Source organism: Pseudophryne corroboree, chromosome 7 (genome assembly GCF_028390025.1).
Source record: "Pseudophryne corroboree isolate aPseCor3 chromosome 7, aPseCor3.hap2, whole genome shotgun sequence".
NCBI classification, from domain to species: Eukaryota; Metazoa; Chordata; class Amphibia; order Anura; family Myobatrachidae; genus Pseudophryne; species Pseudophryne corroboree.
Genome location: NC_086450.1, coordinates 41,368,635 through 41,440,723, shown reverse-complemented (window position 1 = coordinate 41,440,723; position 72,089 = coordinate 41,368,635). Strand labels below are relative to the sequence as shown.

The window sequence follows — 72,089 nt, the reverse complement described above, 5'->3', positions numbered from 1 at the left end:
TAATATATAGCAGTACGGTACAGTAGTCCACTGCTCTACCTACCTCTGTGTCGTCAAGTATACTATCCATCCATACCTGTGGTGCATTTAAGTCCCCACAGTAGTATGTGATTACAGACGCCTGCTTACTCCTGCTGTTACACGCTGGCCGTGGTTCTGTGTCCCCTGGCCTGGGATATCAGCTCACACAGCGTCCTGCGACACGGATTCTCACCACTGACGGCACCGCAATGCCTAGTCAATGTCTGCACTTCAGAAGCACATCCACTCTCTGACCTTCAGTGCAGATCTCTCCCTCACCAGAAGAGCTCATTGCTCTTGATATACCCTCCCCTGTCTATTCATCACACAAGCTGGTCATTGAGGAGGTCACAGAGGAGTGGAGATGAGGTGTCTGGGCTCCTGTACACAATGGGGTGTATGGGTTCAGATTACCTGCAGCTCCACACATAACCTGTTTACTACTGAACCTACTCATCCTAATCACATCTGGTTGTACAGCTAGGGGACTTAAGGGGGGTACTCACGGAGCGATATTCTAAGCAATCTGACTAGATTGCTTAGAATATAAGCCTGATTGCCCCGTGAGAACCCCTTACAGCGATAGCGATGCGCAGCCCCGCGCATCGCTATCGCTGCTGCTAGATTGGCCCGCTGGGTGAAGTGAGCGGCCCCCCCGTCTCCCGCCGCACGCTCAGCACAGATCGCGCTGTGGTGAGCGGCGGGAGAGATGTGTGCTGAGTGGTTCGCTCAGCACACATCTCTCCTGCATCGGCCCGTGGGTACTGTCCCTTACATTACAATGAGCTGATTTAGCTATGTTACTAACACTCTGGCATACAATCACACACATTGAAGACAGTATAACCAAATAAACTGCATATCCCTAATATAACAGATAAAATTGAACTGTACAATATAATAACAACATAATACAATACAATATTGCCTAGCATATAACTAATAACATATCGGCAATTAGTGGAGTCCATGGGTAGGACCGGGGCTTGGAAAGTAACAGCATGTATTTTACGACTGTGTGACACGACGCGCCGGCTGTGTCGTCACACAAACTATGCTATTTCACAAACAATATCATTCATTTTCAGCCTTCTCAGCGATATTGTTTGTAATATTACCCAGTGTGCACGCTACAAACGATGAACAATGCGCAATCCCACCCATCACTATTGCCCCCCTCCGTTGCCCGTACATGCAGCTCAATTTTTACTTACAGTATCATCCAAAACTGCAAGTATGGGCCAGCTGCAGCATGACATCACTGTATGATATCGCTAGCTATACCGTACAGTGTGTATGCCCTGGGGTGGCCACCTGGGAGTGTAAGGAGAAAACTATGCAGCATTGCTCATGGAGCGTATTGCATAGTGGCCCTCATTCCGAGTTGTTTGCTCGCTAGCTGCTTTTAGCAGCATTGCACACGCTAGGCCACCGCCCTCTGGGAGTGTATCTTAGCTTAGCAGAATTGCTAACGAAAGATTAGCAGAATTGCTACTAAATAATTCTTTGCAGTTTCTGAGTAACTCCAGACCTACTCACAGATTGCGATCAGCTCAGTCTGTTTAGTTCCTGGTTTGACGTCACAAACACGCCCTGCGTTCGGCCAACCACTCCCCCATTTCTCCAGCAACTCCTGCGTTTTTCCCTGGCACGCCTGCGTTTTGTAGCACACGCCCGGAAAACGCTCAGTTACCACCCAGAAACGCCCCTTTCCTGTCAATCACTCACCGATCAGCAGTGCGACTGAAAAGCACCGCAGAATCCACAGCAAATCTGCTAAGTTTTTAGTTAAATAACTAAGCGCATGCGCTCTGCGTGCCTTGCGCATTCGCAATTAGCAGCAAATCGCAGCATAGCGAAAATCGGCAACGAGCTAACAACTCGGAATGACCCCCCATGTGTGTAAGAACCTTAACAGGGATATCGCTACATTATTGCTAAGATTGCAAGACGTGAAGTAACTATTTGTGGAGAACCATTCATATGATACAGTGATACAAATACACAGCTGTGTGTGTTGAAAAAGGCATCTGTTATTTTACGTCTACAGTACATTGCGGTTACAATAAAATACAAATAGTAACCTAGTGCTATATAGTGTGGAATGCTGTAGTTGGATTATAGTAACAAAGATATGATATATATTTTATGAGGTGGTTTTAACTGTATGTGAAACACTGTCTGTGTGTATGTTGAATGGTCATTAAATGTTTTTATAAAGAATTTATATATAAAAATTATAAAAAGACATTTGGATAACACAGCGCTTTATTTTCTGTGTATCTGGGACAGGGACGTGATATTGGGGACAGGACAAGGACAGAGGATGCAGGGACAGAACAGAGGGACAGGAAGTGGGGACAGCACGGCCGAAATGGCGGGGACAGGAAGGACATCACTGAGGTAATGGCGGGGACATCACTGAGGTAATGGCAGGTACAGGACGGAGGTAATGGCGGGGACATCACTGAGGTAATGGCGGGGACAGCACGGAGGTAATGGCGGGGACAGGAAGGACATCACTGAGGTAATGGCGGGGACATCACTGAGGTAATGGCGGGGACAGCACGGCGGTAATGGCGGGAACAGGACGGAAGTAATGGCGGGGACAGGACGGAGGTAATGGTGGGGACATCACTGAGGTAATGGCGGGGACATCACTGAGGTAATGGCGGGGACAGCACGGCGGTAATGGCAGGGACAGGACGGAGGTAATGGCGGGGACAGCATGGCGGTAATGGCGGGGACAGGACGGCGGTAATGGCGGGTACAGGACGGAGGTAATGGCGGGGACAGGACGGAGGTAATGGCGGGGACAGCACGGAGGTAATGGTGGGGACAGGACGGAGGTAATGGCGGGGACAGGACGGTGGTAATGGCGGGGACAGGACGGAGGTAATGGCGGGGACAGCACGGAGGTAATGGCGGGGACAGTGTAGCAAGGGCCAGTGTACTCGTGCGGTCACTGGCCCTGCTACTAGCATGCGCTTCCCTCCTCACCTGGGACGGCCCGGCGCCGTCCCATGGGGCCGGAGGTAGCGCTGGCTTCGGGCGGCGCTGGGGACCAGACCTGGTCCGGTCTCCACCTGCCCAGCTGAATGCAGAGTTCGGCAGCGGGCGTGGGGGCGGCGGTGAATCGCCACCGCCGCTCCACGTGAGTGATGGCGGCGGGCCTGCATCCTCCGGGACTTAGGCCCCGCCAATCACAGCGCGGCTTTTTGAATTTGGCGCCAGCTGTGAGCCAATAGCGGCTTGCGAGCTGGCGGCCAATCAGAAGTGGCGGCAGCGAGCCAATCCCGGCTCACCGCGTCATAGCCCCGCCCCCTGGTACTGGCTTGTATTAGTCAGCGCTGGGAGCGAGGGCTCAGTTCGGCGGCAGAGACAGAGCAGAGAAGAGCTCCTGAAAATTGCAGGAGGAAGACGGCGCCGGAAGTCCTGGAGGGCGGCGGTAGTTGCAAAAGAGCTGAGACACGCCGCCGCCCGCCGGGTGAAGTACAAAGAGCCGACGCCTGTCGGTGAAGACGTCGGAAGCCCTGGGACAGCGGTGTGCAACGCAAAAGAGCTTGCACAGGCCACCGCTGCCCAGGTGAAGTCTCCAGGAAGCCCGGAGGTGGTGGGAGCCATCCCGCCTCCGGCGAGGACAACGCGGTGGGCGTGGCCGGACCAGGCTTGGTCCAGCCGTGGCCCTTTGGACGGGTAAGTTCAGGCGGTGCCCCTCTCCCCCTAGACCACCAGGGATTTGGGCACTAGGCCCATGGGGACAAAACGGGCATCCAGCCTGAGGCACCGTAGGCGGGCACTAGGCCTGTGGGTACCACGGGCATTAGGCCCCATAGGAGGTGGCGTTAGGCCACCAGGTAGGCAGGTTGCCCCCCCCAGATAGGCAGCAATAGGAAGTCCAAAGCTATTGTGTTTATGGTAAGTCGGCGCTAGGCCACAGGTTGCTCAAGTCGGCACTAGGCCCCAGGTTGCTCAAGTCGGCGCTAGGCCGCAGGTTGCTCAAGTCGGCGCTAGGCCGCAGGTTGCTTAAGTCGGCGCTAGGCCTCAGGTTGCTTAAGTCGGCGCTACGTCGCAGGTGTGGTAAGTCGGCACTAAGCCGCAGGTTGCTTAAGTCGGCGCTAGGCCGCGGGTCGCATAAGTTGGAGCTACGCCGCGTGTGTGATGAGTTCTCAGTTTTCCTCACAGCCAGGCCCCCAGGAAAGGTAGGCTGTCGGAAGTACGCGTTGGTGAGTACCACAAGGTTGAAACAGTATTACGGTATTGTGTGATAACCTCTGAATAAGTGTCTCCCCATCATAAGGCGTAAGCAGCGCCACGTCCCGTGGGCTGTGTTGTGTGTTCTCTTACAGGAGCAAGGAAGAAGGGCCGGTCATCTGGCAGGGATCCGAGGATACAGCTGGTGAGCGGAATTGTGTGTGGTGTATGTTACCCCTGCCCCCCCTCTGCTACATTGGGCGTTTCCGTCCAGGTTGCACCCACCGTGCCTCGCACACGGGTGTACCCAATCTGAGGCCACAAGTGCCAATGATGACCCTTCACTGAATCCAGTGTAGGGCACCCCGGCGTAGTGTGTCCCCCATTCTTTTCAGGTCGCCCCAGGGAGTTCTCCTCCGTGTGTGGACGTGTGCCAGTATCGTCGGAGTTGTCTCGACGGACTGAAGGTGGAGGACGGGAGCCGGGAGGTACGTAGGCCTGGTAAGCGAGCGCGCCGTACTTCTTTCCCCAGGGCCCCACCCCCGTGTCTCTTACAACAGCACGGAGGTAATGGCGGGGACAGCACGGAGGTAATGGCGGGGACAGGACGGAGGTAATGGCGGGGACAGGACGGAGGTAATGGCGGGGACTGGACGGAGGTAATGGCGGGGACAGCACGGAGGTAATGGCGGGGACAGCACGTAGGTAATGGCGGGGACAGGACGGAGGTAATGGCGGGGACAGCACGAAGGTAATGGTGGGGACAGCACGGAGGTAATGGCGGGAACAGGACGGAGGTAATGGTGGGGACAGGACGGAGGTAATGGCGGGGACAGCACGGAGGTAATGGCGGGGACAGGACGGAGGTAATGGCGGGAACAGGACGGAGGTAATGGTGGGGACAGGACGGAGGTAATGGCGGGAACAGGACGGAGGTAATGGTGGGGACAGGACGGAGGTAATGGCGGGGACAGGACGGAGGTAATGGCGGGGACAGGATAGAGGTAATGGCGGGGACAGGACGGAGGTAATGGCGGGGACAGCACGGCGGTAATGGCGGGGACAGGACGGAGGTAATGGCGGGGACAGGACGGAGGTAATGGCGGGGACAGCACGGAGGTAATGGCGGGGACAGGACAGAGGTAATGGCGAGGACAGCACGGAGGTAATGGCGGGAGCAGGACGGAGGTAATGGCGGGAACAGGATGGAGGTAATGGCGGAGACAGGAAGGAGGTAATGGCGGGGACAGCACGGAGGTAATGGCGGGGACAGGACGGAGTTAATGGCGGGGACAGCACGGAGGTAATGGCGGGGACAGCACGGCGGTAATGGCGGGGACAGGACGGAGGTAATGGCGGGGACAGGACGGAGGTAATGGCGGGGACAGGACGGAGGTAATGGCGGGGACAGGACGGAGGTAATGGCGGGGACAGGACGGAGGTAATGGCGGGGACAGCACGGCGGTAATGGCGGGGACAGCACGAAGGTAATGGCGGGGACAGGACGGAGGTAATGGCGGGGACAGGACGGAGGTAATGGCGGGGACAGCACGGCGGTAATGGCGGGGACAGGATGGAGGTAATGGCGGGGACAGGACGGAGGTAATGGCAGGGACAGCACGAAGGTAATGGTGGGGACAGGACGGAGATAATGGCGGGGACAGGACGGAGGTAATGGCGGGGACAGGAAGGAGGTAATGGCGAGGACAGGACAGAGGTAACGGCGGGTACAGGAAGGAGGTAATGGCGGGGACAGGACGGAGGTAATGGCGGGGACAGCACGGAGGTAATGGCAGGGACAGGATGGAGGTAATGGCGGGGACAGGACGGAGGTAATGGCGGGGACAGGACGGAGGTAATGGCGGGAACAGGACAGAGGTAATGGCGGGGACAGCACGGAGGTAATGGCGGGGACAGGACGGAGGTAATGGCGGGGACAGGAAGGACATCACTGAGGTAATGGCGGGGACAGGACGGAGGTAATGGCGGGGACAGGATGGAGGTAATGGCGTGGACAGGACGGAGATAATGGCGGGGACAGCACGGAGGTAATGGCGGGGGCAGCATGGAGGTAATGGCGGGGACAGCACGGCGGTAATGGCGGGGACAGGATGGAGGTAATGGCGGGGACAGGAAGGAGGTAATGGCGGGGACAGGACGGAGGTAATGGCGCGGACAGGATTGAGGTAATGGCGGGGACAGCACGGCGGTAATGGCGGGGACAGGACGGAGGTAATGGCGGGGACAGGACGGAGGTAATGGCGGGGACAGGACGGAGGTAATGGCGGGGACAGGACGGAGGTAATGGCGAGGACAGGACGGAGGTAATGGCGAGGACAGGACGGAGGTAATGGAGGGTACAGGAAGGAGGTAATGGCGGGGACAGGACGGGGGTAATGGCGGGGACAGCACGGAGGTAATGGCGGGGACAGGATGGAGGTAATGGCGGGGTCAGGATGGAGGTAATGGCGGGGACAGGACGGAGGTAATGGCGGGGACAGCACGGAGATAATGGCGGGGACAGGACTGAGGTAATGGCGGGGACAGGAAGGACATCACTGAGGTAATGGCGGGGACAGGACGGAGGTAATGGCGGGGACAGGATGGAGGTAATGGCGGGGACAGGACGGAGAAAATGGCAGGGACAGCACGGAGGTAATGGCGGGGACAGGACAGAGGTAATGGCGGGGACAGGACGGAGGTAATGGCAGGGACAGCATGGAGGTAATGGCGGGGACAGGACAGAGGTAATGGCGGGGACAGGGCGTAGGTAATGGCGGGGACAGGACGGAGGTAATGGCGGGGACAGGATGGAGGTAATGGCGGGGACAGGATGGAGGTAATGGCGGGGACAGGACAGAGGTAATGGCGGCCCCTTCAGCCGCGGCCGGGTGCCCACTGACTGTGGATTTGCATGGGTACCTGGCCAAGGGAGAGGAGGAGGCTGCAGACACAGTTATCACTGCGTGTTCCCCCGGCGAGACGTCCGTGCCAGGCTGCTGCTTTCCTGGCCAGCACACATGCGGCCGGGTGCTGGCGGCGCTGCTCTTTCCCTCTCAGACCAGACTGTAACGGGGGGAGATCGGGCGGGGGACCAGGGGATACAGAACAGGGAGAGCCGAGGAGGGGGAGCCACAGAGCGGGTAGATCCGGGTAGACGCTGGCAGACAGCAAGCCAGAGCTGCCTGAGGATCCCCGCGCATCCTGTGCTGCCACTGCCGATGTCTTGGGGAGGTCACTAGGCAGTGTGACAGCCGCACCGGGAGCCAGCGGGTGCAGAGTGGGGAGAGCTGGGGGAGGGGGAGGCACGGTGTAAACCAATACGGGTGGATACACGCAGCAGCTAGGCACCGTTGCGGTTCAGAATGCGTGCGGATACATGCAGTAGCTAGGCACCATTGCGGCTCAGAATGCGGGCAGATACGCGCAGCGTGGTGGGTAGCAATCCCTGCCCATGCAGACAGAGCCGGCCCTAGCCAATATGATGCCCTAGGCAAGATTTTGGCTGGTGCCCCCCAAGCACCACCGCTGGTTCTGCCTCTGACCTTGCACCTCTTTCCCAGCACCAGCACCCCTCATCCATAGCAGTCCATATTTTGGGGTTTGTACCCCCTATATTTTAAATAGGAACAGTTCGCACATTTTGCGCACAGCCCAAAAAGGGTGTGTTTTTGCTGGCAAGGGGCATGGCCACACAATAGTAACCCCAATTCCAATTACGCCACACAGTACTGCACCTTTATTCACATTTGATCATGCGATAGTGTCCATAATTCATATTACATCCCACAGTAGTGTCACTTTACCTTATAAACGTTACTCCTCACAGTAGAGCCCCTTATTCACATGACATCACACTGAATTGCTCCTTATTCACATTACACCACACCCTATTGCTCTTTATTCACATTAGACGACACAGTAGTGCCCTTTCTATACGCAACGCCACATAGTAGAGCACCTTATACACATAATGCCACACATTAGTAATGCATTTATACACATAATTCCACACAGTAATGCCCCTTACACATATGAGACACATTATTAATGTCCTTATAAACATAATGCGTCTTACACATTATGACAACCTTTATTAATGCCCTTTTACACATAATGTCCCTTACACATATGCCGCACTTATTAATACCCTTATACACATAATGACACACATGGTGCCCCCTACACGTTTGCTGCACATTATTAGTGCCCCTATACACATAATGACACACATACAGTAGTACCCTGTTACACATATGCCGCACATTATTAATGCCCTTATACACATAATGACACACACAGTGCCCCTTACACATATGTTGCACATTATTAATGCATTCTTACATGACACACATAATGCTCCTTACACATATTCCGAACACTACTGCACAACCATCCTGCTCACATACACACAACACTCACACTGCCACTAACACTGTTACCTCCTCCTCTGCTTGAATACAGATGTGTCCTCATAAATCTTGCCTCAATGCTAATGTCGGGCATATATTTTTTTATGAAAATGCATCTTATTTGCATTGCTATGTGGCTAGGATGCACAAGCAGTTTCTGCTGATTAAAATGATATGCAGCATGCCTATATACTGTGTGAGACTGTGGCTGTATCTGCATATGAAATGCTACACACACAATATAGGCATGCCGCATATCATTTTAATCAGCAAAAGCTGCTGATGCCCCTAGGCATATCAAATGCCCTAGGCAATTGCCTAGCTTGCCTATACTTATGACCGGCTCTGCATGCAGACCTGCATGCAACTCAGAATCAGCTAGTTGCCCATGCTGATACCAGCCAGCGCCCACGTATTTGTAAGATTGGTATGTTTCCGCACTGGTAGATAATAAATGGAAAAATAGGATTTTAATACCTATCGGTAAATCCTTTTCTTAGTCCGTAGAGGATGCTGGGGACACTTCAAGAACCATGGGGTATAGACGGGATCCGCAGAAGACATAGGCACTTTAAGACTTTAAAAGGGGTGTGAACTGGATCCTCCCTCTATGCCCCTCCTCCAGACTCCAGTTATAGGAACTGTGCCCAGGGAGACAGACATTTAGAGGAAAAAGGATTTATTTTGAATCCTATTTTCTCCTTACGTCCTAGAGGATGCTGGGGACACTACAAGAACCATGGGGTTTATACCAAAGCTCAAGAACGGGCGGGAGAGTGCGGATGACTCTGCAGCACCGATTGACCAAACAAGAGGTCAACCTTAGCCAGGGTATCAAACTTGTAAAACTTTGCAAAAGTGTTTGAACCCAAACAAGTAGCTGCTCGGCAAAGCTGTAATGCCGAGACCCCCCGGGCAGCCGCCCAGGATGAGCCCACCTTTCTGGTAAATGGGCCATCACCGATTTCGGTAACGGCAATCCAGCCAGCGTGCAATAGTCTGCTTGGAAGCAGGAGCCCCAATCTTGTTGGGATCATACAGGACAAACAGAGCCTCCGTTTTCCTAATCTTAGCCGTTCTGGCTACATAAATTTTCAAAGCTCTGACCACATCTAGAGACTTCGATTCCTCAAAGGCATCAGTAGCCACTGGCACCACAATAGGTTGGTTCATGTGAAACGATGACACCACTTTAGGCAGAAATTGCTGATGAGTTCTCAACTCCGCTCTATCTTCATGGAAGATCAAATAGGGGCTTTTCATGGAAGATCAAATAGGGGCTCTTGTGAGACAAAGCCGCCAATTCAGAAACCCGCCTTGCAGAGGCCAAGGCCAACAGCATGATCACTTTCCAAGTGACAAATTTCAACTCTACCTTACGTAAAGGTTCAAACCAATAAGATCCCATGGTGCCACCGGGGGCACAAAGGGAGGCTGGATGTGCAGCACGCCTTTCACAAAAGTCTGAACTTCTGGAAGGGAAGTCAATTCTTTTTGAAAGAAAATTGACAAGGCCGAAATTAGTACTTTAATTGAGCCTAACTTTAGGCTCGCATCCACCCCTGCTTGCAGAAAATGGAGAAAAACGGCCCAGCTGAAATTCTTCCGTAGGAGCCTCCTTGGCTTCACACCAAGACACATATTTCCTCTAAATACGGTGATAATGTTTCGCCGTTACCTCTTTTCTAGCCTGAAGCAGTGTGGGAATTACTTCACCGGGAATACCCTTTCGGGCTAAGATCCTGCGTTCAACCTCCAAGCCGTCAAACGAAGCCGCGTTAAGTCTTGGTACACGCACGGCCCCTGCTGTAACAGATCGTCTCGTAGAGGAAGAGGCCAGGGATCTCCTATGAGTAATTCCTGAAGATCTGGATAGGATACCAGGCATTCCTTGGCCAGTCTGGAACAATGAGGATTGCATGAACCCTTGTTTTTGTTATGATCTTTAACACTTATGGAATGAGTGGAATCGGAGGGAACACATATATCAACTGAAACACCCACGGTGTCACTAGGACGTCCACTGATATTGCTTGAGGGTCCCTCGACCTGGAACAATATCTTGGAAGTTTCTTGTTGAGGCGAGACGCCATCATGTCTATTTGAGGAATTCCCCAACGACTTGTCACTTCTGCAAAGACCTCTTGATGAAGACCCCACTCTCCTGGATGGAGATCGTGTCTGCTGAGGAAGTCTGCTTCCCAGTTGTCCACACTCGGAATGAAGACCGCTGACAGAGCGCTTACATGTCTTTCCGCCCAGCGGAAAACTTTTGTGGCTTCTGCCACTGCCACTCTGCTCTTCGTTCCGCCCTGGCGGTTTACGTACGCCACTGCTGTTACGTTGTCCGACTGAATCAAGATGGGCAGATCGCGAAGAAGATGTTCGGCTTGTAGAAAGCCGTTGTAAATGGCCCTTAATTCCAGAATGTTTATGTGTAGACAAGCTTCCTGGCTTGACCATTTTCCCTGGAAATTTTCCCCCTGTGTGACTGCACCCCAGCCTCGGAGACTCGCATCCGTGGTCACCAGGATCCATTCCTGGATCCCGAATCTGCGTCCCTTTGGGAGGTGAGAGCTGTGCAGCCACCACAGGAGTGAGATTCTGGTCTTGGAAGACAGGATTATCTGTAGGTGCATGTGCAGATGGGATCCGGACCATTTGTCCAACAGGTGCCACTGAAACACTCTGGCATGGAATCTACCAAACTGAATGGCCTCGTAGGCCGCCACCATCTTCCCTAGCAACCGAGTGCATTGATGAATCGACACTCTTGCCGGCTTCAGAATCTGTTTGACCAGGTTCTGAATTTCCAGAGCCTTTTCCACTGGAAGAAAAACTCTCTGTAATTCCGTGTCCAGAATCATACCCAAGAACGACAGCCTTGTCGTCGGAACCGACTGTGATTTTGGCAACTTTAGGAGCCAACCATGTTGTTGCAGAATTGTCAGGGAGAGCGTCATGCTCTGCAGTAATTGCTCCTTGGACCTCGCTTTTATCAGGAGATCATCCAAGTACGGGACAATTGTGACTCCTTGCTTGCGCAGGAGAACCATAATTTCCGCCATAACTTTGGTAAAAACCCTTGGAGCCGTGGACAGACCAAACTGCAACGTCTGAAATTGGTAATGACAATCCTGAACGCCAAACCTCAGGTAAGCCTGATGTGGAGGATATATGGGAACGTGTAAGTAGGCATCTTTTATGTCGACCGACACCATAAAATCCCCCTACTCCAGACTGGAGATCACTGCTCGGAGAGATTCCATCTTGAACTTGAATCTTTTTAGAAAGAAATTGAGGGATTTTAGGTTCAGAATCGGTCTGACGGAGCCATCCGGCTTCGGGACCACGAACAGACACGAATAAAAGCCTTCCCCCTGTTGTGACGGGGGTACCGTGACAATGACTTGATTTTGACACAGCTTCAGTATTGCAGCGCATACTACCTCCCTTTCTGGAAGAGAAGCTGGTAAGGCCGATTTGAAAAATCGGTGAGGGGGCACGTCTTGAAACTCTAATTTGTACCCTTGGGTCACTATTTCTAATACCCATGGATCCAGGTCCGAGTGCACCCAGACCTGACTGAAGAGTTTGAGACATTCCCCTACCGGTGCAGACTCCCGCAGAGGAGCCCCAGCGTCATGTGGTGGTTTTGGCAGAAGCCGGAGAGGACTTCTGCTCCTGGGAACTTGCCACAGCCTGTGACCGTTTTCCCCTTCCTCTTCCTCTCGCAGCAAGGAAGGAGGACCCTCGTCCTTTTTTGTATTTATTGGGCCGAAAGGACTGCATCTGATAGTGGGGCGTTTTCTTTTGTTGTGCAGAAACATAAGGAAAAATGATGACTTACCCGCTGTAGCCGTAGATACCAGGTCAGTGAGGCAGTCACCAAACAAGACACTACCGTTAAACGGTAGAGACTCCATAGTCTTCTTAGAGTCAGCATCAGCATTCCATTGATGAATCCACAATGCCCTCCTAGGCGAGACTGCCATGGTATTGGCCCTTGATCCCAAAAGGTCAATATCCCTTGCAGCTTCTTTTAAAAATTGACCGAAAGTAACCTCACCGCTGACCGCAAAGTTCCCACCATTGGATACAATGGAGCGCATAGGCGCTACATTGTATCTCTGCCGTGTGCAGCCTGACAGACACTACAGGAGCACACAGCCAATCAGGAGAGTGCCACGACGTGGCGCTCCCTGATTGGCTGAAGGGACCCTCTTTGACACGAGTCAGGGGGGGTCCTGGCAGTCGGGGAAAGGGGTCCCATGTGTAAATATGGGACCCCTTTCAGTGCGTGGTCGGGTTTCCGTTTTATTATTTTGCCAAGTACGTGGATTATACAAAGGTCTGATTCTACACTGGATTATGTGAGTATAATTTTTTTCACAGGTACCCCAAGGATTCTACAGGGACAAGAGGACAGAGCCTCGTGTGAACATAGGTAAGTATGTATGTTTGGAGGTGTGCATGTATGTAATAAAATTATACTTTCACGGTGTGTGTGTCCTGTTTTTTTGGGGGTATTTTTTTAGTAGTAGTACTACAGGTACCAGCGGGCCCGGTTTTCCACTGCATGCTGGTACTTGTGGTTCTCCAAGTACCAGCTTGCGGGGGAGGCTTGCTGGGACTTGTAGTACTGCTACTAAAAACAATATTCACATTTTTTCAAAAGGCTATCAGCACCCCATCCGCCGCCCTTGGATGGGGGGGACAGCCTCGGGCTTCACCCCTGGCCCTTGGGTGGCTGGAGGGGGGGGACCCCTTGATTTAAGGGGTTCCCACTCCTCCAGGGTACCCCGGCCAGGGGTGACTAGTTGGGTATGTAATGCCAGGGCCGCAGGGACCACTATAAAAGTGTCCCCTGGCTGTGGCATTATGTACCTGGCTAGTGGAGCCCGGTGCTGGTTTCAAAAATACGGGGGACCCCTACGCTTTTCGTCCCCCGTATTTTTGGAACCAGGACCAGGCGCAGAGCCCGGTGCTGGTTTACGAAATATGGGGGAACCCATGTAATTTTTTTCACCATATTTTGTGAACCAGGACCGGCTCAAAGAGCCCGAGGCTGGTTTTGCTTAGAGGGGGGGGGGGGGGGGGGGGGGGGACCACACGCATATATTTTTTTTTAAAGATATTTTTATTACGAAAGGTGTACAATGAAGTCCTGCACGGATCTCACAGATCCGGCCGAGATTCATTGTGTTAATGTCGGCAGTGTTTTACTATTCACTCCCGTAAAACACTGCCAAAAAATATGAATGACATCGACATCGGAAAATACGAAAATGCAGAATACGACAGCTTAGTAAATTAGTCGTAATAAATTCAAAAAGTTGCAAAATTACACTTTCAATGTCATTCGTGTTTGAACTTTAACCTCATTTGGAAAAATACGAATTTTAGTAAATATACCCCATTATGTGTATCTGACACTATACTGGAGACATTGTGTGTATCTGACACTATACTGGAGACATTGTGTGTAAGGAACACTACTGTGGCTGTTATGTGTAAGGCTGCTAATTGTGTGCATAGAGGGGGTGTGAAAATATATTTATAGTCTGATAATATACGAGGACACGCCCACTTTTCCTGGAGCGCACGCGCATAGGGGTTTGGGGGGGAAGGGGGGCGCTTTTATATTTTCTCGCCCAGGGTGCTAATAGGCCTGGAGCCGGCCCTGCCGCTACTGCTGCGCTTGGCACAGGTTACCGTTCCCAATCGTAGTCCACGTGGATCGTAAAGTATGAAAAAGTAAAAAAAAAATAACATTTGAAAACTCATGTCGATCTTTTGACCTGTCGACCTAGTACATGTCGAGCTAACCGAATGACTGTATCCCACTACCATGAATCTTTAATAAACAAGCTGCTTATACATTCTATCACCAGCACAAATGTCCCAGTAAAGTATGAATAGTCTCCTGTAAATGTATCTGCCCATAGTAGGTAGCAACATCCCTCATATGTAAGTCTTCAAATAATAGTATTCCATTACAGTGCCAACAGCATTTTTAGTTTTGCCCCACACACCAGTCCAGTGCACTGCACACAGGAGAGGCAGCTCCCTGCTTTATATACTGGCAGATGGGACAGCTCTGCCTGCGCTTCTGCGGCAAGAGAAACAGGCATCAGAGAAGGCGCCCCGTGACGTCACACGGCGTGCCGCCCACTCCAGGAAGGCCTCGGGCGCAGGAGAAAGCGTGTCCCTGGTCCTCTCCACGAAGGGGAATTAGACAAGTCCTCTGCACTGCGTTCCCTGTGAGACCCGAATCTGCATCGGAGGAAGATTGGGCTTCAGTCTGGGGATAGGTCAGTTCAGTCTGGACTCTGGAAGCTTGTGGGTGTGATGACATACAGTATGGCAGTCCTGGCCAACTTGTAGCTCTCCAAATGTTGGGAAACTACAACTCCCAGCATGCCCTGTCACAAGTTTTCTTTTAAGAGATACTAAAAGTGTGATAAGGCATGCTGGGACTAGTAGTTTTACAACAGCTGGAGAGACCCTGGTTGGCCAGTCCTGATATAGGGGGTTTTGTATGGGGATGTGGTTAATTTACCTGCTGTCGTGTTCCTGGCGTTCAGTGAAATGACGGTCAGAATTCCAACTCTGGTGGTGTCTCATGCCACCACCCGAGGGGGAATATAATATCTCGCCACCGGGCCCGATGTGCGGTGAGCCTGTGAGCAGCTTCGCTGCGCTCGCTGCAGGCATTCTGGCTGTCGGGATTCCGGCTATCGGACTCCTGACTGTTGGGATTCTGGCCGCTGGCATATCATACCGAACCGAACCCCTTGTATGAGGTGGAATGTATAATGGTGGGCTCAAGCAGGGGCTGCCACTGACCTGCCCAAAGGCAGCAGCACAGCGCCGTTCATCGTGTCCACCAACATCGCAACTTTGCCCGCGCACCTCCATGTGGTACAGATATGTGCGCAGGGATCCCTCTCCCCCGAGGTGTACTCTTAACTACTGCCCAGGAAGGTGCAGGAACCTCCCAAGTTTGCAGACAGTCCACCAGACACCCGGAGGAGTAGGCGGTTCTCCTGAATCGTGTCCACTTCCTAGTGATATGGAAAAGATAATGCTGGTAAACGGGAAGGGGGTGAGGCCAATATGACCTGCTTCTATGAAAATTATTTCATTTCTCTATCGTCCTAGTGGATGCTGGGGTTCCTGAAAGGACCATGGGGGGATAGCGGCTCCGCAGGAGACAGGGCACAAAAAGTAAAGCTTTAGGATCAGGTGGTGTGCACTGGCTCCTCCCCCTATGACCCTCCTCCAAGCCTCAGTTAGATTTTTGTGCCCGGCCGAGAAGGGTGCAATCTAGGTGGCTCTCCTAAAGAGCTGCTTAGAAAAGTTTAGCTTAGGTTTTTTATTTTACAGTGAGTCCTGCTGGCAACAGGATCACTGCAACGAGGGACTTAGGGGAGAAGAAGTGAACTCACCTGCGTGCAGGATGGATTGGCTTCTTTGGCTACTGGACATTAGCTCCAGAGGGACGATCACAGGTACAGCCTGGATGGTCACCGGAGCCTCGCCGCCGGCCCCCTTGCAGATGCTGAAACGAGAAGAGGTCCAGAATCGGCGGCAGAAGACTCCTCAGTCTTCTTAAGGTAGCGCACAGCACTGCAGCTGTGCGCCATTTCCTCTCAGCACACTTCACACGGCAGTCACTGAGGGTGCAGGGCGCTGGGAGGGGGGCGCCCTGGGAGGCAAATGAAAACCTTTTTTGGCTAAAAATACCTCACATATAGCCTCCGGGGGCTATATGGAGATATTTAACCCCTGCCAGAATCCATTAAAGAGCGGGAGACGAGCCCGCCGAAAAAGGGGCGGGGCCTATCTCCTCAGCACACAGCGCCATTTTCCCTCACAGAAAGGCTGGAGGGAAGGCCCCCAGGCTCTCCCCTGCACTGCACTACAGAAACAGGGTTAAAACAGAGAGGGGGGGCACTAATTTGGCGTTAGAAATATATAAAAGATGCTATAAGGGAAAACACTTATATAAGGTTGTCCCTATATAATTATAGCGTTTTTGGTGTGTGCTGGCAAACTCTCCCTCTGTCTCTCCAAAGGGCTAGTGGGTCCTGTCCTCTATCAGAGCATTCCCTGTGTGTGTGCTGTGTGTCGGTACGTGTGTGTCGACATGTATGAGGACGATGTTGGTGAGGAGGCGGAGCAATTGCCTGTAATGGTGATGTCACTCTCTAGGGAGTCGACACCGGAATGGATGGCTTATTTAGGGAATTACGTGATAATGTCAACACGCTGCAAGGTCGGTTGACGACATGAGACGGCCGACAAACAATTAGTACCGGTCCAGACGTCTCAGAAACACCGTCAGGGGTTTTTAAAACGCCCGTTTACTTTAGTCGGTCGACACAGACACAGACACGGACACTGAATCCAGTGTCGACGGTGAATAAACAAACGTATTCCTTATTAGGGCCACACGTTAAGGGCAATGAAGGAGGTGTTACATATTTCTGATACTACAAGTACCACAAAAGAGGGTATTATGTGGGATGTGAAAAAACTACCGTAGTTTTTCCTGAATCAGATAAATTAAATGAAGTGTGTGATGATGCGTGGGTTCCCCCCGATAGAAAATTATGGGCGGTATACCCTTTCCCGCCAGAAGTTAGGGCGCGTTGGGAAACACCCCTTAGGGTGGATAAGGCGCTCACACGCTTATCAAAACAAGTGGCGGTACCGTCTATAGATAGGGCCGTCCTCAAGGAGCCAGCTGACAGGAGGCTGGAAAATATCATAAAAAGTATATACACACATACTGGTGTTATACTGCGACCAGCGATCGCCTCAGCCTGGATGTGCAGAGCTGGGGTGGCTTGGTCGGATTCCCTGACTAAAAATATTGATACCCTTGACAGGGACAGTATTTTATTGACTATAGAGCATTTAAAGGATGCATTTTCTATATATGCGAGATGCACAGAGGGATATTTGCACTCTGGCATCAAGAGTAAGTGCGATGTCCATATCTGCCAGAAGATGTTTATGGACACGACAGTGGTCAGGTGATGCAGATTCCAAACGGCACAAAGGTGTATTGCCGTATAAAGGAAGAGGAGTTATTTGGGGTCGGTCCATCGGACCTGGTGGCCACGGCAACTGCTGGAAAATCCACCGTTTTTACCCTAAGTCACATCTCTGCAGAAAAAGACACCGTCTTTTCACCTCAGTCCTTTCGTCCCTATAAGAGTCATATCTGCCCAGGGATAGAGGAAAGGGAAGAAGACTGCAGCAGGCAGCCCATTCCCAGGAACAGAAGCGTTCCACCGCTTCTGCCAAGCTCTCAGCATGACGCTGGGACCGTACAGGACCCCTGGATCCTACATGTAGTATCCCAGGGGTACAGATTGGAATGTCGAGACGTTTCCCCTTCGCAGGCTCCTGAAGTCTGGTTTACCAAGGTCTCCCTCCGACAAGGAGGCAGTATGGGAAACAATTCACAAGCTGTATTCCCAGCAGGTGATAATCAAATGACCCCTCCTACAACAAGAAAAGGGGTATTATTCCACATTATATTGTGGTACTGAAGCCAGAAGGCTAGGTGAGACCTATTCTAAATCTAAAAAAAAAATTTTTGAACACTTACAAAGGTTCAAATCAAGATGGAGTCACTCAGAGCAGTGATAACGAACCAGGAAGAAGGGGACTATATAGTGTCCCGAGACATCAGGGATGCTTACCTCCATGTCCAAAATTTGCCCTTCTCACTAAGGGCACCTCAGGTTCGTGGTACAGAACTGTCACTATCAGTTTCAGACGCTGCCGTTTGGATTGTCCACGGCACCCCGGGTCTTTACCAAGGTAATGGCCGAAATGATGATTCTTCTTCGAAGAAAAGGCGTCTTAATTATCCCTTACTTGGACGATCTCCTGATAAGGGCAAAGTCCAGGGAACAGTTGGAGGTCGGAGTAGCACTATCTCGGATACTGCTACAACAGCACGGGTGGATTCTAAATATTCCAAAATCGCAGCTGATCCCGACGACAAGTCTGCTGTGCCTAGGGATGATTCTGGACACAGTCCAGAAAAAGGTGTTTCTCCCGGAAGAGAAAGCCAGGGAGTTATCCGAGCTAGTCAGGAACCTCCTAAAATCAGTGCATCATTGCACAAGGGTCCTGGTAAAGATGGTGACTTCCTACGAAGCAATTCCATTCGGCAGATTTCACGCAAGAATTTTTCAGTGAGATCTGCTGGACAAATGGTCCGGATCGCATCTTCAGATGCATCAGCGGATAACCCTATATCCAAGGACAAGGGTGTCTCTCCTGTGGTGGTTACAGAGTGCTCATCTTCTAGAGGGCCGCAGATTCGGCATTCAGGATTGGATGCTGGTGACCACGGAGGCCAGCCCGAGAGGCTGGGGAGCAGTCACACAAGGAAAAAAAAATTTCCAGGGAGTGTGATCAAGTCTGGAGACTTTTCTCCACATAAATATACTGGAGCTAAGGGTAAATTTATAATACTCTAAGCTTAGCAAGACCTCTGCTTCAAGGTCAGCCGGTATTGATCCAGTGGGAAAAACATCACGGCAGTCGCCCACGTAAATAGACAGGGCGGCACAAGAAGCAGGAGGGCAATGGCAAAAACTGCAAGGACTTTTCGCTGGGCGGAAAATCATGTGATAGCACTGTCAGCAGTGTTTCATTCCGGGAATGGAAACTGGGAAGCAGACTTCCTCAGCAGGCACGACCTCCACCCGGCAGAGTGGAAACTTCATCGGGAAGTTTTCCACATGATTGTAAACCGTTGGGAAATACCAAAGGTGGACATGATGGCGTCCCGTCTGAACAAAAAACGGGACAGGTATTGCGCCAGGTTAAGAGACCCTCAGGCAATAGCTGTGGACGTTCTGGTAACACCATGGATGTACCAGTCGGTGTATGTGTTCCATCCTCTGCTTCTCATACCTAAGGTACTGAGACTTATAAGACGTAGAGGAGTAAGAACTATACTCATGGCTCCGGATTGGCCAAGAAGGACTTGGTACCCGGAACTTCAAGAGATGCTCACAGAGGACTTATGGCCTCTGCCGCTAAGAAGGGACTTGTTTCAGCAAGTACCATGTCTGTTCCAAGACTTACCGCAGCTGCGTTTGACGGCATGGCGGTGGAACGCCGGATCCTAAGGGAAAAAGGCATTCCGGAAGAGGTCATTCCTACCCTGGTCAAAGCCAGAAAGGAGGTGACCGCACAACATTATCACCACATGTGGCAAAAAATATGTTGCGTGGTGTGAGGCCAGAAAGGCCCCACGAAGAAATTTCAACTCGGTCGATTCCTGCATTTCCTGCAAACAGGAGTGTCTATGGGCCTCAAATTGGGGTCCATTAAGGTTCAAATTTCGGCCCTGTCGATTTTCTTCCAGAAAGAAGTGGCTTCAGTTCCTGAAGTCCAGAAGTTTGTCAAGGGAGTATTGCATATACAACCCCCTTTTGTGCCTCCAGTGGCACTGTGGGATCTCAACGTAGTTCTGGGATTCCTCAAATCACATTGGTTTAAAACCAGTCAAATCTGTGGATTTGAAGCATCTCACATGAAAAGTGACCATGCTCTTGGCCCTGACCTGGACCAGGCGAGTGTCAAATTGGTGGTTTTTTTCTCAAAAAAGCCCATATCTGGTTGTCCATTTGGACAGGGCAGAGCTGCGGACTCGTCCCCAGTTCTCTCCCTAAGGTGGTGTCAGTGTTTCACCTGAACCAGCTTATTTTGGTGCCTTGCGCCTACTAGGGACTTGGAGGACTCCAGGTTGCTAGATGTTGTCAGGGCCCTGTAAATATAGGTTCCAGGACGGCTGGAGTCAGGAAAACTGACTTGCTGTTATCCTGTATGCACCCAACAAACTGGGTGCTCTTGCTTCTAAGCAGACTATTGCTAGTTGGATGTGTAATACAATTCAGCTTGCACATTGTGTGGCAGGCCTGCCACAGCCAAAATATGTAAATGCCCATTCCACAAGGAAGGTGGGCTTATCTTGGGCGGCTGCCCGAGGGGTCTCGGCTTTACAACTTTGCCGAGCGGCTATTTAGTCAGGGGCAAACACGTTGGTAAAATCCTACAAATTTGATACCCTGGCTAAGGAGGACCTGGAGTTCTCTCATTCGGTGCTGCAGAGTCATCCGCACTCTCCCGCCCGTTTGGGAGCTTTGGTATTATCCCCATGGTCCTTTCAGGAACCCCAGCATCCACTAGGACGATAGAGAAAATAAGAATTTACTTACCGATAATTCTATTTCTCGGAGTCCGTAGTGGATGCTGGGCGCCCATCCCAAGTGCGGATTATCTGCAATACTTGTACATAGTTACAAAAATCGGGTTATTATTGTTGTGAGCCATCTTTTCAGAGGCTCCGCTGTTATCATACTGTTAACTGGGTTCAGATCACAGGTTGTACAGTGTGATTGGTGTGGCTGGTATGAGTCTTACCCGGGATTCAAAATCCTTCCTTATTGTGTACGCTCGTCCGGGCACAGTATCCTAACTGAGGCTTGGAGGAGGGTCATAGGGGGAGGAGCCAGTGCACACCACCTGATCCTAAAGCTTTACTTTTTGTGCCCTGTCTCCTGCGGAGCCGCTATCCCCCCATGGTCCTTTCAGGAACCCCAGCATCCACTACGGACTCCGAGAAATAGAATTATCGGTAAGTAAATTCTTATTATTTGCCCCACCACCTTTTGCAGCGCATAGTGCTGGGCCCCACACCCACCATCAGTCAGCTGTATCTCCCTGAGCGTCTCCTGGAGGAGAGAGTGCAAAAGTAGTACCCCTTTTCCACTAGCTCAAAAAACACGGGTAAATGCACGGGGGCGCGCATTTACCCGTGTTTTTTGCAAGTGGAAAAGGGTAAACCCGGATCAAGTGATCCGGGAATCCTACCCTGGTAGCTAGCCGGGTTGAACACGTGTTCAACCCGGCTAGCTGTCTAGTGTGAACGGGAGCCGTGTCGAGGTGACACGGCTCCCGTTCACAGTGCATAGGGAAGGCGGCGCTGGGAGATCATGTGATCTCCCTGCGCCGCCCCTGCCGTGTCACTAGAAGCGTCACCAACCCGGCATTTGCCGGGTTGTGACTGCTAATGGGAAAGGGACCGAGCACGGGTCGCAGCAGGGGGCAGCTCCCGTGTCAGGCTCCCGGCTGCGACCCGTGCTCGTTAGTGGAAAAGGGGTATTAGTAAGTATGCCTCCAAGGGGACAGTGTAGTAAAGAGCGATGTGCCATTCATTATGTTCCAGAATGGCAGCGTGTGTGACCCCCTCCATCACTGATGTTTGTATCCCTCCCAGAGAAATATCACGCCTGCTAATTGAATCGACACCTAAAAAACGAATTGCATTAGTGACGAGCAGCCGCTGGAATGTTGAAGGCTGGCACCATGTTTTGCAATCGCTCTGTGTACAGTAACAGTTATTTTTCCTGGGTTCTGGTTCATCTCACACCCTGAGGCAAAAATAGGGATGGCCATCGGTGTTATCTCCATTGATGGTGATGAGACAAACCATCGATGGTATTAAACTATTCCGTGTGGTGCCATTGATGGTTATACCTTCGTTCTTTTTGCACATGCTTGTTGGCTGACGCTGCGTCTATGTGAGAGCAGGGGGCGGTGCTGTAACTGACTGCTGAGCCTGTTCTGACACTGTGTAATGTGTATAAGAGCTGGGGGCGATGCATGGCTGCTGGCTGATAGCTTAGCAACTCTGCTGCTGCAGGAGCAGTGCTGAAAATGACTGGAAAAAATCGGGTACACAGCTGCTGTCTATGGTACAAGTATTCATCATCGGTCATAGACCATCGATTATTTTGAATCATCGATGGCCATCTCTAGGCAAAAATCATGTGCACTGCAGGTGGGGCAACTATAACATGTGCAGAGAGAGTTAGATTTGGGTGGGGTGTGTTCAAACTGAAATCAAAATTGCAGTGTATAAATGGGATCAGTACTAAATGCCGCCGGACGGAATCCCGGTGGTCGAAATACCGACGCCGGAATCCCGACCACACAATCCCGACAGGGGTGGCGAACGGAACGCAGCCCCTTGCGGGCTCGCTTCGCTCGCCACGCTATGGGCACGGTGCCTCGCTACGCTCGGCACACTATTATATTCTCCCTCTATGGGTGTCGTGGACACCCACGGAGGAAGAATATGTCGGGATTGTGGCGGTCGGGATTCCGGCGGCGGCATATTGACCGCATCCCATATAAATAAAGCAGCCAGTATTTCAGAAACAATATAACCCACCCAAATCTAACTGATTCTGCACATGTTATATCTGCTACACCTGCAGTGCACATGGTTTTGCCCAACTGCAAACAAATTTGCTGCTGCAATCAACTGAATTCCCCCCCATACTGCCATCAGGCTTCCTCCCACTTGCTTGCACCTCATGTCATCTATCTGTCGCCCCTTCCCACTAGATTGTTAGCTCCTCAGAGCAGGGCCCTCTTTCCTCTTGTTGTCAAAGCCCTCTTCTCGACACATTTCACTCGCAGCTCTCTCCTACTCAGCGACCATCTTTACCCACATTTTCTCCTGCTGGTAAAGGCTCATCTCTATGGCCGCCAGCCCCAAGTAGTACGCTGATTACTCCCTCACTTCTTACATTTTAGCTGTATTATGTATTGAGATTTGTGGTGCTCTGTTACCTGTACTCTGTTTCTGTTATTTATTTACTATAATGCTAAGTTTTGTCTCCCTGTACTGTCCTTTGTACGTTGCTGCAAAACACTTGTGGCGCCTTTATAAATAAAATGTAGTAATAATAATAATTAGTAATTGTGTATCCCACCTTCTAAATTTCCTCTCCAATTAGCCTTTATTGCTAAATAATATTAGATTATGTTAATATTAAGTGAAGTGTAGTTTACATGGTCAGTTCAGTTAGACTGGATGTGCTACTGAGCATTGGCGAGATGATTGGCTGCGCACACATCTTTCAGATATGGCGGTGGGGCAGAATTGGCGCTGTGGGGACCCGCAATATGCCATTCCCAAATGCAGTGTTGATCACATCGCAGCTAATTGCACTGACCCTTTCATATCTAGATTAAACTACACATTTCTTGTACCAATTCTATAGTGGAGGAAATGTTGCCTGGCAACGAGCAATCCCTCCTTCTGTGCGCTTTACGCCAGTTTCCATGTTGGGCACTTGAAGTCCTGAATATGGCGCTGGGGAGACGTTTAATAGAACAAATTTACCAGTTATTTATATAGCGCACACATATTCCGCAGCACTATACAGAGAACATTTGGCCATTCACATCAGTCCCTGCGCCAGTGGAGCTTACAATCTATGGGCCTAATTCAAACCTGATCGCAAAAGCAAAATCTTTCTCTAATGGGCAAAACCATGTTGCGCAGCAGGTGGGGCAGATGTAACATGTGCAGAGACAGTTAGATTTGGGTGGGTTATATTGTTTCTGTGCAGGGTAAATACTGGCTGCTTTATTTTTACACTGCAATTTAGATTTCAGTTTGAACACACCCCACCCAAATCTAACTCTCTCTGCACATGTCACATCTGCCCCAACTGCAGTGCACATGGTTTTGCCTATTAGAGGGAAAGTTTGCTGTTGCCATCAGGCCTGAATTCGGCCCTGTATTCCCTACCATGTGTACACGCAGACACATTCGCGCTAGGGTTAATTTTGTTGGGAGCCAATTAACTTACCAGTATATGTCTGGATTGTGGGAGGAAGCCGGAGTACCCAGAGGAAACCCACGCAAGCACGGGGAGAATATACAAACTCCACACAGGGCAATGGTGGGAATCGAACCCATGACTTCAATGGTGTGAGGCAGTAATACTAACCATTACACCGTACAATCGTAAATTAAGACAAGCCAGATACATGGGGGGAATTCAATTGTGAGGTAAAAACCTTGTGGTCCTCGTGCACAATTTTGGATTACTATGGGCATGACGAGATCCCAATATCCATGGTATCCAATTTAAAAATGTGGTAGTAACATTGTCAGCTATGAAAACCCTGTGGCACAAGATGAAAAAAATAAATACTTACCCCTCCGGTGGTCTCCCCAGCTTCCACTGTGCTCCCCTTCTTCTTTACACTGGGGAGGGAGCTGCTGGGGGATGTAGTTCTGCCTCCCAGGGGTCTCAAGACACACTCGTGCACACACACTCGCACAACACTTATCTCTGCTGCAGAAGACCGGACCCTGACGCTGGGAGAAAAGACACAGCATCGGAAGGTGAGTAATTACTGACTAATTAAGCCAATTGGAAACTTCCAAGTGCTTAATTAGTCCTCAGAGGTAAGGGGTGCTGCAGGGGCCCCAGAGAATGGCCCAATAATTTTTCCTAAAAATAAAAATTTTAGGAAAAATCAGACTTGTTCTGGAGGTGTGCATAAAAAGAGAAATCATTGAGTCTCATTTTCTATCCTTTAATTGAATAGCAAAACCCTGTGCTGCTGGAAAAATGCCTCGCAGTTTTTTTTTTTTGCATTTACCGCCGTCAATTGAATACTACCCATTGTAAGGACTTTGTCACACAAATTAATTTTTCCGGCGTTTTTTAGCACCTGCAAAAGCATTCCGTTTGAAGACAATGGGGTATATTCGATAAGAGTCGGAAACTGCCGTCTTGTCGGCAAAGACGTCAGATTCCAAGTGGAATAGGTCGGAAGGGGTTCCGACCTATTCAATACGGGCAAATTGTTTAGACTAGTCGGGAAACCTGACTTGTCGGAAAGCAGGTGGATCGTCAGAATACCAGCCGATCCGCCTGCTGCTGTCGGAAACGGGGGCCAAATCTGACAGGTTTGAGGTGAGGTGAGGAGACTGGGAGCGGTGCGGCGGGCTACGGGGATCGGGGATGAGAGGTACCTTGACGGCCGTCCCCCGGCCTGGCACCTCTCTCCCTGCAGTGCCTCCCTTGCCTCCGCAGACATCACCCCCGCTGCCAGCTCCGGCCGCCGATCTCAGCTCCCCCGCCGTCCGCCACACTGTTGCCGCTGCTCACTGTTTCCCCCGCCGCTGCTGTCAGCGCACCCGGCAGCAGCAGGACAAGACACAGGGAATGGCCAAATCCGACAGTCGGATTTGGCCGCTCTTTGAATAGGGGTTGTCAGGTCCATTCTGACAACTGCATGTCGGAATGGACCCAACTCTTATTGAATATACACCAATGATTGCATGTATGTGTTTGCATTTTTTTTTAGCAAACACTTTCCCCATGTGTGTTTTCCGTGCATTTTTGGTTATAATGGTTAAAGGGTCATTTATGAACATGCAAACGTGATCATGTGGGGGTAATCCGCAGTGAATGTATCACTAGGGCTCATTCAACACTATGGCACCTGGAAACTTCATGGCTGAGCAATGGACACTTTGGTGTAATGTCCGCTCAGCAGTGGAAGAGAGTTGTCTGTCGCCGTAGGGATGAAAGGTCCTTAAGGCTGATTCAAATTTTGCACATGCGCTTATAAAAAGCATCAGAGGGACGATGGTAAAATGGAGACGGACCCTAAGTCAGGCAGCACCTTAGTTGTGTTCTTAACATAATCAGGGCCAGATTAAAAATGGGGCGGATGAAGCTACAGCTGCAGGCCCCAGATAAACATAGACCCATCACCATGACAACATGATGGTGATTAATTGCCCAGCTGGTCACATGGTTGCCATAAATGATAAGAATTAAAATTATATTTGAAATTCCTCACAAAGTGTGCTGTTTTCTACTTTTATGTATTTTGATAGACATACCCATATGTCACTGGCCACACCCACACAACATTAGCCACACCTCCTCAACTTCTTACAGTAGGTCCTTGATAATTTTCAGCCCCAGGCCCATGTGGACCTTAATCCGGCCCTGACCATAATGATAGGCCGCACACTGATTCTGCCCATAGAATAGGCCGCACGTTGATTCAGCCCATAGAATAGGCCGCACGTTGATTCAGCCCATAGAATAGGCCGCACGCTGATTCAGCCCATAGAATAGGCCGCACGCTGATTCAGCCCATAGAATAGGCCGCACGCTGATTCAGCCCATAGAATAGGCCGCACGCTGATTCAGCCCATAGAATAGGCCGCACGTTGATTCAGCCCATAGAATAGGCCGCACGTTGGTTCAGCCCATAGAATAGGCCGCACGTTGATTCAGCCCATAGAATAGGGCGCACGCTGATTCAGCCCATAGAATAGGGCGCACGCTGATTCAGCCCATAGAATAGGGCGCACGCTGATTCAGCCCATAGAATAGGCTGCACGTTGATTCAGCCCATAGAATAGGCCGCACGTTGGTTCAGCCCATAGAATAGGCCGCACGTTGATTCAGCCCATAGAATAGGCCGCACGCTGGTTCAGCCCATAGAATAGGCCGCACGCTGGTTCAGCCCATAGAATAGGCCGCATGTTGATTCAGCCCATGGAATAGGCCGCACGTTGATTCAGCTCATGGAATAGGCCGCATGTTGATTCAGCCCATAGAATAGGCCGCACGCTGATTCAGCCCATAGAATAGGCCGCACGCTGATTCAGCCCATAGAATAGGCCGCACGTTGGTTCAGCCCATAGAATAGGCCGCACGTTGGTTCAGCCCATAGAATAGGCCGCACGCTGATTCAGCCCATAGAATAGGCCGCACGATGATTCTGCCCATAGAATAGGCCGCACGATGATTCTGCCCATAGAATAGGCCGCACGATGATTCTGCCCATAGAATAGGCCGCACGTTGATTCAGCCCATAGAATAGGCCGCACGCTGATTCAGCCCATAGAATAGGCCGCACGCTGATTCAGCCCATAGAATAGGCCGCACGCTGATTCAGCCCATAGAATAGGCCGCACGCTGATTCAGCCCATAGAATAGGCCGCACGCTGATTCAGCCCATAGAATAGGCCGCACGCTGATTCAGCCCATAGAATAGGCCGCACGCTGATTCAGCCCATAGAATAGGCCGCACGCTGATTCAGCCCATAGAATAGGCCGCACGCTGATTCAGCCCATAGAATAGGCCGCACGCTGATTCAGCCCATAGAATAGGCCGCACGCTGATTCAGCCCATAGAATAGGCCGCACGCTGATTCAGCCCATAGAATAGGCCGCACGTTGATTCTGCCCATAGAATAGGCCGCACGTTGATTCTGCCCATAGAATAGGCCGCACGTTGATTCTGCCCATAGAATAGGCCGCACGTTGATTCTGCCCATAGAATAGGCCGCACGTTGATTCTACCCATAGAATAGGCCGCACGTTGATTCTGCCCATAGAATAGGCCGCACGTTGATTCTGCCCATAGAATAGGCCGCACGTTGATTCTGCCCATAGAATAGGCCGCACGCTGATTCAGCCCATAGAATAGGCCACACGCTGATTCAGCCCATAGAATACTTCCACTTTATTCTTTTCAGTATAAGATTAGACAACTGGCTTTTTTACTAATGGTCTAATTGCTTTTGCTTTCCCCTTAGAGTTCATGTACGATGGACGTCCGAAATTTTCCTAATCCATTTCCTGATTACAGTAGTGGCGCCTCGAATGCTTTCAATGTGACTGGACAGGTGAGCTGATCCTGTTACTAGGTTTAAAGGCTGTGACAGGAGCTCATTGATTTTTACTTTATCTCTCTCCAACATTTGATAGGGGAAGATTTATGTTTTATTTAGCTCTGTGATTTGATTTGATGTTTGTGCTTATTGGAAGAGGTTTAAAATGGAAGTCAAGCCAGTTTTTCAACTCCTCTGAATACATACTATATCTCTTCCCCCAGACTTTGTTGTAAGACAAATAAGAAAATTACTATTGCCTTATCTGCTGCTTTATGGTAGAAAAAACGTCTAAAAGTTGTTTCGGACATAATTACTAGCCGGCGATTTCTACTGACATGTAAATTCACCTGACTTAAATGTAATCCTCCTCCCTCCCCCCCCCCCCCCCCCCCCCCCGCGCACATTCTTCTCTCTCCTCCGTAAAAATGGAAAAAATATGTGTGTGCGCTGTCTGAAGCAGCTGGAAAAAATGGGGGATTGTCAAGCCCCTGTATGTACACTAGGTACGTGAGAAATAGAGAAAATAACCAGCGCTATTGTATTATAAAATGAATTATAGATGTTGCTAGATGGTAAAGATAAATATAAAATATTGCTTTAATTATTATAAAGTGATTTAAAAGAACTTTAAACAGGTATCATGAATTAAAATTGCATTGCATATCTGACTCCTTGTGATATTCACCATATGGACTAAGGACCTTCTCCGGATTCCTCCTATGAGCACAATAGTGGCTGGCGTTGGTCCAAAAAGTTGTGGTCCCCAATTAGTAGGCATGCAGCTGTATTCCAAGGGTTCCGGTATGAATGGTCGACCATGTTATGGTCGACAGTCATTAGGTCGACCACTATTGGTCGACATTGACATGGTCGACATGGACACATGGTCGACACATGAATGGTCGACATCAGTTTTTTTACTTTTTTTGGTGTCGTTTTTTGCGTAAAGTGACTGGGAACCCCAATTAGTGCACCGCGTCCCCTCGCATGGCTCGCTACGCTCGCCATGCTTCGGGTATGGTGCCTTCGCTCCGCTACTGCTTCGCTCGGCACACTTTACCGTTCCAATCGTAGTCCATGTGGATCGTAAAGTATGGAAAAGTTCCCCAAAAGAAAAAAAAAAGTTAAAAAACTCATGTCGACCTTTTCATGTGTCGACCTTTCATGAGTTGACCATTTTCATGTGTCGACCATGTGTCCATTTCGACCATGTCAATGTCGACCAATAGTGGTCGACCTAATGACTGTCGACCATAACATGGTCGACCATGTGAACGGATACCATTCCAAGATGGACGTGCCCTAGGGGTGTCTTCAAACTGTGCAAAGATTTAGGAGCTTTCCGCTGAAGGATGTGTAATGTCCATTAACAGGGCCGGTTTGGGGCTTCTTGCGCCCCGGGTGGCATTAGGGTGTGTGGCTTCATACAGGGGGCGTGGTCAGTTACGCCCCCTGTACTGTAGTAGAATGTGCGGTGTGCGACGACGTCATCGCGCACCGCACAGCAAAGGTACTCTCCACGAAGGAAAACTAGACGCTAAGCGTCTAGTTTCCCTTCACAACGGGCAGCCGACGAAGGGAAACTAGACGCGTAGTGTCTAGTTTCCCTTCACAGCGGGCAGCGGGGGGCACAGCAGCAGCGGATCTTGCCATGGTGCGGCGCCCTCCGGATGGCGCCGGCGCCCTCCGGAAGGCGGCGCCCCGGGCAAAAGTCCTGCTTGCCCGTGGCAAGATCCGCTACTGTCCATTAATTGTCCCTCAGGTGATGAAAAAGAGTCCGCAATGAATGATGAAATGTCTTTAAGGCTCAACGCATTTCCCAGGGTTGTTGTACCCCAGCTTCCTCAGCTGCATGCCTACTAATTGGGGACCACAACTTGTTGGACCAACGCCAGCCACTATTGTGCTCATAGGAGGAATCCGGAGAAGGTACTAAGTCCATATGGTGAATATCACAAGGAGTCAGATATGCAATGCAATTTTAATTCATGATACCTGTTTAAAGTTCTTTTAAATCACTTTATAATAAGTAAAGCAATATTTTATATTTATCTTTACCGTCTAGCAACATCTATAATTCATTTTATAATACAATAGCGCTGGTTATTTTCTCTACTTCTCTCTCCTCAGTTATCTGACGGATAGTACAGTGCACTCGTTAAACCAAAATATATTTAGTGATTAAATAAAAAGTGCAGAGACTGTTGATTTTGGTCGAAGGCCACAGCCAGGTTCAGTATAATAGGTCGACATGCATCATGTGGGAATGTTGACATGGTCGTTATGTTGACTTTGACTGTGTTATCATGTTCATTATGTCAACACTGTGGGTTTTTTTTTTATAAGTCTATCCCGACGCTATCCCTAACGCTAATGTTTACATTTCATATGTCAACATTCTGTACGTGTTGACATTTTAACCATGTCACCATAACTGTCAACACTGTCAGTGTCGACATACAGTACTGACTGCATACCCTGCAGCCAACCCTGTCCAAATAGCCAAACCTAAATAGCTGAACCATTGCTCCAGCCTTGTAGCCACATTTAGCTACCCCCACCTTGGTGGCCACCAAGCAGTTAGGGACCACTTGAACAATCACCATCAATCTGACCGCATCAAGTGGCACCGTCAGTGGTAAAGCTGACTTTTTTTATTATTATTATTATTGTTATTATATAGTTCCAGACAAATATATCTACATATCCACCATCTAAACATACAACTGAAATATGAGGCGAGATGTAATAGCGTCCGAGACTGACGGAGGTGCGGGATGCTGGTGATCGCGGATGTTTTTTTTTAAAATTAAAGTGGCAGTCATTTGCAAGGCGAAATCATGCCTTCTAAATTAGTGCCGCTTTAAAAAAAAAACAAAAACCCTATCCGAGATTGTACGCCGTCCCGCACCTGGCAGGCTCGGATGCTATTACATCTTGCATATAATCTTTAAATCCCTGTCTATATATGCCCACCATAGCAATGTCACAGCAGTCCAGCCTCACCGGTAATAATCTGATACACACTACCATGCACAAGTCAGACCTCACGCAGTCGCGCAGTAAAAGCCATGGTGGCGCTTGGCGGGGTGATATGTCCAGCATAGGCACCTGCTCAGTTTATCTTAGCGCTGCCACTTAGAATGTTCTATGCTTGTAATAACCCAACCTAAACATAATGATTATTATAAAAACACAGAGACGTTGATCCGTTTGCCGGAAGACCTGCAGCCAGCTATATTTAATGCATTCGCCAGATCAAATATGATTTATCAACCAGTCCATTAGCTGCCAAACTGACCTTAAATCTGCTGTTGGCACTTCCTCCTGTTATCTGTAAGGGGCGCAGTTGCATTGTCAGCGTTCGGAATCCCTGCGGTCCACAGCCAGAGACTACCTATCAAAAACTCATCACTAAGCCTAGACATTCAGAAGCTCATTTAAAGTTGAACGCATGTCTGGTTTAGGCACTAAAAATGTGTTTGCTACTTCCAGAAATAGCTTGTTTGCCTATTATTACTTTACCCCTTCTTATGGCTGGAGAAGTGGAGTGGGGGGGAGAGAAGAGGCAGGTAGTGACTGGTAGGCTGTGTATAATAAGCTCCTATAAATGTGACTCGGGCATGACAGCCGTCAGGAGGAATATCTCTTGCAGGTACTAGAGGTGCAAATACGCACAAGCGTTCCTATCTGCAGTCATTTCTAGCTGCTTCTAATTACAGACAGTAATTTATTCATTAGCATCTCGCCTTTATTATGTGTGTATTTGCGTTACTTTTGATTCACATTTCTGTTTAGTATAGTGCAAAAAAACAATATTGTCATTGTGTTTTTAGGTGGGGAAAACAACAAATGTTTTTTTTTGTTTTTTTTTAATTCAATTTATCTTAATTTCATGTAATGTAATTACATCGTTTATGTTTAATTACATTTTATATTGAAATGCAACTTTCAGTAATTGCAACCAAAACTCTTCTCTCCCGCGCATATGTACAAATAGGGTAAGGTGACATTAGCAATTACTACTAATACTCTGTGCTATCCATACGCTGTACTGGTGGGTAAATATACACACGCCAGACATACGTACACCTGGCGTAGGTGCTGCCACGTGAGAAAAATGAGAGTGCTAAATGTGGCTAATAAAATAATCGTCTCTAGCTAGTAAGAATTATACTATGCAATGTGTGAATGTATTGGAGACAGGACCTAGAATACCCATATGTGCAAAGGTAACCAGACATAGACAACACTGAAGGATACTGTAAATGTTTAAGCTGTTTTCCTGGCCAGTTCAGCTACCAAACGCTAGTAACTTTGTAAGTAAGTTATGGGACAGATGTATTAAGCCAGGAGAAGTGATATAGCAGTGATAAGTGCAAGGTGATAACGCACCAGCCAATCAGCTCCTAACTTTCGATTTACGTATTGGAGCTGATTGGCTGGTGCGTTATCACCTTGCACTTATCACTGCTTTATCACTTCTCCAAGCTTAATACATCTGCCCCTAAGTATTCTGCCCCTTCCTTTCCCAAAGTCGTCCCGTGAGGTTTTGAATCTCAGCCTCTATAGATCCCCAGTACTTGGTAGTAATACGAGGTACAGGGATCTTACTAGGTGCACAGCTGCTGGAATTCCTGGATGTCTGCGTTCAGCTTTACTCCAGCAATGTTGCTTAGAGTGGGGAACGGGCCGCTGCTGGTAATTGCCAGTTTAGTGCTGCAGGTCTCCAGTGATTGATGTTAATGTGCGGCTGACACAGGGTGCTCAGCCGCTGCATTTCTCAATGTCTATTCCCTCTCGGTCTCCCCGGCAGTGATGGTTAAAGCCGGGAACAGAGAACGAGGAGCGGACAGCTTGTCACCCCCGCAATAGGCGGCTGGATCACAGGTCCCTGCAAATTCACATTAATCCAAATACCTGTTGCCGTGACGTGAAGCCACCAGCTCCCCGCTTCCTCTTTTACCATCATTGCTGGGTAGACGGAGAGGGCTTAGACATTAATAAGGAGAACAACAAAGCCAGGCAGAGGCAGTGGCCTGTATGTGCCTGTGATAAAGTCACCTGTATATGACGAAATGCTTTATGAATATTTCTTCTTTGGATACTGCTCCTCCATTACTGGACCCCTCTGGTGTGCACTTTGTATCCGACAGGGAATGACACTCAGTTCTGACCACGAGTGTTGAGCTTGGTCTCCACTCTCTGCAACATCTCTCTCTCAGCCATGACTATGGAGATACACCGGCTCGCTTTAGGACACCCGGGATTATCCGTGCACCTTCTGGTATAAGCAGTCAGCCGTGACTTTGGATACTTTGAGGCTTTATACGGGATCAGTATGTAATCCCGGCGCAAAGGATCCCGGTGTTCAAAATAGCGCAAGAGATCCCGGCGGTTAAAAATCTGACAAGGGTGAGTAAGGGGTATTCTCGCCTCTTCCCACCACCCTAACCCTGACCCTCCCTACCCACAGCCTAAACTTAACTTCCCCCCCCTTAGTGCCTAACCCTAGCCATCCCCCGGAGGTGCCTAAACCTGTGTGGAGTTTGTATATTCTCCCCATACTTGCGTGGTTTTCCTCCGGGTACTCCGGTTTCCTCCCAAAATCCAAAAATATACTGGTAGGTTAATTGGATCCCAACAAAATTAACCCTAGCGTGAATATGTGTGTGCGTGTACATGTGGCAGGGAATATAGGGGCAGATGTATTAACCTGGAGAAGGCATAAGGAAGTGATAAACCAGTGATATGTGCAAGGTAATAAAGGCACCAGCCAATCAGATCCTAACTGTTAATTTACATATTGGAGCTCATTGGTTGGTTTATCACCTCGCACATATCACTGGTTTATTACTTCCTTATGCCTTCTCCAGGTTAATACATCTGCCCCATAGATTGTAAGCTCCACTGGGGCAGGGACTGATGTGAATGGCCAAATATTCTCTGTAAAGCGCTGCGGAATATATGTGCGCTATATAAATAACTGGTAATAAATACATAAATTAATTTGACTCTTACGGGTATATTTACTAAGGTGTGGGTTTCTAGAAGTGGAGATGTTGCCCATAGCAACCAATCAGATTATAGCTATTACCTTTTAGAATATGCTAGATAAATGATAAGCAGAATCTGATTGGTTGTTATGGGCAACGGGAAGCAGTCACAATATCGACACCGGAATCCCAATTTGCGGCCACAATCCCGACGTCAGAATGCAGGCTAGGGGGGAATCCCAGCGTCAAAATACAGAGGCCGAGAATCCCGATCGTCCTTTCTGCGGGGCGTGCTCACTTCTTGCCACTGGGGAGGGCTAAGTTTAGGCAGGAGAAGGGGGGGTTAGGGATAGGGTGCAGGGCCGGAAAGGTTAGGTACCGGGGAGGGTTAGGTTTAGGCAGCAGGGAAGGGAGGGTTAGGGTTAGGCACCTCCAAGGGGGGATTAGGCACCCACAAGGAAGGGTAAGGGTAGGGGGCAGGGGAGGCTTAGTGTCTTAACTACGGGGCTGTCGCGGTTTTGATGGGCGGGATGCCGTTGTCGGTATTCTGCCCGACGGCATCCGTCCATCGGGATTACATACTGAACCCTGGGCAACATCTCCACTTCCAAAAACCTGCACCTTAGTAAATATACCTAGTGTTTGGTGGAATGGAGTCTACTTAAACTAGACTATCCACACGCATTACTTGTTCACACTCAAAATTACAGGACTTTATCCAGGCTTCACCCACTCTGTGGAATGCCCTCCCACGCACAGTAAGACTCGCCTCTAGTCTCCAAACCTTTAAATGTTCCCTGAAAACTCACCTCTTCAGACAAGCCTATCAAATTCCAGACCCACCCACATAACCTTCAGTGCTTCCCTATCTAATTACATCCTCTGTAGAGTATTCATAACATCACATATCTTGTCTTTCTTTAGTCTCACACCCTCCTGACACTTGGCCAACTTTGCGGGGTATCATCATACAACCCATTAAGAACCTAGCAATCTGGTGGACCATTATGCAATAGGTAGCATCTATCCTTGTGTATCTATGCCTATTTCCCTATAGATTGTAAGCTTGCGAGCAGGGCCTTCCTACCTCTATGTCTGTCTGTTTTTACCCAGTTTTGTTCTATTACTGTTGTTCTAATTGTAAAGCGCAACGTAATATGCTGCGCTATATAAGAAACTGTTAATAAATAAATAATAAAAAATAAACTATGCCGCATGATACTTTGCCAGCTATTCAGTGTGTTGTTACATTTGTTGTTTCTGTTGTCTGTGTATTACAGGTTGAGTATCCCATATCCAAAATGCTTGGGACCAGAAGTATTTTGGATATGGGATTTTTCCGTATTTTGGAATAATTGCATACCATAATGAGATATCATGGTGATGGGACCCAAGTCTAAGCACAGAATGCATTTATGTATCATATACACCTTATACACATAACCAGAAGGTGATTTTAGTCAGTATTTTTAGTAACTTTTTGCATTAAACAAAGTTTGTGTACATTCACACAATTCATTTATGTTTCATATACACCTCATACACACAGCCTGAAGGTCATTTAATACAATATGTTTAATAACTTTGTGTATTAAACAAAGTTTGTGTACATTGAGCCATCAAAAAACAAAGGTTTCACTATCTCACTCTTACTTAAAAAATTCCGTATTTCGGAATAATCCGTATTTCGGAATATTTGGATATGGGATACTCAACCTGTATCATTATTACATTTTGGATTTTGTTCGCTGGCACTTTGGAACCATTTGTTTAGTGTTTATACGATGGTTCCTTCATTTATTATCTGACCATTTTATTTATAGCTGACTCCTGACTTTGTTAATCGTTTGAATGGCACAATCAAAGGACTCCTTCAGCTCATGGAAAAGGGACTGAAATCTGCAGATCCGAGAGACTTCACGGTGTACACCGGCTGGTCAGGTAAATCCTAATGGGGATCACACTTCCCTTATGCGCCTGCATCTGACAATGCAAACTACCGAAATATATCCTGTTAGAATGTGCTATAATCAATGGGAATGTAAGTATGTCATTTCATGCACCAAAGCCAGCCTGCATCGGTGTCCCAGGAGCCTGCCATCACTTCTGCGCTGTTGGGGACCCTGCTCCTTTCTGTTCCCTTCCCCTCACCACTTCCAGGCCTTAGAGAAAAAATTATTTGGACCTGCCACACCCACTGCGATGTCTGCGCCATCTCCTGTCCAAGGGCCTAATTCAGACCCGATCGCTGTTGGGCGAAATCGCAAAGCGGCCGGTCATCAAACAACTGCGCATACATACGGATCGTAATGCACAGGCGCCAGGCCAAACTGCGAAAAAATCCTGCGTCTTTTTTGATCACTAGGCGTACGCAGATTGATTGACAGGAAGCGAACGTTCGGGGGTGGTAACTGGCCGTTTTCTGGGAGTATCGGGAAAAATGCAGGCGTTCCCAAGCGTTTTCAGGGCGAGTATGTGACGTCCGCTTCGGCCCCGGTCAGCCTGTTTTTTCGCACTGTAGGAGTAAGTCCTGGGCTACGCACAGACTGGAAAAATCATTCTATGTTGAGCAAGTTGCAAACGGATTTGCAGCTGGCCGGCGTTTGCAAAGCTTTTCGCACGGACTACAGGCTTGCACGGGGCGGATTTTCACTCTGGCTGGGCGGCGACTATCCGATCGCAAACCTCTGCAAATTCGCAGAGGTGCGATCAGATCTGGAGTAGGCCCCATGTCCAGTATGCAGAATACTTACTGCACTCCTTTCAGTCTGGAACATTAGTCTGACTTATACATTACCGTCATTCGATCATCATTTTCCAAGCGGTGCAACTGCCTAGATAAATCCCTTATGAAGCCGTTATACTTTAAGGTGCCATTTTTTTTCTCAGAGTCACCTGGATGAGTAGGAGGTGTCTTTTTATTTTTGAATGGCCTTTAATATCCCTCAGTGTTTTTGAAAATTGCAGCTTGAAATGTCAACCCTATTTATTTAATTGATATACTATTTTGTATATACAGTAGGACAAATTCAGCAATGGACAAGTGAAATATGCGGGACTCGTAAGGGTCTGACTAGTAAGCTGAGTGGGAACGGTCTGTGTTCTGAGAAAGTCATTTGAGTCTGCTATACAGTAATAACCAGTCACCGTGGTGTGTTTAATGTGACTGCCAGGGATTAATCACTTATCCCACGTAGGGGTATATTGACGAAGCAGTGGATTTTACCTTACAATTTAAAGCGGCACTAATATTAAATGCAAAACAATAATACAGTAATGGCTATGCCTTGCCCAGTTTGCTATCCTGTTTGGTGAGCAGTTCCTGGGAGCCATTGTTGGCCTGGAAAGACCCTGGTTTAACCTTAATGTTTTCCGAGCTTTGCTGATCTAATGTGCTATCTATTGGCTCCTGGTTGACAGTCGTGTTTGGGCACAGTTTTGTCTGAACATACCTTGCCCGAGGGAATGTCCACATGGTATTTCCCCAGAGAGGAAGATTGGGCAAAGACGACTTTTGGTACTTAGTTAAATCCATTTCTCTGAAACCATCTGGGGGACACTGCGTTCCTAACCCCTCCTTTTACTCTTGTCTGGTGGTTTTTTTTTTTTCTCATTTAGTTATAACTAACCAAGCTCACCAATCTCTCCTGTGCACCCAAGATGTTAGAGGGGAAGGAGGCGGCAGCAAGGCATATGGCCAAATCTCAGGATTGCACACCCTGTACTAGCCGTCCGATGTGTCATTCGTATTCGGCCGGAAACGACATATCGGGCAGAGAAGGCTCAATCTTGTACGGTTCCGGTATGAATGGTCGACCATGTTATGGTCGACAGTCATTAGGTCGACCACTATTGGTCGACATGGACATGGTCGATATGGACACATGGTCGACACATGAAAATGGTCGACACATGAAAGGTCGACACATGAAAAGGTCGACATGAGGTTGTTTTTTTTTAGGTTTTTTTGTGTCTTTTTTGCGTAAAGTGACTGGGAACCCCAATTAGTGCACCGCGTCCCCTCGCATGGCTCGCTTCACTCGCCATGCTTCGGGCATGGTGCCTTCGCTCCGCTACCGCTTCGCTCGGCACAGATTACCGTTCCAATCGTAGTCCACGTGGATCGTTAAGTATGGAAAAGTTCCCCAAAAGAAAAAAAAGTTAAAAAAACTCACGTCGACCTTTTCATGTGTCGACCATGTCAATGTCGACCAATAGTGGTCGACCTAATGACTGTCGACCATAACATGGTCGACCATGTGAACGGATACCATCTTGTACCCGGCTTTAGGCTTACGTGTGTCTACTTCTGGAGTCAGCTATGTAACATCATCTATCCTCCCTGAATGCAAGGGGAATGAACAAGCTTACATTACACATTCAGTCTTATTTTCTCCATACAACATATCATAATAACGCTGTTTTCATAATTTTTATCCCAAAAATGTTGGATAAACACTAATCCTAATTGATCCTTGATATTCCCATGCAAACACATACGAGCACTATACAGGATACACTTTTGTCTAACCTCTTCTGTTATATTTCCTGTCACTATTTAACCTTTTGTTACCCTGATAAGCATGCCTCGGCTGGGTTGCAGGAATTTGCACATTTCTTGCTTAATATGTAGAGCTTTTCATATTTTTCATATGTGTACACTATGTGGGTATTCAATTAGCCCCAACAATTTCGGAGCTATCGAATTCACCCTCCCTCGTATTCAATTGCGGGACGTTTTTCGCCCATTTTTAAGGCATTTTTTGAATGCCTTTTTTTACTTTTTTTTTTTTTGTGAAAAGGCATTGGCGAAAAATGGCTCAAAATCAGCAAAAACAACCCACGTTTTTGCATGTGCAAAAACACGTGGATTCCCCGATCCACATGTTTTTCGCTCCTGCTGAATTTTTCGGCTAGGCGACAAAACATCCCTGCTATTAAATAGGGTGAATCCCCATTCGTCCTAAAAAATTTTTTTGCGAAAAATGCCCTTTTTTTCTGCCTAGCCCTAATTTTGCCTGCAATGTGTCAGCATTCACATGCCAGCAACTGCACCCTACATCACTCTGGATTTGCCTTTAAATAGTGCATTTTTTTTTTTTTTTATAATATTTTATTGGACATCCACATAAAGCATACATTACAGTATATAGTAGTATATCGTGATAACAGTAACTCAACATGGTATATCGCAAAGATAAACATCACTGGTCAGGCAAAGGAAGGAGGTGTTACAAGCCATTTTGTTTTGACATTTTCTAAACATTTTCTAAAAAGGGGGATGACCTAGGGTAAGCAGTTCAAGATTGTACCATGTAGTATATTTTATAGCTTGTCGAAGGGGGATCTTAATGACATCATCAAGCATCTGCACGTAAGGAAGCCAAATATATAAAAAAAAAATTTAATTTTGTATTCTTTATCAATTGACATTTCAAGCCACTCCATATGGAATAAGTATGATAATCTCGGTAACAACAAAGCCAGAGACCATGAATCAGTAGCAATCCATTGTGACAGGATAGTCTTTTTGCCAGCAGCTGCTATTTTAGTCAGCAGCATGCGCTGGCCAAGGGGCAGTTTAGGTGTATAAGATTGGCAGTGTATGTCCCAGATAGCCCACTCTGGAGAGGCCACCATATCAATGTGTAGTTTATTTTTAATAAAGGTTTGTATCAAACCCCAGAACTTGCTGACTTCAGGACAGCTCCATAAACAGTGATAGATATCTGCCCCTGGTGCACCACATTTAAAACATTTAGAATCAGGAGCTGCGCCCATTTGGAATCGTAATTTCAGTGTAATATAGGAGCGGTGTAATATTTGATAGTTCATCTCAGCATATGATGCTGATATGAGAGTTTTGTTGATTTTATTAAATGCGGCAAGCTTGGCAGAGGTGGTGATAGTTGGGAAGTCCAACGCCCATTTGGCCAGTCCTGACTGGGTGTTCTCCCAGTCTATGGCTTTTTTGAGAAATGTATAGAGAAAAGCTGTGGAATGGTGCACCCTAGGCGTTGCTTGTAAAACGACATCTAGATTGTTAGACTTGTCTTTTACTGTCATTGTGGCTAATGATTTATGGAGGTAGCTACGAATCTGAAAATATACGAATAGTGGGATTGGGAGTTGTGGAAATCTCTCGCAAAGGGTAGTATACATGCACATCAAATAGGTGTCTCGACCAATCAACTGGTACGATAATCTAATGCCTTGGTTTGACAGAGCTACCAACGTGGTGCATATAGTTGTCCTGCGGAAATCTGGATTATGTGATAGGGGGAGAAAGGTGGTATTGTGGCTAGAGATGCCCATCCTAGAACGTGCCTGTCTCCAGGCCATGCAAGTTGTTGTTAATAGAATGTTGTTTTGTATCTGAGGAGGGAAGGAGGATGGACGTGTGTGTAGTAAGCTGACTAGTGAGGTATCGGGACAAAAAACCTGCTCCAAGCCGGTGTTAGCGAAGACTTCCGTCTCATGTATCCAATCAACAGCGTAACGGTAATTTGCGGCCAGCATATAGCTTCTGAGGCAGGGTAGGTTAACACCGCCTAATGTTTGCGATTGGCATAACTTAAATAGTGAGATTCTAGGTGTTTTTTGTGCCCAGATAAATTCACTAATGGCCTTGTTGAGAATTTTCAGGTCTGTCTCAGATATCCGTAAAGGTAACATTTGAATGGGATACAATAATCTCGGGAAGGAGATCTAAATAGTGCATTTTAATTTGCAGACCCATAGCGGGACATATTATAAATACACAATTTAGGGACTACCATAAGTGCGGCTGGTGTGCACACCGTATCACTGGCAATGAATGTACACCTACACCAGCTGGTGGACGTGCAGAGCAGTTTATCATAACGCAGAAATTACACAGGTCTACCATGTAGCTTAACAAGGTATTGTCATTTAAAATTTTGTAAACTCCACAATTACTTCCTCACCGGCTGAGCTGAATAAACGTTCCATGTCTGTACCATGACAAGTAACCAATCCCATTGTTATGTTTCTGCCCCCTCTAGGAATTGCCCTATTGTATCTTCACCTCTCTGAGGTCTATGGAGATCCATCCTACCTGCAGAGGGCACAGGAGTATGCCGCCAAAGGCCTTAGTCGCGTGAATCAGCGCGACGTCACCTTTCTGTGCGGCTACGCAGGGTCCTATGCAGTAGCAGCTGTTATTTCCTATAAGCTGGGAAACCACAAGGAGGCAGAGGATTGTATCACAAGGTGAGGGTTCCAAATCTGACTCCGCAGCAGGTTTCATTCTGCAGAATCACACAAATATGTAACGAACCCTCTTTTCTTAGTCGCTGTCACTCAAACAGACCCTTAACGTTCTACGCACACGTAGTACTAGTTACACACATTGGGCAGGTGTCGTCAAACGTTATCAAGTAGAGAACAGCCATTATATACGTCAGTATAGTACCTAGAGCTCAGTACATGTATTTCCATGTCAGGGCTGTTGCATGGGAAGGTTAGTAACAGTCAGCACTAGAGGGCGCTGTACAACAGGAGCTGAGGCCCTGACCCTACTGCACAACCAGGTTTGCATCTCCTAAGTAGGAGGTGTATTATGAGATAGTGGTTCTTTTCAGCCTTCCAGCTGCAATAACTTCTTAATTGGTGCCGATTTAAGCCAAGCGGTCCCATCAGAAGGCAGAAAGAGATACATAAAGGGCTGCGGAGTATTCTGGCGCAACATAATCAAATGTTCCATACAGCGTTGCGACTATGTGCTAGTATGCAACACTTGTCTATCTGTGTGCAACTGAATCTGAATACAAGGTGCTATGATGCAACGGCCACAGGTTTTTTCTATGCCAAGGTCCACAGAGATATTTTGCCACTAGGGGGATAATTCAGACCTAATCGCTCCTCTGCGAATTTGCCGCCCAGACAGAGTGAAAATCTGCCACGTGCAAGTCTCTGTAAGACGTGCAAAAAGCTTTGCAAACGCCGGTCAGCTGCAAATCCGTTCGCAACTCACTCACCGACGAATGTTTTTTTCCAGTCTGTGCGCAGCCCAGGACTTACTCCTCCAGTGCGATGAGAACAGGCTGATCGGGAACGGAACTGACGTCGCACACCCTCCCGGAAAACATTTGGGAACGCCTGCGTTTTTCCTGACACTCCCAGAAAACGGCCACTTACCACCCACAAACGGCCGCTTCCTGTCAATCAACTTGCGTACTCATAGCGATCAAAAAAGAAGATAATTTCTTTTGCAGTTTGGCATTATGATCCGTACGCGTGTTCAGTCTAATGATAATCGTCCGCCTTGCGAATTTGCACAACAGCGATCAGGTCTGAATTAGGCCCTTAGACTAATTTTCTGCAATAAAAGATGCGCGACACTAGAACCCGTCACCTCGCTCACGCCAGGCGTCTCCCGCTGCATGGCGTATTGAGGCTAGATGTGTGACGTATCTGGACGAGACCAATCCAGGAGTCACAATGAGACGTGAAAACATAATTCCATATTTAGAAGAAAAAATGGAAGAATGTGCGAGTGACCCCCAAACCTTCCAACATCTATTATTGCTTATGGGATACATATGATATCCCGGCACCCGGGGTGCTAGCTGTCAAAATCCTGCATCCATTGCTTATTATATGGTGCCACTATGGGGGTCATTCCGAGATGATCGTAGCTGTGCTAAATTTAGCACAGCTATGGTCATTCACACTGACATGCGGGGGGACGCCCAGCACAGGGCTATACCGCCCCGCATGTCAGTGCCACCCCCCTTCCCTGCAGAAGTGCAAAGGCATCGCACAGCGGCGATGCTTTTGCACTTCAAGAGTAGCTCCCGGCCAGCACAGCTTTGGCCCGCCCCCCGTTTGGTCTGGCCACGCCTGCATTGGCCGGACCACGCCCACGAAACGGCGGCCAAGCGCCGCCGTTCCGCCGCCCCCCCCCCAGTGACCGCATCTGCCTGTCAATCAGCCAGAGGCAATCGTAGCGGCCATCTGGCATGTGCCGGCGCATGCGCAGTTCTGACCCGATCGCACCGCTGCGATAAACTGCAGCGTTCGATCGGGTCAGAATGACCCCCTATATTCAGCAACACAGAACAACAAAGTCACATTTAAATCATTCCTTGATTTTCTCCAACACATCTATCACATACAAAGTTCAACAGGAGAGCATAGAAAAGGACTGGTGTTTTGTTACTCGGTAGCACATTCCTTGCCACTGATTAGGAAGGAGCAGCATATTATAATATATATCCACCACTATTGAGGCTTGCTTATTAATCCCTACCCTGGGTCACTTCCAGCTCTCCTATTGATAAAGTAGTGCTTCTACTTATCCCGTCTGTTTTCTTGCTGCTTGCAGAGTTCTCCAGATTCACCCGTCTGTGATCAAGGCAGATTCCCGGCTACCAGATGAACTTTTATATGGCCGGATGGGTTACCTATACACCCTGCTGTTCATCAACCAGCATTACGCGGAGGAGAAGATTCCTGTCCGGTACATCCAGGAGGTGGGAGCAGTCTATATTAATATGATCAGTTTGTGAGTCAGTGGGTCAAGAGAGTAGAAATGTGTCTGCGGTTTCGCGTTGCTCATATGTTCCTGCTAGAGAACAGTTCACACGGGGCTAATTCAGACCTGATCCCTAGGCTGCGTTTTCGTACAGCAGGCGATCGAGTCTAAACTGCGCATGCGTATGCACCGCAATGCGTAGGCGTGTCGCACGGGTACAAAGCGGGTCGCCGGGTTTGTTCGAAGGATCCATGCGCATGGGCATTCGCAAGGAGATTGCAGGAAGAGGGCGTTTGTGGGTGGCAACTGACCATTTTCTGGGAGTGGTTGGAAAAACGCAGGTGTGTCCAAGCGTTTGCAGGGAGGATTCCTGACGTCAATTCCGGTCCCGGACAGGCTGATGTGATCGCAGCGGCTGAGTAAGTCCTGGGCTGCGCAGAGACTGCACACGATCTGTTTGTAAAGCTCTGCTACACATGCGATCGCACACTTGCAAAGCGAAAATACCCTCCCCCTGTAGTCAGCGACTATCTGTTCACAACAGTGCAAAAATCGCCTGCTAGCGCTCAGGTCTAAATTAGGCCCAGTGTCCCTATTGTTGGCGCTCTACGCCCCCTAGTGTTTGCCAAAATTCTTTGCATAGATACAGCAAAAGATAACACTGTTATTTGATTTATAAGTGATGCATCTGCATCCAGTAAGGCTGCTCTCATTTTATCCAGGATCTCTACAGCAGGACAGTCCTGATTTTAGTGCTGTCCCCCAAATCCCTGTCTAGTACAGCTTTGTCCCCCAGTGGGAAAGTTGGGCGGTCTCTCACATTCACCAGTGTCCTACTGTACAGCACATAGTAGATTTGCAGTGATCTGGTGCATGGAGGAAAGGGCGAGGCAGTCCTCACCATGGTGCAATAGCCCGCCCGCCAACCTGACTCACAGACTGGGAATATTGGGAGGTACTGTAGGGGGTTATGTATTAACAGTACAGACTGACCTGTAGCTGCAAAAGCTAATTGTTCACTTTAAGCGTAAATGTAAATACTTTTAGTTAATGTTGCGTTTGCATGAACGGTTCCGCAGCAGACGGTAGAATACAAATCTCTCTGGTTGACCGAGTTCCAGGAACGTGTTGAGATGAGTAATGCGGATCTCTGTTTCAGGTGTGTGACGCGGTCCTGAGATCCGGTCAGAGCACGGCAGCTCAGAAATGTGTTACCGCCCAGAGCCCATTAATGTACGAGTGGTACAGAGAACACTACGTGGGACCGGCCCACGGCCTGGCAGGCATCTACTACTACTTAATGCAGGTGGGTATGCGGAGCCGTGCCACTGTTGGCAGTGTACGAAGAGCTGCAGCGTAGATTGCTTGTTTAAGAAGGGTGATGCTTTGCGCAGGCAGCGCCCCTGGGTACTGTCAGCCTTACCACCCGGTTTGTAGGTGCACCGCCCCTCCTGATGCCAGGTTATCACTGGGAGACTGCACACACACACTCTTGCTCTATAGATTGAGTATGAGATATCCGATGCATTTGAAATACATAATAAAACCCCCAAAATGAATATAACAGTCAGTTTATACGGCTCTGTGCTGTATAATCTCCCGGTGACCTCGGCCTTACGCCTGTTTCGTTCATGCTTCCCTAGAAGGACACTGACAGGCAGCTCTAAATACATAAGGGGGAGACCCCTGCCCTGCTGTAAGGAGCTTGCAATTAGGTTCGATACAAATAAAGGGTAACAAGTGTGTGCTGATGGCGGCCTGGACCACAGGGGTGTGACGGGCGTTTGCACTTACAGTGTCTTCTATCTGCTGCAAATATAGCACAAAAGAGCTGAGTTCAGGAAGCCGAAATAGGACATTGACATGGGTTCAGTATGATTTCCCAATGGACAGGATGCCGACGGTCAGAATACCGAGGTCATCCCGTCCATAAGAGTCCTGTCAGCCCCCTGTAAAGTACCCTAACCCTCCCCTGCCCCCTACCCTAACCCTACCTTGTGGGTACCTAGCCCTAACCGTCCCGAGTGGTGCCTAACTCTAACCCTCCCTTCCCTGCTGCCTAAACCTGCTTGGTGCCTAACCCTAACCTCCCCTTCTATGTGCCTAAGCCGAACCCTCCCCGGTCCCTAACCCTAACCTCCCCTTCTATGTGCCTAAACCTAACCCTCTCTCCCTGGTCCGTAACCTTTCCATCCCTGCACCCTAACCCCCCTTCTCCTGCCGAAACCTAACCACCCCCTTTCCACGTCAAGACACCAGCGCATCCTGCTGGGCGGTTATTCGGGATTCCAGTTGTCGTTCTTGCGATGCCGGTATCCCGAGCGGTGTTGGTATTTAGACGCCGGGCTTGTGGCGTCCTTCAGGGATCCCAGTGTCGGTATATCGATGGCCGGGATGGCATCCCATTGACATATGTCATTACAGCAAGGGGAAGAAGGCAGAGAGGGAGCAGCACCGTCTTATTCTCAGGAATGGCGTATGAGTACGGCACATTTGCATTTTCTGAGTCACGTGACTGCTACACTTTATAGCTGCTCTGCAGGATGGACAGGGCAGCCACGGAGCGCTGTAATGTTATTGTGTAAAGCCAACAGTAGTGGCTGCCTACCTAGTTCTATTGCAGGGATGGGATATGAGAGGCCAGACTTTCTTCAGCTGATACAATACTGTAAATGTCAGCATACAATATCACAAGTAAATAGGTTACAAACAGCTTCCGCATTGGTCTGATGACCATATACCGTAATTGCACAGGACGAGTTTTTATTTTTCTGTAGGTCATGTACTCCGAGATAACTAATACCCTTCTGTTTCACAGTAGGAGGTGCATTTTGACTTTGACGAAGAGATGAAACAATTTATTGTTATCAATAAAATTTTCGTAGATGTATTTGCTGAGTGAGAGTGCTGACATCACACCACTGTACTGATGAGATGATTACGCCTGTGATAGATAATGTACACATGATACACATGTAATAAAGACTCAGTGGCGCACACCTGTGATCTTTGTATGTATGTGTGTGCATCAGTTGTGCTGGTAAATTACTCCCACTGTAAAACACAATGTTACGTTGGTGCCTTTGTGGCACGGAGGAGGTATGTACTAAAATAGAAAATGTAGTGAACAATCACAGACATGTGACACACTTGTGGGATTGAACCTCAGGAGAAAGGTATAATAGGAGTAACCATTTAATCCCTCCCTGTGTAGCAGAGCTGCAGTGACATGTTAGGGCAACACAGAACATTTTAGATGTGGGTTATATATACAGTATTTATATTTGATATGTTTCCTTGTTTCTCTCAGCCCGTCTGCAATACCAGCAGTGAAAAGCTACAGACCCTCATCCGACCCAGTGTGGAATATGTCCGGCAACTCAAATTCCCATCTGGAAACTATCCTTCCTGCATTGGAGAGAATAGGGACCTTCTGGTGCACTGGTGTCACGGAGCTCCTGGTGTCATTTATATGTTAACGCAGGCCTACAAGGTACCTAAAGAGATTTTATTTTCATTCATCCTAAGAACACATATTGCAGTCCAAATAGTTGTTCTGGAACCCACTGTCCTCTCTCGGCGGCCCATGCTGTTTGCCGTCACTGTAAGGAGACTTTTTTTGTTTGCTTTTGGAATGGTCTTCTCGATCTTTCACCATGTTTTTCTGAAATTGGTCATTCCCACTTTACGTTTGAGCTTGTTTTATTCATTTTATTTTGTTATGACTTTGTATTTGTCTTTGAATGCTGGATCATGCGTTGTGTGGCGCAAATTTACCCACTCATCACAGTGGGGGTCGTTCCCGGGGAGGAAAACCGAGAAGCAGCCTTCCTCAGCAGGCAAAACCCTACACCCCTATCCTTTCAGAAGCTGGTGACCAATGGGGGCAACCACATGTTGACATGATGACATCGTTGTTGAACCGCAAGGTGAACCTCTTCTTGTCCAGGTAGAGGAGTCCACAATGTTTCTGGAGAAGGCCATGTTTGTTCCTTGAAGCTTCCATCTGTTCTCAACCTGTTCCTCCTGGGTCATCAAGAAGGTGAACACTGACTGTTGTGGCGATTCTGGTGGCATGCAGACGCTCTGAGCTTGACAGGAGGCCCAGCATGGCGTCTACCACTAAGAACCGAGTCAGGGCCCCTTTCCGTTACCAGAGTTTACATTCGGTGGCCTTAACAGCTTCGCTGGTTTACAGGTTAATATGGTTTCTTCCAGAAGATGTAAAATAATGAAGAGGATAATCCTGTTGTCCAATCCCATATTGTGATTCAAATCGGGTTCTTTTATTTGCCGGACAGATAATGCTTAGCCTATCACCACCGCAGTACTAGGTGATGAGGGAAATAGCAACTGTCCCATGGTTCAAAGGCCAATGGAGCTTACATATATACATATATACACATTACTAGTCTAGGAGGATTACAGTATGCAGCTCTGGACAGATGGTTATTCTATTACACAGAAAAAGGAATCTGAAAGACCACAGATACTTGGAAATAGCAACAACACATAAAACCAGACCAGCTTCAGTAGGTGAGTGCTCGCCAGGGGCAACATCTGCAGCAGCTGGTGTTTCCTTTACTTCTCTGGGCTTTTGGGCTTTTCATCCTCCAATTTGGGCCCGGTGACCTTGCATCCTAAAATCCATTTTAGGCCCCACTGAAGCTGGTATGTTTGCAATTTACTGTTCATATAGGACACTTGCTGTACATGAAATATTTCCCCTGAGGATAATTTATCTTTAACTGCTAAAGGATGTAAAAGGTTTGTTACAAAGATATTCACAATATAAGGAAGCTATCAGACACACAAGTAATACTTTTTAGAAAATGCACAAAAAGGTATTAAGCCTTTGCATGCATTTACCACCTCAAACGTAGTAATTCCAAAACGGGGTTAATTATATTTCCACCATCCAATTGCAGTTATAACCTGATATTTCTATCCATGCTCTCATTATCTCCCGCATTGATTACTGCAATAGTCTTCTTACTGTTCTTACCAAGAAGAGACTCTCACCACCACAATCCATTCTGAATGCAGCTGCGAGGCTAATGTTCCTCGCTAGATGTTCATCGTCTGCAGACCCGCTCTGTCAGTCCCTCCATTGGTTACCTGTATTCTACCGTATTCAATATAAAATACTTTTACTCACACACAAGGCTTTTAACCAAACTACACCAACGTACATCACTTCGCTTATCTCAAAATATCTCCCAACCCGGCCACTTCGCTCTTCACAAGATCTGCGTCTCTCATCCACACTCATTACTCGCTCCCATTCACGATTGCAGGACTTTCTTCGTGGTACCACGTACAATAAGACTCTCCTCTAGTCTCCAAACCTTCAAGCGTTCCCTGAAAACTCACCTCTTCAGACTAGCTTATCAAATTCCAGAACCGCTCACATTACCTTAATAAGCTTTCCTATACAATTATATCCTCACTGTACAGTCCACACACATCCTCCACATATTTTCTCTTTCTTCACTTTCCCTTCCTTCTGACCCTGGTTCATCATTGCTGTGATGTGATATCATGCAGCCCACCTAGAACCTTTGCAATCTGGACAACTATACAATAGTACCTATCCTTGTGTATCAATGCCTATTTCCCCACAGATTGTAAGCTTGCGAGCAGGGCCCTCCTCCCTCTGACTGTTTGTTATTACCCAGTTTTGTCTTATCATTGTGTCCAGTTGTAAAGCGCAACGGAACTTTCTGCGCTATATAAGAAACTGTTAATAAAAATAATAATAATCAGGATAAGCCTTGCACTAGCTATTCTGTAGTAGAGTAACTTCACCTAGAAAGAAACTAATGCATCTAACTACTAATATGTACTGTATATTTTAAATCAGTGGTTTCCAAACTTTTTTGAATCACGGCGCCCTAGAATATAATAATTTTTTCCCAGCACCCCTAGGCCAAAAATGTCTTACTGAGAAATTTAGAAAGAAATATTACATTAAATAGATGTGTTTATATGTCATCCTTAGGGTCAGTTGTGTGGTGAGGGACAAGATTTGCTTCTGTTTGGCCACATATTTTATGACTGGCAGCCACTGCACTGGTTTTGCCCATTATATTGACCGTGAATAATTTGAATTGGTCCTGGACCACCAACCCAGGGCACCCCTGCAAGTGTCCTGAGGCACCCCAGGGAGCCACGGCACACAGTTTGGGAACTCTGTTTTAAATGGTCTTTTATCCAAGTCTTTTACATAGTTTGTAAACAGGGTGCAGCACAGGCTCCCTTAAAGACACAGCTTTGGGATGTGGGCTTAAGGGGGGTTTATGTACAGGATATAGTTGGCATCCTGACGGACAGATTGCCAACGGTCAGGAGACTGGCACTGGATTCCCGATACCTGTCTGCATGCCGAATCCCTAATGTACGTATGCCGAGGAGGGGAGAGTTAAGCTGCGGAGGGGGGTAGGGGGGAGGGGGTGGTAGGGATTACGGTTAGGCTGCGGGGCTAGTCGGAGGAAGGGCTTAGGCTGTGGAAAGGGAGGGGTTAGGGATATTTTAGTTGCTCACACCTGTCGGGATCCAGGGTGTTTTTAAGTTCCCAAGCAGCCACAGGGTTATAGAGGGAAAGGAGCCTCAGCTTCATGGTGGTGCTTTAAAGTGCCCAGGATTTCTGCACCCCTTAATTCTTCCATTGTACAGTGTGCTCCAATTGACTAGGAAAATGCATTTAACCACTTAACTGACTATTCCCCCCCCCCCCCCCCCCCCCCCCCCAAAAAAAAGGCTTTGAAATTGTCGTTTTTTTTTTATGAGTGATTTAGGTGAAGAACATGAATTTAACCCTATCCAAAATGATTTTGATTAATAAAGGGAAATTTTTTTTATATTTTTTCCCAAACATCGATCGTGACCATCGGAGCATCAGAAACATCGCGACCATTGCGGCTTTCATTTTGAAAGCCGGAACAGCCTCCAGGTATATGGGTTGTGGAGGCTTGGGAGGGTTCATTTACACTTTCCCAGCGGCTGCCATTGTCTGCAGCCGCTGGACGGGGGGATCCTGCCGTGCTGATCGGTAGGGAAGGGTCCAGGGAGGCAGAAGGACCTTCTGGACCCTCTGACAGCAGCAGCGGAGGGAAGTTTCCCTTCCCTGCCGTTGCTAACACTCTCTATCTGACTGATCATATCCTGTGCGACCAGGTCAGATAGAGCACTTGCAGGCACGGACGCATCTGATGCCACCATGCCAGGCAAGTAGTTAATGTGAAAATATACCATTATAGATTAAATCAGGATTTCCCAAACTCAGTCCGCGAGGCACCCTAACAGTACAGGTTTAAAGGATATCCGTGCTACTTGTGCACAGGTGGTATAAGCAAACTAATCAAGTCACCTGTGCTTAAGCATGGATATATTTAAAAGCTAGATTGTTAGGGTGCCTCGAGGGCTCAGTTTGGGAACCTCTGGGTTTAATAATAAAACAGGCATCATGGAGGCCAGCTTCTAATTTTCCTTCTTCTCTGCAGATTTTCCAGGATGACAGCTACCTATCAGACGCTGCACAGTGCGCAGAGATCTCGTGGCAGCGTGGCTTGTTGAAGAAAGGTTATGGCCTGTGCCATGGAGCCGCAGGAAATGCCTATAGTTTCCTAGCAATGTACAACCTGACTGGTGATTTGAAGTACTTGTACAGAGCATGTAAGGTGTGTGCCTGGGCTCCGAGTGCATCTCAGACTCTTCTGACCTAGAGCAAACCATTACCGCAGACTTGCACCATCGCTGTCATACACTTTGCTCAATTCTTTAAAATGGGATCAGTTAGGTCACAGAATAGCATTATCATAAATCATTTACATAAATGTTCAATACTTCATAAAGCTATCTTCTGATGTTTGCTGGGAACTGACCTTGCGTTGTTCTGTAGTTTGCAGAGTGGTGCATGGATTATGGTGAACACGGCTGCAGGACGCCAGACTCTCCAGCTTCCCTTTTTGAAGGTATAGTGAACGGATTCTTTCCCAGCACACTGCTAAGGAAGGGCCAGTATATCTATGCTTGGTGAAACCTGTTGTATTATAGATGTGTCCTTGTTCACATAACAACAAACCGGGTATTTGGGGCTTCCCAAAACATGCATGTAAGCCGCGCCATGCCTCCTGACGGGATCAGTATGATTTCCCGATGGACAGGATGGCAGCGGTCATAATACTGACAGCCACCTGAAAAGTACCCTAACCCTCTCCTGCCGCTTACCCTAATCCTCCCTTGTGGGTGCCTAAACCTCACCCTTCCTGTTGATGCCTAACCTTCCCTTCCCAGCTTCCTAACCCTCCCGCCTAATCCAAACCTCCCTTTCTATGTGCCTAACCCTCCCTCTCCAGTCCCTGCGCCCTAACTCCTGCCTAAACCTAAACCACCCCCACCTCCCCCGCAACAGGTCGCCAGCGCATCCCGCAGGAAGGATGATCGGAATTCTGACTGTCGGTATTTTGACGTTGGTATCCTGAGCAGCATTGGTGTTTCAACGCCAGGCTTGCGGCGTCCTTCAGGATTCCGGCGTTGGTATATCGGCCGCCGGGATCCCGTCCTTCGGGGTCCTATCTGTTTCTCTGACGTCCTAGTGGATGCTGGGGACTCCGTCAGGACCATGGGGAATAGCGGCTCCGCAGGAGACAGGGCACAAAATTTAAAAGTTTGACCACTAGGTGGTGTGTACTGGCTCCTCCCCCTATGACCCTCCTCCAAGCCTCAGTTAGGTTTTTGTGCCCGTCCGAGCAGGGTGCAATCTAGGTGGCTCTCATAAAGAGCTGCTTAGAGTAAAAGTTTTGATAGTTTTATTATTTTCAGTGAGTCCTGCTGGCAACAGGCTCACTGCAACGAGGGACCTAGGGGAGAAGAAGTGAACTCACCTGCGTGCAGGATGGATTTGCTTCTTAGGCTACTGGACACTAGCTCCAGAGGGACGATCACAGGTACAGCCTGGATGGGTCACCGGAGCCGCGCCGCCGACCCCCTTGCAGATGCCGAAGTAAGAAGAGGTCCAGAAACCGGCGGCTGAAGGCTTTTCAGTCTTCATGAGGTAGCGCACAGCACTGCAGCTGTGCGCCATTGCGCTCAGGCACACTTCACACCGGCGGTCACTGAGGGTGCAGGGCGCTGGGGGGGGCGCCCTGGGCAGCAATGTTAATACCTTTCTGGCTAAAAAGAATACATCACATATAGTCCATGAGGCTATATGGATGTATTTCACCCCTGCCAGGTCTCAGAAAAACCGGGAGAAGAGCCCGCCGGAATAGGGGGCGGGGCCTATCTCCTCAGCACACAGCGCCATTTTCCTACACAGCTCCGCTGCTAGGAAGGCTCCCAGGCTCTCCCCTGCACTGCACTACAGAAACAGGGTAAAAAACAGAGAGGGGGGGCATTTTTTGGCGATATTATATATATTTAAGCAGCTATAAGGAAACAACACTTATATAAGGTTGTTCCTATATAATTATAGCGCTTTGGTGTGTGCTGGCAAACTCTCCCTCTGTCTCCCCAAAGGGCTAGTGGGGTCCTGTCTTCTATCAGAGCATTCCCTGTGTGTCTGCTGTGTGTCGGTACGTGTGTGTCGACATGTATGAGGACGATGTTGGTGTGGAGGCGGAGCAATTGCCGGTAATGGTGATGTCACCCCCTAGGGAGTCGACACCGGAATGGATGGCTTTGTTTATGGAATTACGTGATAATGTCAGCACGCTGCAAAAGTCGGTTGACGACATGAGATGACCGGCAAACCAGTTAGTACCTGTACAGGCGTCTCAAACACCGTCAGGGGCTGTAAAACGCCCTTTGCCTCAGTCGGTCGACACAGACCCAGACACGGACACCGAATCTAGTGTCGACGGTGAAGAAACGAACGTATTTTCCAGTAGGGCCACACGTTATATGATCACGGCAATGAAGGAGGCTTTGCATATCTCTGATACTGCAAGTACCACAAAAAGGGGTATTATGTGGGGTCTGAAAAAACTACCTGTAGTTTTTCCTGAATCAGAGGAATTGAATGACGTGTGTGATGAAGCGTGGGTTACCCCTGATAAAAAACTGCTAATTTCAAAGAAGTTATTGGCGTTATACCCTTTCCCGCCAGAGGTTAGGGCGCGCTGGGAAACACCCCCTAGGGTGGACAAGGCGCTCACACATTTATCCAAACAAGTGGCGTTACCGTCTCCTGATACGGCCGCCCTCAAGGATCCAGCTGATAGGAGGCTGGAAAATACTCTAAAAAGTATATACACACATACTGGTGTTATACTGCGACCAGCAATCGCCTCAGCCTGGATGTGCAGTGCTGGGGTGGCTTGGTCGGATTCCCTGACTGAAAATATTGATACCCTGGATAGGGACAGTATTTTATTGACTATAGAGCAATTAAAGGACGCATTCCTTTATATGCGAGATGCACAGAGGGATATCTGCACTCTGGCATCAAGAGTAAGTGCGATGTCCATATCTGCCAGAAGAAGTCTATGGACACGACAGTGGTCAGGCGATGCGGATTCCAAACGGCATATGGAAGTATTGCCGTATAAAGGGGAGGAATTATTTGGGGTCGGTCTATCGGATTTGGTAGCCACGGCAACAGCCGGGAAGTCCACCTTTTTACCTCAAGTCCCCTCCCAGCAGAAAAAGACGCAGTCTTTTCAGCCGCAGTCCTTTCGTTCCTATAAGAACAAGCGAGCAAAAGGACATTCATATTTGCCCCGAGGCAAAGGAAAGGGTAAGAGACTGCAGCAAGCAGCCCCTTCCCAGGAGCAGAAGTCCTCCCCGGCTTCTGCAAAGGCCTCAGCATGACGCTGGGACCTTACAAGCGGACTCAGGGGCGGTGGGGGGTCGCCTCAAGAATTTCAGCGCACAGTGGGCTCACTCGCAGGTGGACCCCTGGATCCTGCAGGTAGTATCTCAGGGTTACAGGTTGGAATTCGAGAAGTCTCCCCCTCGCCGGTTCCTAAAATCTGCTTTGCCAACGTCTCCCTCAGACAGGGCGACGGTATTGGAAGCCATTCACAAGCTGTATTCTCAGCAGGTGATAATCAAGGTACCCCTTCTACAACAGGGAAAGGGGTATTACTCCACGCTATTTGTGGTACCGAAGCCGGACGGCTCGGTAAGACCTATTCTAAATCTGAAATCTCTGAACCTGTACATACAAAAATTCAAGTTCAAGATGGAGTCACTCAGAGCAGTGATAGCGAATCTGGAAGAAGGGGATTTTATGGTGTCCTTGGACATCAAGGATGCTTACCTTCATGTCCCAATTTGCCCTTCACACCAAGGGTACCTCAGGTTCGTGGTACAAAACTGTCATTATCAGTTTCAGACGCTGCCGTTTGGATTGTCCACGGCACCCAGGGTCTTTACCAAGGTAATGGCCGAAATGATGATCCTTCTTCGAAGAGAAGGCGTATTAATTATCCCTTACTTGGACGATCTCCTGATAAGGGCAAGATCCAGAGAACAGCTGGAGGTCGGAGTAGCACTAACTCAAGTAGTGCTCCAACAGCACGGGTGGATTCTGAATTTTCCAAAATCCCAACTGATCCCGACGACACGTCTGCTGTTCCTAGGGATGATTCTGGACACTGTTCAGAAAAAGGTATTTCTTCCGGAGGAGAAAGCCAGGGAGTTATCCGAACTCGTCAGGAACCTCCTAAAACCAGGGACAGTGTCTGTGCATCAATGCACAAGAGTCCTGGGAAAAATGGTGGCTTCTTACGAAGCGATTCCATTCGGCAGATTCCATGCACGAATTTTTCAGTGGGATCTGCTAGACAAATGGTCCGGATCGCATCTGCAGATGCATCAGCGGATAAAATTGTCGACAAGGACAAGGGTCTCTCTGCTATGGTGGTTGCAGAGTGCTCATCTGTTAGAGGGCCGCAGATTCGGCATACAGAACTGGGTCCTAGTGACCACGGATGCCAGCCTGAGAGGCTGGGGAGCGGTCACACAAGGAAGAAACTTCCAGGGCGTGTGGTCAAGCCTGGAAACGTCTCTACACATAAATATACTGGAACTAAGAGCAATCTACAATGCTCTAAGCCTGGCAAAACCTCTGCTTCAGGGTCAGCCGGTGTTGATCCAGTCGGACAACATCACGGCAGTCGCCCACGTAAACAGACAGGGCGGCACAAGAAGCAGGAGGGCAATGGCAGAAGCTGCAAGGATTCTTCGCTGGGCGGAAAATCATGTGATAGCACTGTCAGCAGTGTTCATCCCGGGAGTGGACAACTGGGAAGCAGACTTCCTCAGCAGACACGATCTTCATCCGGGAGAGTGGGGACTTCATCCAGAAGTCTTCCACATGATTGTAGTCCATTGGGAAAGACCAATGGTGGACATGATGGCGTCCCGCCTCAACAATGCTCACGGAAGATCCGTGGCCTCTACCTCTAAGAAGGGATCTGCTTCAGCAGGGACCGTGTCTATTCCAATACTTACCGCGGCTGCGTTTGACGGCATGGCGGTTGAACGCCGGATCCTACGGGAAAAAGGCATTCCGGAAGAGGTCATCCCTACCCTGGTCAAAGCCAGGAAGGAGGTGACTGCACAACATTATCACCGCATTTGGAGAAAATATGTTGCGTGGTGTGAGGCCAGGAAGGCCCCGACAGAGGAATTTCAACTGGGTCGATTCCTACATTTCCTGCAAACAGGATTATCTATGGGCCTCAAATTAGGGTCCATTAAGGTTCAAATTTCGGCCCTGTCGATTTTCTTCCAGAAAGAATTGGCTTCAGTTCCTGAAGTCCAGACTTTTGTAAAAGGAGTACTACATATACAGCCCCCGGTTGTGCCCCCAGTGGCACCGTGGGATCTCAATGTAGTTTTGGATTTTCTCAAATCCCATTGGTTTGAGCCACTCAAATCAGTAGATTTGAAATATCTTACATGGAAAGTAACCATGCTACTGGCCCTGGCTTCAGCCAGGAGAGTGTCGGAATTGGCGGCTTTATCGTATAAAAGCCCATATCTGATTTTCCATTCGGACAGGGCAGAATTGAGGACGCGTCCTCATTTTCTGCCTAAGGTGGTATCAGCGTTTCACCTGAACCAGCCTATTGTGGTGCCTGCGGCTACTAGCGATTTGGAGGATTCCAAGTTGCTGGACGTTGTCAGAGCATTGAAAATATATATTTCAAGGACGGCTGGAGTCAGAAAATCTGACTCGCTGTTTATACTGTATGCACCCAACAAGCTGGGTGCTCCTGCTTCTAAGCAGACGATTGCTCGTTGGATTTGTAGCACAATTCAACTGGCTCATTCGGTGGCAGGCCTGCCACAGCCTAAATCTGTCAATGCCCACTCCACAAGGAAGGTGGGCTCATCTTGGGCGGCTGCCTGAGGGGTCTCGGCATTACAACTCTGCCGAGCAGCTACGTGGTCAGGGGAGAACACGTTTGTAAAATTCTACAAATTTGATACCCTGGCTAAGGAGGACCTGGAGTTCTCTCATTCGGTGCTGCAGAGTCATCCGCACTCTCCCGCCCGTTTGGGAGCTTTGGTATAATCCCCATGGTCCTGACGGAGTCCCCAGCATCCACTAGGACGTCAGAGAAAATAAGAATTTACTCACCGGTAATTCTATTTCTCGTAGTCCGTAGTGGATGCTGGGCGCCCATCCCAAGTGCGGATTGTCTGCAATACTTGTACATAGTTATTGTTACAAAAATCGGATTATTATTGTTGTGAGCCATCTTTTCAGAGGCTCCTACGTTATCATACTGTTAACTGGGTTCAGATCACAAGTTATACGGTGTGATTGGTGTGGCTGGTATGAGTCTTACCCGGGATTCAAAATCCTTCCTTATTGTGTACGCTCGTCCGGGCACAGTATCCTAACTGAGGCTTGGAGGAGGGTCATAGGGGGAGGAGCCAGTACACACCACCTAGTGGTCAAACTTTTAAATTTTGTGCCCTGTCTCCTGCGGAGCCGCTATTCCCCATGGTCCTGACGGAGTCCCCAGCATCCACTACGGACTACGAGAAATAGAATTACCGGTGAGTAAATTCTTATTTTCTGATGCTTAGTATTTGTGCTGAATGAGCTTTTCTTTCACACTGCTACTGTAATGTGATAAAAGCACAGCGTCTGCGTACTGTGTACACCAATACTGGATTTGTGCGCTATGGCAGTATAACCAGGACGCTGATCTGAGATAATGGCAAGAGACGGGAGGCCGGCAGTGGCAAACGCAGGATTTGCATGGGGGGGGTTTCCAGAACTGGGTGGAGCCAATCACAGGGGTGGGGACTGAGGTGACCCAGTATATGCTGGGTCCGTAAAACTAGTGTGTGTGTGTGCGTGTATGTGTGTATATATATATATATATATATACCGTATATACGGGTGGTCTTCAGTATACCTACTATTGGGATCCTGGCGCACAGTATACCGGCGCCGGCATACCGACAGATTTTCTCCCTCGTGTCCACGACCCCCCTGGAGGGAGAATAAATAGCGTGGCGTGCACAGTGCGCCACCGTGCCCGCAAGGGGCTCAATTGCGCACACCACGCTGTCGGTATGCCGGCGGTCGGGCTCCTGGTGCCGGTTTGTGGGCCGCCGGGAGCCCGGCTGCCGGCATACCATACTACACCCGTATGTGTGTGTGTATATATATATATATATATATATGTATATGTATAGAGAGAGAGAGAGAGAGAGACAGCATAAAGGGGCACTCACCAGAGTTTTGCATGTAAAAAGCATTGATTTTTAATTTATACTTATCAAGGTGATTTCACAAAGAGAGCGTTCATTCAACGTTTTGATCCCTCAGGATCATCGTCAGGAAAATACAGCAAGGACAGCGTGTACAGCAAGTTGCATCTGTTCATATACACCAGTATACACATATACATAGCATATTAACATGCATACATATATACATACATAAAGTACATGTATATATACACGTGTATATATCACGTGTGTGTGTGTGTGTTTATATGTATGTATATACGTGTATGTGTGTGTGTATATATGTATATATATATATATATATATATATATATATATATATATATATATATATATATATATATATATATATATATATATATATATATATATATATATATATACAACTGCTCGGCTCCGGCACTCCTGCTGTACACTGCTTGCTCAGGTGCCCTCCCTGTGGGGCATGCCCACATATGTATACAGGTTGTTTTAAAGGCGGCACTCAAAGACTTGCACAAATAGTGAAAAAAAAACATCCACGTGTGGATGTTGCTTTAATGCATTAAACGCATTAAAGCAACATCCACACGTGGATGTTTTTTTTTCACTATTTGTGCAAGTCTTTGAGTGCCGCCTTTAAAACAACCTATATATATATATATATATATATATATATATATATATATATACATGCACATCAATATATACTGTATGTACTGTATAATTAAAATAATGTAAACTTTTATTAAGCACTGACAAGTGCCACCAGGAAGACAGCAGGCTGCAGAGGACGCTAGACAGCTATTAATAATACTCATGCAGCCAAAAAAAAATTATATTTTTTATTTTTTGGTGGAGGGGGGTTTCTGGGTGCTCGGAAACCCCCCCTGGGTGCACCACTGGCCGGTATGACTGAGCCACGCCATGTGTCCCGCCACGTAACATTATGTGAATTTACAGTACCACGATTGTGAGAAAGTGCACTACAATCCTGTTTGCGTGCAATTGTTGTGCCAAAAAGACTCTTACGTGCGAAAGTCTGTAACTAGCTATCCATGGCATGGCATCTAAGTCACGCCATATAGTGCAAAAACGCTAGGTGAGGACGCATCAGTATGATATTATATAAACATACAGTTTGTTGGCAGGTAAGAACCATTTGGCCCATCTAGTTAGCTCTTTTAGGAAGTGGGTATTAGGGGTAGGGGTTACAGTTGGATTAGGAGTTTGGGTTAGGGTATTAGTGTTAGTGTCAGGGTTTGGATTAAGTGCTGGGGTGTTAGAGTAGTAGGATGACTTGTGAGTGTTACGTTATTAGTGTTAGAGTATTAGTGTTTGGGGTTAGGATATATAATAATAATTTTTATATAGCGCACTTTCTCCAATAGGACTCAAGGGGGGAATTCTATTGTTTGAAAAGTCAGTTGGGTGTCTGTTTTTTCCTATCTAATAGACAGGAAAAAACAGACACCCAACCGACTTTTCAAACATTTGAATTCCCCCCCCGTTTAAGGGTAGCCTTAAGGTATTAGTGTTGGGGTGGTAGTATTAAGGGTGAGGGTTAGGGTATAAGGATTAAGGTTGGGGTAATAATGTTAGGGGTTAGGATTAAGGGTGAAGGTTAGGATATTAAGGTGACAGTGTATGGGGACAGATAGTCATGGCTAGGTCACTGAGATACAGCTATGGAGTCTGTCCGCAGTGGAGGGCAGGAGCTATAGCGGAAAGACTTAAAACAATTAGAACGCCCCAGCTCAGAGATCTGCTTCTTGGTCCAGTAACCCTCTACGTGATATCACATGTACGAGGTTGCGTCAGGGGTGCATTAGTGCTTTATTACATCACTCCTCTCTTTAGTGCATTTCCTGGCAGAATAACCTCAAACAATAAGGGGTATATTCAATAGGAGTCAGATCCATTCCGACATGCAGTTGTCGGAATGGATCCAACAACCCCTATTCAATGGACGGCCAAATCCGACTGTCGGATTTGGCTGTCCTGTCAGGCCGCTGCCGTCAGCGGCTGCGGATGCACTGACAGCAGCGGACAGGGGAGCAGGGAGTGGCGGCCGTGAGCGGGAGGGGCTGGCTGCGGGGGACCTGTGTGGAGCCGCAGGCAGCAGGAAGAGAGGTGCTGCGGGCGGCGGGGGGAGCATTGATCGGCGGGAGGTGCTGGCAGCGGGGTAACATGCCTGCAGTGGCGGGGGGATGCGCTGCAGGGAGAGAGGTGCCTGGCCGTTGGATGGCCAGGCACCTCTCTCGCTGCAACGCCTCCCCCGCCGCCGCAGACATGTTCCCCCGCTGCCTGCTCCTCCCGCCGACCGCCGATCAATGCTCCCCCCGCCGCCCGCAGCACTGCTCCTCTCCTCATCTCAATCCGACTTTTTTTAAAGTCGGATTGAGAGTGTCGGAAACAAGGCAAAAACCTGTCAGGTTTGGCCCTGTTTCCGACAATGCATGCTGATTGGCGGCTGAAGCCGCCGATCAACGTGCATTCCGACAAGTTGGGTTTCCCGACTTGTCGGAAAAATGGGGCCGTAATGAATAGGTCGGAACCCCTTCCGACCTAAAACTGTTGGAAGCTGCCGTCTTTCCGACAAGACGGCAGCTTCCGACAATTATTGAATATACCCCTAAGAGTTTGGGAGCAAAGCGAATAGAGCAAGTAACTTTGCGCATGGGTAAAACCGTGCTGCACTGCAGGTGGGGCAGATGTAACGTGCAGAGAGATTAGATGTGAGAGGGGTGTGTCCTAGCTCACTTCAACATTTCAGTGTAAACATAAAGATGCCTAGCATGTGTGGGCTGCATGCAAAAGAAGCAGTATTTACCCTCCGTGGAAATAAAATATAAATAAATGTATTTGCCCCCCTTGGGACAACATGGGCCAATATTTACTAAGAATTCGAGTTTGTCCGATTCCAGTCCCAATCTGGGAATTCACTAAGCACCAATCTCGGCAGTGTTTGGACTATTCATAATGGTTTGATTTGCAAAGTTCCGAAATACGAATGAATAGACCATCGGTCAAACACGGCTGTTATTTCATACAATATGGGCATTCACTATTCATTTGTATTTGGGTGTTAGTTTCTGAGTGCTCAAGTGCGGGTCTGTTTTTTTTCGATTCGTTAAAAAAGCAGCAAAAAAATAGACCTGCTTTTTCCAGTCGAGTTTGGATAACCATGCACGGATCAGTGAGATCTGTGCATGGTTATCTATGGGAAAGGGTCTGTTTAGTGTAAAAACTGAAAAAAAATTGCGTGGGGTCCCCCTCCTGAGCATTACCAGCCTCGGGCTCTTTGAGCCGGTCCTGGTTGAAAAAATATGGGGGGGAAAATGACAGGGGTTCCCCCATTTTTAATCAACCAGCACCGGGCTCTGCGCCTGGTCCTGGTTCCAAAAATACGGGGGACAAAAAGCGTATTGGGTCCCCAGCACCGGGCTCCACTAGCCAGGTACATAATGCCACAGCCGGGGGACACTTTTATACTGGTCCCTGCGGCCCTGGCATTACATACCCAACTAGTCACCCCTGGCCGGGGTACCCTGGAGGAGTGGGAACCCCTTAAATCAAGGGGTCCCCCCCCTCCAGCCACCCAAGGGCCAGGGGTGAAGCCCGAGGCTGTCCCCCCATCCAAGGGCGGCGGATGAGGGGCTGATAGCCTTTTGGAAAAATGTGAATATTGTTTTTAGTAGCAGTACTACAAGTCCCAGCAAGCCTCCCCGCAAGCTGGTACTTGGAGAACCACAAGTACCAGCATGCGGTGGAATACTGGGCCCGCTGGTACCTGTAGTACTACTACTAAAAAAATACCCCCCAAAAAACAGGGGACACACACCGTGAAAGTATAAGTTTATTACATACATGCACACCTCCATACATACATACTTACCTATGTTCCCACGAGGCTCGGTCCTCTTCTCCATGTAGAATCCTTAGGGTACCTGTGAAAAAAATTATACTCACATAATCCAGTGTAGAATCAGACCTTTGTATAATCCACGTACTTGGCAAAATAATAAAACGGAAACCCGACCACGCACTGAAAGGGGTCCCATGTTTACACATGGGACCCCTTTCCCCGACTGCCAGGACCCCCCCTGACTCCTGTCAAAGAGGGTCCCTTCAGCCAATCAGGGAGCGCATGCTGCTGGTACTTGTGGTTCTCCAAGTACCAGCTTGCGGGGGAGGCTTGCTGGGACTTGTAGTACTGCTACTAAAAACAATATTCAAATTTTTTCAAAAGGCTATCAGCCCCCCATCCGCCGCCACTAGTTGGGTATGTAATGCCAGGGCTGCAGGGACCAGTATAAAAGTGTCCCCCGGCTTTGGCATTATGTACCTGACTAGTGGAGCCCGGTGCTGGTTTCAAAAATACGGGGGACCCCTACGCTTTTTGTCCCCCATATTTTTGGAACCAGGACCAGGCGCAGAGCCCGGTGCTGGTTGATTAAATATGGTGGAACCCCTGTCATTTTTCCCCCCCCATATTTTTTCAACCAGGACCGGCTCAAAGAGCCCGAGGCTGGTTGTGCTTAGGAGGGGGGACCCCACACAATTTTTTTCAGATTTTTTAAGACTTTAATCAACTTTTTAAGGTACACAATGAAGCCCTGCACGGATCTCACAGATCCGGCCGGGATTCCTTGTGTTTTGTCAGGCAGTGTTTTACTCATCACTCTCGTAAAACACTGCCTGATATTACGAATCATATCGACATCGGAAAAAACTATTGTGCAAAACTCGGCAGCTTAGTGAATGATCGTATCAGGATTCAAAAAGTTGCAGTAAAATGCACCCGATACCATTCGAGTTCAAACACCCTACAAAACGGCAAAAACACGAATCTTTGTAAATATACCCCAGGGTGGTCATTCCGAGTTGTTCGCTCGCAAGCTGCTTTTAGCAGCTTTGCACGCGCTAAGCCGCCGCCTACTGGGAGTGAATCTTAGCTTCTTAAAATTGCGATCGAAAGATTCGCAATATTGCAATTACACACCTCTTAGCAGTTTCAGAGTAGCTCCAGACTTACTCGGCATCTGCGATCAGTCCAGTGCTTGTCGTTCCTGGTTTGACGTCACAAACACACCCAGCGTTCGCCCAGACACTCCTCCGTTTCTCCAGCCACTCCTGCGTTTTTCCCAGAAACGGTAGCGTTTTTTCGCACACGCCCATAAAACGGCCTGTTTCCGCCCAGAAACACCCACTTCCTGTCAATCACACTACGATCGCCTGAACGAAGAAAAAGGCGTGAGTAAAATTCCTAACTTCATAGCAAATTTATTTGGCGCAGTCGCAGTGCGAACATTGCGCATGCGCACTAAGCGGAAAATCGCTGCGATGCGATGAAATTTACCGAGCGAACAACTCTGAATGACCACCCATGGTCTGTCCCTTAGTGCACAAATGGTAGACGGACGTTTAGGCTGATTATATTATAGATACTACTGTAGTGATCATGAAGCGCTAACCTGTGTCATTATGTTTTTTACCTATAGGAATGGCTGGCACAATTTATTTTCTAGCCGACTTGCTGAACCCTACGACTGCCAAGTTCCCTGCGTTTGAGATCTAATTCCTCTGCTCTCACCCTGTTTCTATGGGACTACTCTGCTTACAGCCACTGCAAACAACTTGCCCCCCATTTATATTGGAGACTGCTGCATTCAGTGTACAAAACCAGCCTGGTTTATATTTCTTCTCTGGGTAGCTATTAGGGATGAATGTATTTACGGGAAAGAAACGTTCTAACTGTTCATATAACCTGCTTCAGTGATGTCTGTGCTGCTTCCGTTTAGTACATGGCTGTAATAAGTACAAAAGCCTGGATTTGTTTAAAAATGATTGAGAAAAAAGAAGTGCATTTTTATTTTTGTGATCTGTCTACTACATTAGTAAAGCAGTACGTACTAAAAGACTGGGCAGTTTTCTCTTGTATGAACATATACGCATATGAAATAATAATTTGTGTTATTGAATAATATAAAATTATCACATATACCTCAGGTTGATATTATTCCCTGAGTATGATTTGGGAGTATATTTACTAAATAGCGGACGTTAAGAGCCGCTGATTCTCGGTGGATTTGACCGCTAAATTTAAAATGGCGATAGTAGTAAATGGTGAATCGGGCTTGTAACACATTTATCGCTGTTGCCATTTTAAATTCCGAGTTCGAAGCTGCCAAGAATTGCGACATTGAAACCCGCTGTGTAGTAAATATACTGTACTCCTGGATTATTTAGCACTTAGGTCAAAAACCTCACCTACTACAGTCATTTGGGGGTTATTGAAAAGGCAAATTTCTTATCTTTATTTTGGATGTACATTTTTTTACCTTTTTGTTAAAAAAATTTTTTTATTAATCATTGTACTGAACTGCTAGAATTATCCTTTTTAATTTATTTATTGTGTTTATATGTTTATTTTTATAACATAAAATAGTTGCTAGTCCCTATCTGATGGCTTCACATATTAGTTACCACAGTCACATGCTATCACGGTATTCTTCATGCAATTTTTTTTTTATTCCAAGCTTAACCCAGCTTTGCCTCCAATGCAATTTTGCCCCAGTAAGGCCTCCAATGCCGTTTGGCCTGTAAGGTCTCCAATGCCATTTTGTCCCAGTAAGGCCTCCAATGCCATTTTGTCCCAGTAAGGCCTTTAATGCCATTTGGCCCCAGTAAGGCCTCCAACGCCATTTTGCCCCTGTAAGGCCTCCAACGCCATTTTGCCCCAGTAAGGCCTCCAACGCCATTTTGCCCCAGTAAGGCCTTCAATGCCATGTTGCCCCAGTAAGGCCTCCAACTCCATGTTGCCCCAGTAAGGCCTCCAACTCCATGTTGCCCCAGTAAGGTCTCCAACTCCATGTTGCCCCAGTAAGGCCTCCAACTCCATGTTGCCCCAGTAAGGCCTCCAACTCCATGTTTGCCCCAGTAAGGCCTCCAACTCCATGTTTGCCCCAGTAAGGCCTCCAACTCCATGTTTGCCCCAGTAAGGCCTCCAACTCCATGTTTGCCCCAGTAAGGCCTCCAACTCCATGTTTGCCCCAGTAAGGCCTCCAGGCCTCCAACACCATGTTGCCCCAGTAAGGCCTCCAACACCATGTTGCCCCAGTAAGGCCTCCAACACCATGTTGCCCCAGTAAGGCCTCCAACACCATGTTGCCCCAGTAAGGCCTCCAACACCATGTTGCCCCAGTAAGGCCTCCAATGCCATGTTGCCCCAGTAAGGCCTCCGACGCCCTTTTGCCCCAGTAAGGCCTCCAAAGCCATGTTGCGTTTGGCACTCATGGACTTAGCCCTACAATTGCAGCATGTTGTATGTGACACAGAGCTGGATGCAGGACGCTTTGACAGATATACTGGCTGCCTCCATACTTGTGTATACTTGCTTTTGTTTGATCCAAACTATGTTGAAATAAACAGAAGTGTGATAATGGGTGGTTTGTCGCTTCGTGCAACCATGGTGGGATAAGAATGCAGAGGGACCCTGTAACTTAAGAAAATTTGGAGACTGACGCCTACCTCCCCAACCCTCCTTAACAATACTTTAGCGTGATTTGTTACAAATTCTTTCTCCCATAGGCTGCTCTGTAAGTATTTCCGCCCCTAGCACCATTATGAAGTAGGTTATTTGTAGTTCCGGGTCCACTTATACCGCTTAAGCCCCAATGCAGGCATAATCCAACACCGTAATTGTAACTGGCGGTAGACATTGAAGTGAAACTTGCCGAGTGTTATGATAGGTTTATTATGCGTGTGTCCAGTAGTATTTTATTTCCCTTCATCTGACACAGATGCATACTGAAAAGACTTCCAGACCAATATCTGCCACTTGGTGCTATCTGTAACTTACTGAGCTGCATTTACAGTAGGTTACGATCTATTATGGTCTCAGTATTTGGCCTAAACAGCCACCAGGTGGCAGAAGAAAGTAGGCATGCCCTGTAAGTAAGGGAAAATGTATTTTGTCCCTACTTTCTAGGCATTCACGCAGCAAAAAGTATTGTGACCAAAACATCCATCAGTTTACACAAGATGCAATAGATGTAATGGGTTCGCTTCACAAATATTTTTTTTCTTTTACACTAACCACCTCCTCCCCAAGGTTAATTTGTTGTAGTAGTCAACAAAGGGAATTTCTGTTCAAATTTACTGACATAATGACACACCATATTGTCACATAAAGATGAGATTGTTTCAGCCAGATGTAGTTTATAGTTTTAATTGTATGATTACATATTTTTGAACAGTATATGTAGTGCAGGAGACAGAGTGCCCTAGCTTACCTGGACATTCCCTGGTTTAAAGAGGAACAGGTAAGTTACGGGGATGGACTTAGGGGAAATTAAGTTTTAGACATACAAAGTAAAAATAAAGGAAAACATAAAGACTTACAGGTTGTATATAATGGTTAGAACCTGTCTGCTATGCCCGTGTCTTTGGGGGTAATTAAAAAATTGTTTCTGTGCAGGGTAAATACTGCCTGCTTTATTTTTACACTGCAAATTAGATTTCAGCTTGAACACACCCCACCCAAATCTAACTCTCTCTGCACATGTTACATCTGCCCCCCCTGCAGTGCACATGGTTTTGCCCAACTGCTAACAAATTTGCTGCTACGATCAGGTCTGAATTACCCCCTTTGTCCTTTAGTCAGACATCCGCACCTCCGCCAAACTCGGACGCTATTACATCCCTCCTAACGTCTTTAAACGTTCATTCCACAATTTTCACACCGGAGTATATGCAAGAAGAGAAGTACCATAGCGCAGAATATAATGCTGGTTGTGCAGCTAAGAAAGTACTTGCAGTACCAAAGGGGCTTTCTTACGGTTTTGGAAAAAAAATATTTAACATTTAAGGAAAAGTTACCAGCTCTGCATTACTGGTAAGCTTTATTCACCAACCCACAAAGGGGTCTATTCCGCTGCCCCCACAATGTTCTGTCCCAACGTGCAGAAGTGTCAGCACAGCAACTCTCTCAAAGCTTTGACTGTTCCCAGATGCATTTTACAGGACACTTAAGTATTCTACCTGTCAAGGGACAGTGGGGGTGATTCCGAGTTGTTCGCTCGCTAGCTGCTTTTAGCAGCATTGCACACGCTAAGTCGCCGCCCTCTGGGAGTGTATCTTCGCTTGGCAGAATTGCGAATAAATAATTTTTAGAAGTTTCTGAGTAGCTCGAGACTTACTCTTACACTGCGATCAGCTCAGCCCGTTTCGTTCCTGGTTTGTCGTCACAAATACGCCCTGCGTTCGGCCAGCCACTCCCCCGTTTCTCCAAACACTCCTGCGTTTTATACTGGCACGCCTGCGTTTTTCTGCACACTCCCAAATAATGGTCAGTTTCCGCCCAGAAACACCCACTTCCTGTCAATCAGACTCCAATCACTTCAACGATGAAAATTCTTCATTCGGACGTGAGTAAATCTACTAAGTTTTGTGCTAAATAACTTAGCTCATGCGCACTGCGTACCATGCGCATTTTTGCCTTAATCGCTCAGTTGCGAAAATCGGCAACGAGTGAACAACTCAGAATGACCCCCAGTGTTAGTTAAGAAAGAGTGCATACATTCAGGGTTGTGTGGTACAAGCACCCTGTGATATACATCCAGTATCTACTGTGTTTTGTTATGCCTACCGTTTACATATATAGCTATACTGAGTATTACTTTGTATTGCTAGTCCAGTGCAGTTTTATGGTTGTATCATTTCTGCATGCTACGCTTGTGACTATATATGTGTGTGTGCATGTAGCTGCTGCATGGCTGCCATCTCGGGTATTTCACTCAGCGTGCTTCTCCTATATTCTGTAACCTGAGGGGGCTAAGTGTGTCAGGTTTTCTGAATAATATAGGTTTTTCACAAGATATACTTGCTGTGTATTTCTCTGACGTCCTAGTGGATGCTGGGGACTCCGTCAGGACCATGGGGAATAGCGGCTCCGCAGGAGACAGGGCACAAAATTTAAAAGTTTGACCACTAGGTGGTGTGTACTGGCTCCTCCCCCCATGACCCTCCTCCAAGCCTCAGTTAGGTTTTTGTGCCCGTCCGAGCAGGGTGCAATCTAGGTGGCTCTCATAAAGAGCTGCTTAGAGTAAAAGTTTTGATAGTTTTATTATTTTCAGTGAGTCCTGCTGGCAACAGGCTCACTGCAACGAGGGACCTAGGAGAGAAGAAGTGAACTCACCTGCGTGCAGGATGGATTTGCTTCTTAGGCTACTGGACACTAGCTCCAGAGGGACGATCACAGGTACAGCCTGGATGGGTCACCGGAGCCGCGCCGCCGACCCCCTTGCAGATGCCGAAGTAAGAAGAGGTCCACAAACCGGCGGCTGAAGGCTTTTAAGTCTTCATGAGGTAGCGCACAGCACTGCAGCTGTGCGCCATTGCGCTCAGGCACACTTCACACCGGCGGTCACTGAGGGTGCAGGGCGCTGGGGGGGGCGCCCTGGGCAGCAATGTTAATACCTTTCTGGCTAAAAAGAATACATCACATATAGTCCATGAGGCTATATGGATGTATTTCACCCCTGCCAGGTCTCAGAAAAACCGGGAGAAGAGCCCGCCGGAATAGGGGGCGGGGCCTATCTCCTCAGCACACAGCGCCATTTTCCTACACAGCTCCGCTGCTAGGAAGGCTCCCAGGCTCTCCCCTGCACTGCACTACAGAAACAGGGTAAAAAACAGAGAGGGGGGGGCATTTTTTGGCGATATTATATATATTTAAGCAGCTATAAGGAAACAACACTTATATAAGGTTGTTCCTATATAATTATAGCGCTTTGGTGTGTGCTGGCAAACTCTCCCTCTGTCTCCCCAAAGGGCTAGTGGGGTCCTGTCTTCTATCAGAGCATTCCCTGTGTGTCTGCTGTGTGTCGGTACGTGTGTGTCGACATGTATGAGGACGATGTTGGTGTGGAGGCGGAGCAATTGCCGGTAATGGTGATGTCACCCCCTAGGGAGTCGACACCGGAATGGATGGCTTTGTTTATGGAATTACGTGATAATGTCAGCACGCTGCAAAAGTCGGTTGACGACATGAGACGACCGGCAAACCAGTTAGTACCTGTACAGGCGTCTCAAACACCGTCAGGGGCTGTAAAACGCCCTTTGCCTCAGTCGGTCGACACAGACCCAGACACGGACACCGAATCTAGTGTCGACGGTGAAGAAACGAACGTATTTTCCAGTAGGGCCACACGTTATATGATCACGGCAATGAAGGAGGCTTTGCATATCTCTGATACTGCAAGTACCACAAAAAGGGGTATTATGTGGGGTCTGAAAAAACTACCTGTAGTTTTTCCTGAATCAGAGGAATTGAATGACGTGTGTGATGAAGCGTGGGTTACCCCTGATAAAAAACTGCTAATTTCAAAGAAGTTATTGGCGTTATACCCTTTCCCGCCAGAGGTTAGGGCGCGCTGGGAAACACCCCCTAGGGTGGACAAGGCGCTCACACGTTTATCCAAACAAGTGGCGTTACCGTCTCCTGATACGGCCGCCCTCAAGGATCCAGCTGATAGGAGGCTGGAAAATACTCTAAAAAGTATATACACACATACTGGTGTTATACTGCGACCAGCAATCGCCTCAGCCTGGATGTGCAGTGCTGGGGTGGCTTGGTCGGATTCCCTGACTGAAAATATTGATACCCTGGATAGGGACAGTATTTTATTGACTATAGAGCAATTAAAGGATGCATTCCTTTATATGCGAGATGCACAGAGGGATATCTGCACTCTGGCATCAAGAGTAAGTGCGATGTCCATATCTGCCAGAAGAAGTCTATGGACACGACAGTGGTCAGGCGATGCGGATTCCAAACGGCATATGGAAGTATTGCCGTATAAAGGGGAGGAATTATTTGGGGTCGGTCTATCGGATTTGGTAGCCACGGCAACAGCCGGGAAGTCCACCTTTTTACCTCAAGTCCCCTCCCAGCAGAAAAAGACGCAGTCTTTTCAGCCGCAGTCCTTTCGTTCCTATAAGAACAAGCGAGCAAAAGGACATTCATATTTGCCCCGAGGCAAAGGAAAGGGTAAGAGACTGCAGCAAGCAGCCCCTTCCCAGGAGCAGAAGTCCTCCCCGGCTTCTGCAAAGGCCTCAGCATGACGCTGGGACCTTACAAGCGGACTCAGGGGCGGTGGGGGGTCGCCTCAAGAATTTCAGCGCACAGTGGGCTCACTCGCAGGTGGACCCCTGGATCCTGCAGGTAGTATCTCAGGGTTACAGGTTGGAATTCGAGAAGTCTCCCCCTCGCCGGTTCCTAAAATCTGCTTTGCCAACGTCTCCCTCAGACAGGGCGACGGTATTGGAAGCCATTCACAAGCTGTATTCTCAGCAGGTGATAATCAAGGTACCCCTTCTACAACAGGGAAAGGGGTATTACTCCACGCTATTTGTGGTACCGAAGCCGGACGGCTCGGTAAGACCTATTCTAAATCTGAAATCTCTGAACCTGTACATACAAAAATTCAAGTTCAAGATGGAGTCACTCAGAGCAGTGATAGCGAATCTGGAAGAAGGGGATTTTATGGTGTCCTTGGACATCAAGGATGCTTACCTTCATGTCCCAATTTGCCCTTCACACCAAGGGTACCTCAGGTTCGTGGTACAAAACTGTCATTATCAGTTTCAGACGCTGCCGTTTGGATTGTCCACGGCACCCAGGGTCTTTACCAAGGTAATGGCCGAAATGATGATCCTTCTTCGAAGAGAAGGCGTATTAATTATCCCTTACTTGGACGATCTCCTGATAAGGGCAAGATCCAGAGAACAGCTGGAGGTCGGAGTAGCACTAACTCAAGTAGTGCTCCAACAGCACGGGTGGATTCTGAATTTTCCAAAATCCCAACTGATCCCGACGACACGTCTGCTGTTCCTAGGGATGATTCTGGACACTGTTCAGAAAAAGGTATTTCTTCCGGAGGAGAAAGCCAGGGAGTTATCCGAACTCGTCAGGAACCTCCTAAAACCAGGGACAGTGTCTGTGCATCAATGCACAAGAGTCCTGGGAAAAATGGTGGCTTCTTACGAAGCGATTCCATTCGGCAGATTCCATGCACGAATTTTTCAGTGGGATCTGCTAGACAAATGGTCCGGATCGCATCTGCAGATGCATCAGCGGATAAAATTGTCGACAAGGACAAGGGTCTCTCTGCTATGGTGGTTGCAGAGTGCTCATCTGTTAGAGGGCCGCAGATTCGGCATACAGAACTGGGTCCTAGTGACCACGGATGCCAGCCTGAGAGGCTGGGGAGCGGTCACACAAGGAAGAAACTTCCAGGGCGTGTGGTCAAGCCTGGAAACGTCTCTTCACATAAATATACTGGAACTAAGAGCAATCTACAATGCTCTAAGCCTGGCAAAACCTCTGCTTCAGGGTCAGCCGGTGTTGATCCAGTCGGACAACATCACGGCAGTCGCCCACGTAAACAGACAGGGCGGCACAAGAAGCAGGAGGGCAATGGCAGAAGCTGCAAGGATTCTTCGCTGGGCGGAAAATCGTGTGATAGCACTGTCAGCAGTGTTCATCCCGGGAGTGGACAACTGGGAAGCAGACTTCCTCAGCAGACACGATCTTCACCCGGGAGAGTGGGGACTTCATCCAGAAGTCTTCCACATGATTTTAGTCCATTGGGAAAGACCAATGGTGGACATGATGGCGTCCCGCCTCAACAAAAAACTGGACAGGT

The 72,089-nt window shown here is 48.2% G+C and overlaps 1 protein-coding gene across 1 annotated transcript; it reads left to right on the top strand.

The window, feature by feature from the left end:
* The first annotated feature begins 14,736 nt into the window (after nucleotides 1-14,736).
* LANCL1 (LanC like glutathione S-transferase 1) lies at nucleotides 14,737-64,298 on the top strand. The gene is made up of 10 exons (XM_063933075.1): nucleotides 14,737-14,941; nucleotides 28,105-28,194; nucleotides 36,002-36,119; nucleotides 41,204-41,411; nucleotides 43,528-43,675; nucleotides 44,837-44,983; nucleotides 46,988-47,170; nucleotides 51,180-51,356; nucleotides 51,578-51,650; nucleotides 63,882-64,298. The coding sequence occupies exons 2-10, from the start codon at nucleotides 28,117-28,119 to the stop codon at nucleotides 63,956-63,958; spliced, it is 1,209 nt and encodes a 402-aa protein (XP_063789145.1). The 5' UTR covers nucleotides 14,737-14,941; nucleotides 28,105-28,116; the 3' UTR covers nucleotides 63,959-64,298.
* The last annotated feature ends 7,791 nt before the right edge of the window (nucleotides 64,299-72,089 follow it).

Bases quoted from the DNA above. Each gene is read 5' to 3' on its own strand.
- LANCL1 (XM_063933075.1), top strand. From the start codon at position 28,117: ATGGACGTCCGAAATTTTCCTAATCCATTTCCTGATTACAGTAGTGGC. The intron at 28,195-36,001 runs GTGAGCTGATCC...TTTTATTTATAG, and splicing joins CTTTCAATGTGACTGGACAG to CTGACTCCTGACTTTGTTAA. The intron at 51,357-51,577 runs GTGTGTGCCTGG...GTTGTTCTGTAG, and splicing joins ACTTGTACAGAGCATGTAAG to TTTGCAGAGTGGTGCATGGA.